Here is a 55,244-nt window from a genome sequence, read left to right as displayed (position 1 = left end):
ACTGCAGGAGGTTTGTGGGGCTGACCCAGTGTTTATGTGACAGATGCACTTTGAGCGCTGGTCACACACAAGAGAAGAGTGATTTCTCTCTATCCTATGCAGAACTGAACACCTCCAGCAGGAGACACTGGAATCATTATCCCTCATCTCCTCTTGCCCCTGAACCCCAGCAGATCTTCTGTGGCTTCCTGCCAGAATCGGATCCCAGCTACCCTAGGGCAAATACAGAGTAAAACAGTTAACTGAGGGGAGTCACTCCAGATTTACAGCAGAGTCACTGAGACCAGAATCCATCCCTGACTCCAGTGCCCGCAGTGAACGTCGCTCCAGGTTAACAAAGACCAGACTCCAGCCCTGAATCTATTGATGTCAGTGGGGTCGCTCCAGATTTACACAAGAGTCATCAAGGTCAGAATCCGGCACTGAGAGCTCACTCCGGATTTGCATCGGTCTAACGGAGATCAGCACCTGGCCTTAATTCTACTTCTGTTAATTATTCAATATCTGTGTTATAGTCGTTCCTAGCAGCTCCCTTGCACTGTACGCGCACGGTAAAAGAAGAGCAGCTAAGATTTTGCCATCTCGTTTACGAGAAGATGTTACAGGGGAACGAATCAACAAGACCACTCAAGGCTCCCGCTAGAGTAACCGAGAGCTGAATGAATAAAACACCGAAATCCTGGTCCTCCCAGATTCTTCCTGCTAATTACCACTCATCCTTTCCCAGACATGCCCACTGCAGCTCTCTCTCTGCTCCTCGATTTGTCCCCATCTGCTCCACACACAAATCCCAGAGCGACACCTGTACAATTCCCTTCTTTAACCAAGAATCCTTAGAGGTCCTATCACACAACTCGCCTTCCTTCAGATCAGTGTGTAATACCATAAGCGGCCATGAAGGGTTCTGAGACACCTCGCCATTCAGGAGGTTCTCAGAGCGCGCTCTACTGTGTTAAAGGATTACAGATCCCAGTTCAGACCCATGGGCCAGTGCTCCACATGACACTGAGCAGCAGCAAGGTGCTGTACAAGCTCCCTTAAAACCCCCCACGCTGCAGCATGCATTAGAAATACAGGATCACGCCCATCGTAAGAACATTGGTGGTAAAATCCACTTACTCAGGTGGTGAGGAGGTTGGGGTCGGATGGTGAGGGACGAATCTCCACGGATGTTTAAATCAGCATAGACTATTTCCCCAGCCATGGCTGGTTCAACTGGAGACAAGCACACGCCCAGAGGCTGGGGATCTGAGAAAGGGGCAGCTGCTTCTTTATATGTGAACTGAGGCAGGTGACTCAGCCAACATCAGGAAGTGGTATCAGGCAGAGGCTGCTCAGTGTTTTTTTTTTTCCCTCTTCCTTACTGAAGGCGAACGAAGATACTGACTCCATATTCTGCTCTAGGGTGATTATGTTGCAGAGCCAGAATTTTTGGGGTGAAAGCATATTATTATGTTCATGGCATATCTAGAGACAAATTAGATGAAAAACATAAAATATTCTTGATGGAAGATGGCAACGTAACAGAACTTTAATACTTAGATTTTAAAATGATGAAACATAAGAACCCCAAAACAGCGAGAGACAAAACAGGCTGCTCCCTAAGGCAGCGAGGCACAACTCAACTCTACCTTTTTCAAGGTCAGCGCTTTGCAGACTGACTACTGAGACCCAAATTGCAGGCTTCCCTACACAGCGCCTTAGCCTGCCAGCAGGACTAGGAACCCCCCTGAAAATTTTAAGTGATAGTGTAACCCACACAACTTCTGGGTGTGGTGTTCTGTCCCATCTAGTGACACCAACACCACTTAAGAGAGAGCTAAAGTGAGTCAGTTTTAGCTAACAACCAGCTGGCTTTTAGCTCAAGCACTAGGCTCCAGAGGTCCCAGGTTCGATCCTGCCCACCGACCACCGGGGTATGTTGGTGTTACAACAGCATATAATGTTTTGCAGTTTTTGATACCGCACATATCGTGGCTTTTCCTGCACTAGAAAGAAGTGGGAAATGGTTTGACAATCATGCTGTGAGCATTCATAAGGTGTTAGCTGGCTGTGGCCATCTTGAATCTAGGCACCTCCAGCCCTGTCCACCACAACTGTAAGAGTGACATACACTTGGCTTGATGTCTGCGGTGATCATGGCTGAGTTCCCCTTTGTGGTCTCTAACAAGGCTACTCGGCAGGGGGCTGTGAAGATATGGGTGCATCTCCTTTAAGCAGGCTGCTAGGTGAGCAGACGGGGGGAGTTTCCAGAGAGAAAAGCCCCTCTGGGCAGCACAGCATGCCTTCAACAAGGCAGGTGTTCCTCCAGAGCCCTGCCTTGGTCAATGTGCACCTTCAAAGGCCATGAAAGTTTTGGGGAAGCTGAAAATGGGGCTAAAGAAAAATCCAGTTTCTTTCAAGTTTTCCAAACCTTTAAGAAGCTGCAAGGAGACAGTTACCCCCAAACTCCTTGGCAGCCCTTAAACTGCTAGGGGAAATCCAGTCCAGAAGCCCCCTCTTTCCAGCCGATCATCCTATATCACCTTCCCCAACAGCCCCTCTTCCATCCTTTGTCTTCGGTCCCAGGCAAACAGGTCACCTGGGCCCTCTCCCGGGGCTCTGTCTCTTCCATCTTTATTCCCCACTGTCTGAAACTGGCTGGTCAGGTCACTAAGGGTCTTCTCACCTCAGCCCTTTGTCCTCCCACTGGCCAGAACTGGCTGCCTTCCCAAACAAGGTGGGCCTCTTGGTCACCAACACGACGACTGAGGCCTGGTTTAGGCTCCAACATCATTCAGGGATGTGAAAAATTGAAGGCCTGGGGCGCCACAGTTAGGTTGACCTAACCGTCGGTGTGGATGCCGCTAAGTGGACAGAAAAATTCTTCCATCAACCTAGCTACTGCATCTATGGTATGTGAGCTTCTATTGGTGTGGGAAGCATCTACACTGCAGTGGCACAACATCAGCACTGTAGCTGTGGCTTCATAGCAGCTGTAGTGTAGACATATCTAGAGAGAGCTGGAACAGCAGTGGGAGCCAGGAGCAATGGAAGCACCCTAAAAAGGGGCAGGGGGGGCCACAGGCATCCAAACCATGGCCCAGCCCCCAAGCATCACCCCCTCCAAGGCCCTGTTCTTGCACCGCCCCGTCTCCCCAAACCCCTGCCCTCACACCACCCATTCCTCCCTAGGCCACGCACTCACACTGTCCCTTTCCCCAAGGTGCCACCTCTTCCCCCATGATCACTCCCCCTGCTTGCTCCTATCCGCCCCCTCCCCTGTCACTTGCCCTTTCAGCCAGTAAAATGGAGGGGGGCATGGCTCCCTGCCCCCCTCATCCCATTCCGGTGCCCGTGGTAGGGGCTGAAAGTCAGGATTGAGGGCACCAGCAGAGCTGTGCGGAGGTTGGCCAGAGCTGGGATAGGAGGGAGCTGTGGTTTGGGAGAGAGGGGCCTCCACAGAGCTGAGGGGGGGGAAAGGGGGGGAAGGCCAGGATTGGGATAGCAGAGGGCTGTGGGTCAGGGCTGATGTGCAGCAGCTAATCTATATGTACGGGACAAGCCTAACCAGTTTTCCATTCCCTTGGGCATTGAGCCTGCGGTTTTTAAAGGACATCTAGGAAGACGAGGCCTGGTCGACACTAGGAAATTAGATCGGTGTAATGACCTCACTCGGGGGAGTGAAAAATCCACACCCGTGAGTCACACAGGTCAAGTGACCTGACCCCCTCCTGTCGGCATATTCAGCGTCGTCACTGAAGCGCTGCAGGGGTGCTGCTGAAGTGTTTCGTGCATAGACAAGCCCTTAAGCCAGAGGTGGGCAAATTATGGCCCACGGGCCATGTCCGGCCTGTGGGACCATCCTGCCCGGCCCTTGAGCTCCTGGCCTGGGATGCTAGCCCCCAGCCCCTCTCCTGCTGTCCCCCCTCCCCTGCAGCCATGCTGCCACGCAGGCAGCACGGCTTGCACCTGCCCACCTCCTAGGCTTTCCAATAAGCCAGTCCTGCTGTTCTGAGTGGCACGGTAAGGGGGTGGGGCGCAGGGGGGTTGGATAAGGGGCAGGAGGTCCCGGCAGGCAGTCAGGGGACAGGGAGCACTTGGATGAGGTCCTGGGGGCGGATGGCAGTTGGACACAGGGAGCAGGGGTGGGTAGGACCCCCCAGGCCAGATCCATGGACGTTAGACTTTGAGGAGCTAGGCCCCAGTCCCTGGCTTCTGACCCTCAGCCGAAAATGAGCCTGTGGCCTGCAGCAGTAACGGCGATTTCCTTAGCTAGCAGCGCTGAGGCCAGAGAGATTATTTTTAGAGCGGCCGCCTGGACGCTGCTACCAGGCCTGTTTCTGTGCTGGTGTTCATTGGGCAACTCAACGGGAAATCGTACCCTCACAAGCTTCAACAAGCTGATCAAATCCCACCTCACGCTGGGCCTGACTTTATGCCTCGTTTCCTGTGCAGTGCAAAACCAACGGTGTGTTTGCTGCTTTCGAAATGGGTCCTGCTTTCCGATGCCACTTGGGAAGCAGTAGCTGCCAGGAGAGCGCTAGGATACACAGGGCAGTGGCAGTTATCACAGTCGTAGAGTTTAAAGCCATAAGGGACCACCAGCCTGTCTGCTCTGCCCGCCTGTGTATCACAGGCCACCAACACCACCCAGCACCTCGCACACCAAACTCAACAACCGAAATGAGACCAACACATTACAGCCCCCCAGGAGACTAGACTGTTGTGTGCCACAGAAAGAGAACAGGAGGGACCCAGGTGTCCCCATGCCCAAGGCCCCAGTGGCAGGGAAACAATGAAGTGAGACACACCCAGATAATCCCGGCAAGTGACCCACACCCTCTGCATATATGAATAAAACCACATTTAAACACAACCTGCAGGAAGCAGCTAAGGCCGAAGGAATCCTAGGATATGCCCATCCAAGAGAGAGTTAGGCTGGCAGGGTGGTGGGGCTGGTTTCCTTACATGATCGCTATCATCTATGATTTAACTTTCTTTTCAGACCAGGCAATATAACGTCGCCTCTTTTGGGCCAAGCAGTTTGCCAATATTTGCAGTCTCTGAAGCAGCTGGCACTAGCCACTGTTGGAGACAGCAAAGAATCCTGTGGCACCTTATAGACTAACAGACGTTTTGGAGCATGAGCTTTCGTGGGTGAATACGCCCTTCCTCAGATGCATGTTGGAGGCAGGAGCAACAGGTCCCTCACCAACACTCAAACCTTGGCCCTGCCTCTATGCCACCCCTTCTCCCTGAGGTCACGCCCCCCACACTGCTCCTTCACCCTGAAGCTCCGTCCCTGTACCACCCCTTCCCCCAGGGCCTCGCCCCTGCTCCCTCCTCTCTGCCCCCTCTGATCCCCGTCGCTCACCCCTATGGCCAATAAGAAGTGAGAGGGCATAACCCTTCCACTTTTAAAAGTGATGGGGCCATGGCCTCCTGCTAAGGTGACCAGATGTCCCAATTTTATTGGAACAGTCCTGATATTTGGGGCTTTTTTCTTACCTAGACACCTATTACCTCCCACCCCCGTCCCAATTTTTCACACTTGCTATCTGGTCACCCTACTTCCTGCTACTTCCGCCTCCCGTTCCGGCGCCCCTGGTTGGAGAGAATATACTGGACTAGAGGGATCTCAGGTCTGATCCACTCTGGGAATTGCTACTGTCCTTCTGGTTGATTAAAACCTTTGTGGTGTTGTTTGGAGGGATGGGAGGAGACCTGATCCCACATGAATTAAGGGTTGGTTACCCGTACACATCTCACATCATGCAGGAGAGGGGACAGCCACTCTGATCTTAGTGATCTGGATATAAATTGAGAGTGGTCCCAGTGCAATCAGTGGAGTCCGATCTGGATTCTGATCTCAACAACCCCAGTGTAAATCCAGAGTGACTCCAGTGAAGCCAGTGGGGCTGGATTCTGATCTCAACAACTCCAGGATAAATCCAGAGTGACTCCAGTGGAATGGTTCTGAATATGCTCCATTGTGAGACCAGCATTCAGCTCATTGAAGGTGATTACTCTGGATTTACACCAGTCTAGTGGAAAGCAGAATTTGGCCCGTTTCGGGCTCAGCCAGCTGCTGATACTGGAGGCAGGAACGCTATAGAGTTTCTGTTTCTTTTACACGCTGGGGAAATCCCCATGCACTTGCTCTGGCCAGGGTCCTGCTCATCAGGGGTTTCCCAGCCCGTGTTTCCCCTTGGAAAGGTGACGTTAACCCCTGCCTCACCAGTGACCCCATCACCTTACCTTACATTTCACAGCACTGATCAGCTCCCGGGGTCCAGTCTGTTGCTCTGCTCTCCCAACGCGAGCAGGGCCCAGTATAGGAAGGGGAGAAAGGGCACATGTAGGTGTCCCTTAAACTAAAGGCACGGTGCCAGGGCAGGCGCTTATGGGTGGGGAGCATGTGCCTGATTAACTGATGGGCCTGCTACCTGCAGAGATGGGCTGTACCCTGGAACTCCTGCAATTAACCAGCTTGACCAGCGGGTGTCCTTGAAATCCAGGAATGACTCCTGGTTTCTGTAACCGCCCCCAGCCTCTGGCAACTGGCCGAGCCTGAGACATTAGCCATGAAGTGCTTGTGTGCCTCAGGGGGACCAGCCCCCATCAAGCCTCCTCCCCCAGCTCTTCCAGTGGTCACAGTCCCATCTGCCCTTATGCCCATCTTCTGCCTGCATGCAGATCTGGGCTCGAAGTCCCTCCGCTGGCTCAGGGCCATCTTCTAATGCCAGCTGGGTTGGACTCTTCAAAGTAACCAGCTGCAGACCGAATTTCGATCTATGAATCCCTGTGACAGCTGTGCTCATCTGGGACAACGCAACTCACAGAGAGCGCTGGGGGCAAAGCATGCTCCGTCAAGGGGATCTGGCTGTGGAACAATCTTCCAGAGGAGACTGGACCCTGCCGGCGTCTGCCCATCTTCAGGAGATGCTGGAAAGCTACTCCACCATAAGTGAGGCTCAGAATTTGAACACCCCGTTTATTCCCAATGCCCTACAAAAAGACCCTCCCTCAAGCAGGGTTCTGAACTCATAAAGAGAGAAGAGCCAGAGACACTGTGAAATCCACTAGGGACTTTGCAGTTGATTTTTTACAGAAGGTGCCCAGATACCATGGTGATGGGCAGCAGGATGCAACTCACCGGGCATGTCTACACTGCAATAAGGAACCAGCTGCACCAAGTCTCTCAGCCCAAGTCAGCTGACTCGGGCTCACGGGGTTGGGGCTGCATGGCTATAAACCGCAATGTAGACATTCAGGCTCGAGCCAGAATCTGAGATCCTGCCCCCATCCTGGGGTCTGGGAGCCCAAGCTCCAGCCCCAGCCCGAACGTTTACACTGCAGTGTTATAGCCTGGCAGCTCAAGTCACCTGACTCGGGCCATTCATGGCCGTGCCACGGGTCTTTTATGGCGGGGTAGCCATACCCTCAGACGACCAGACGTGCGGAGTGCCAGCAAAGGAGGAGGTGGGGTTGTTAGGCTGAGGACAAGGAGTCGGTAGGTTTTTCTCTCTCACCTTCTAACCTTAACTCTGCCCCTTTTCACCCCTCTGGGAGATCACAGCATCGTACCAGCCTCTGCCAGCCAGTAGCAATACCCACCAGATCAATATTGCTGCCCAGTTAACAACTCTGGGTCCCAAGGTGTAGCTCAGGAGTGGGGATGGCGAGCAGTGCGGGGCACAGAGAGAATGACAGGTCTATTAGGGGAGGAGTGAATTCTGTTATAATCCCGCACCATTCCCAAGGGAGCAGCGTTAAAATTGGTGTGGCAGTTTCTCCGTTCACTTTGCATTTCCTGATTTTCCCCAAAGTTCGCATGTTAGGAATTCTGTTCTTCCATTGCAGACGGGCCCAAGGAGCACAGGGCAGTGGTGAGGCTTCACCCTTAACTCCATCTTCATGATTTTTGTGCATATGAATCTTAATGTCTATTTACAGTGCATACATGAATTTAATGCCTTACCCCATCTGCCTAATTATAGCACAGCCTTAAATTTCTCCAGCTCTTTCCCTGGCAACAGCTGATTTCCAGGAAGCTGGCAACAGAGAAAGGTGAATCAGGCTCTGGCACTGAGTTAACGTCTATTTATGAGAAACCACTGGAGAGAAAATAGACTCTGTCCAGGATCAGCGTGACAGAAGGCTAACTTGGCAGCCCAGTGCCGTTCAGCTTTCTCTGTCCACCTCCCTCTTCACTATGGATCCCGGAATGTGGTTTGTTTAGCTAGCAAAGAAAAATAGAAAGTTTAAGGGGGTGGGGAGATAGTGTCCCTGGTAAACAAAGGAGACAAAGAGGGCGCATGAGTTGGGCAGAAATCCGTTTGCTGTAAGTGTCTGTGGCTGTCAAAAGCCTCTTGTGTCAGGTGGACAGTGATCCCAAAGATCACGACAAGGGAGAAACCCATCTCTTTGCACCACTGCCTTCCCAGCAATGAGGGGATTTTCTCTTGACTCAGCAGATGCAAGTTATCTCAGGGGCTCCCCTACTGCAGGCTCTGGGGAAAGTTGGTTCACTCTAGCACTGCCACGGAAGAGGAAAGATGTCAAAGGCACATCTCCTCTGGCCACTACTGCTGCTCTTGATAGTCACCACCCAAGGGAAGCCAGTCATCACCTCAGGTAAGTGACCTACCACTTCAGGAAGGATTTTTCTCTCCAGCAGGCAAACCAAGGGGCCTGACCTCACCCTGCCTGCTTGGAGAACACAGTTGCAGTACCCAGCTGAGCATAGGGAACCTTAACCTCCAGCCCTCCAGGGCTCATTTTAGGCAGCCGAGCCCAGAGCCACCTCCACCCCCTTGGGGAAACAGAGGACGGTCCCTCCTATCCTACCCCTACTCCAGTTGGTGAGGAGATAAATGGGGCAGGGAGGCAGAGATGGATTTGAGAGGGACCTGGCTGGAACCAGTGGGAGAGTCAGGGTAGGGTAGGATGGATGAAGTGAGGGAGGCAGGAGGGCTGAGGGAATGGGTGAAAGGGGAGATGGAAGGATTTGGGGAGGCAAAAGGAGACAGGTTCTGAAGGCAGGCCAAGGATGGAGAGGAGTTTCTGAGAGGAGGGGCAGTGGGTATGGATGGATTTTTAAGAGCCTGAGGGGGCCATGGCTAGATTAGGGGGTCCCGAGAAGAGAACTAAAGGGGGATGGATGGATTTCAGGAGTCCCGAGAGTAGGGTTAGGTGGCATGGATAGATTTTAGGATGGTAACATGGATGGATATTTGGGGGGATTATGGACAGGGCGAAGGGGCCTGGATGGATATGTGAGGGTCAGGCTGAAAGGAAGGGGTGTGTGGATGGTTATTTGGGGGGCTGACAGGACGGGGAGGATGTGTTCCTGGATTGTGTATCTACTAGCTCTTTGGGCCAAGGACTGTCTTACTGGCATATGCATGTACAGCGCCTAGCACTGTGGGGTCCCAATCCCTGATTAGGCTTCTAAACTCTACCACAACAGATGCTGTTCGCGACCCAAACAGCAGGCCAGATGCTTAGTGACTCTGGAACAGAGACATTTGAAAGGGAATTTAATAACATCGAAGGGCTTCTGCGCAGCACAGAGCCAAAGAGAGGGGAGCCGGAAAATCCCCAACTGGGAGATGTGATTTTCAAAGACTGTTTGGGGGTGGCAAGGAGCCATGGTGGAATACTGGGGGAAACCCAGCATGAGAGAAGTTAGAGATGGTTGGATTTTTTTTGTGGGGGGGCAGAAAAGGGTTTTCAATGGAAAAATAGCTTTTCGACCCATATGAAAAATATCTACAATAAAAGAATTGTACCACTCAAAATTCTGTGCTTTTTGACAACAGAAGATTTGTATGGAATTGATTCAACATGACAAATATTCAGTTTGATTCATGGAGTTGAAATGATTTTTTGTTTGTTTGTTTCCTTTATTAGTGGGTTCCTTTTTGCCCCCTTTTCATGTGTGTGTGTGTGGAGGGAGGAGAGGGGGGTGGATAAAGAGAGGAGGAAGAAAATAGAAAAAGGAAAAAAATCCCCCCCTCCAAAAATGAAAATAAAAACATTTGTTTTGATTTGATTAATTTGATTTAAATGGAATAATAGGTTTTGGTCTGAAATGAGTCGAAATTAAATTTTGGTGAGAATTAGAGACAGTCCAAAATAATGTGTCATGAAGTTTTTTTTTAAAACAGAACAATTTTTTTTCAAACTATATGAAAATTTTCTAGACAAATGTTTGTACCATTCAGATTTTGACAAATTGGAAAATGTATTTTGAATTGATTCAAACTGAAAAATATTGGTTTTGATGCAAATCAAATGGAATTATTATGATTAGGTTTTTTTCTTATGTTTTTGGTATTTATTTTTCCTTGATCTCCACTTTTCCAGAGGAAAAAAAAAGAGGGGGAGGAGAGAAAAGGGGAAAATAGCCCTCAAAAATGAAAATCTTTATTTGTTATTGTTGTTTTGATTCCATTTGATTCAAACTGAAACTAATTTTTTTGATTCGTTAAGATTCCATTTGATTCAAACTGAAACTAATATTTTGGTTTGGTTACATTCTAAATGGATTTTTTCTTTTGATGGAAAAAAATCGGAACAAATGCAATGAGAAATTTTCAAGTGAAAATATAGTGATAGCCTCAAAGAGCTTAAGCTTTTTAGCTTAACAAAGAGAAGGCTTGGGGTGACTTAGGGGTCTGTAAGTATCTACAAAGGCACAAATATTTAATAACGGGCTCGTCAGTCAAACAGAGAAAGATAGAACGCGATCCAATGGCTGGAAGTGGAAGCTAGACAGATTCAGGCTGGAAATAAGGTGTAAATTTTCAAAGAGTGCAAGTAATTAACCGTTGGAACAATTTGTGGTGGAGTCTCAATTACTGACAATTTTTCTAAAAGCTCTGCTCTAGGAATTATTTTGGGCCGGTCTCTGGCCTGGGTTATCCAGGCGGTCAGACTAGATGGTCACGGTAGTTCCTTCTGGCCTTGGCATCTATGAAGCACACATTTTTGGCATAAAGAATCCCTGGTGTTGGCCACCTAGTGGAAAGGTTCGGTTTGGAAACCCAGAAATTCTGGCCAAGAGATATAGGACGCGATCAGCAGCTCTGATTTTGTTGCATGGGAAAATGTGGCCCTTGACAGTTTTCAGGCCGTATCGTTCTAGAAACCCCAGACCAGCTTCCCTCAACCTCACGCAGCCTCCACCTCATCAGCACACACAAATCTAGCTGCAAGCCCACATCCGACCTACTGGTCAGGGTGATTAACCAATAGCACAAACTCCTAAAGCAAAGTGGTGTCTTCCCCAATGTCTCAGTGCCTTCAGCTCCAGCCTGGATGTCTCGCTGGAAGACACAAGTTTCTGGGTTCAGAACTGGGGGGACTAGGTGAAATTCTCTATTCTGTAAGATACAGAGATCGGACTAGAGGATCTAACGATCCCGTCTCTGGCCTTGAAATCTACTCATCAAACCCCAAGCTCCACCTACCATCTCTGCCGTACCACGTGCTCTCCCCTCCTCCTATAATCAGCTTGGTTTTTAACCCTTGCAGTTCCCATGGTTTGTCGGAAGGTCTCCTGGTCCACGACCGAAGGAGGCTCTGTGCACATCCCCCTTCACACCGTCGAGACGTCCTTTCACGTGTACCGCCTTGATGGCTCTGCCTCCCGTTGGGAGGAGATCCTGGTCTCCCTCGATGGGATCTCGCAGCCTCCCCGTATCCCTTTCCCCGAGAAGATCTCCGTGTCCAGCAGAGGCTTTGAAGTGCAGCACACGAGCAGAGGAGTGGAAGGCAGCTACCAGGTGGTCTCCATGGTCACGGGGAAGTGTGTGGCTCACATTGACCTGGCAGTGCTGGGTGAGTCCTGTGCTCCCCCCTCCCCAGTCTCCTAGTAATGCCACTCAGTGCAGGGCCTGTATAGAGCGTGTGCATGGGACCAAGCAGCTCAGGGGATTGTTCTTTCCCTCTCTAGCCTGTGGAGGGCTCATGGGCAGGGCCAGTGCAACCATTTAGGCGACCTAGGCGGTCGCCGAGGGTGCTAGGATTTGGGGGGCGGCATTTTCTTCAGCAGCGACCGCGGCGGCCGGATCTTTGGCCACCCTAGTCACTGCCGGCATTTAGGCGGAGGGAGCTGGGGCAGCAGAGCGCAGGGAGGGCCGCCTGCAGCAAGTAAGGGGCGGGCGGGGGGAACTCCCCGCCCCAGCTCACCCCTGCCCCACCTCCTCCCCGAGTATGGGTGGCTGCTTCACTTCTCCCACCTCCCAGGCTTGCAGCGCCTAAGCTGATTAGCGCTGCAAGCCTGGGAGGTGGGAGAAATGAAGCAGCGACGGCGTGCTCGGTTGGAGGCGGAGCAGGGGTGAGCTGGGGTGGGGGGGGCGTCTCAGGGCAGAGGGAGAGGGGTGAGGAGCTGCCGTGGGGGGGGGCCTCAGGGTGGAGAGGGGGAGCTGCTGCGGGGGGGGAGCTCAGGGCGGAGGCTCGGGGACGGGGGAGGGTGCAAGGTGCCGCCTAGGGCGTGAAACATCCTTGCACTGGCCCTGCTCACAGGGAGCATAGCAGCTGTGTCCCTGGCTGGACAAACGTAGCTGGAAATGGCTAATCTGTGTTGCACATTCTAGGTTTGTTTCTAAAGGCATAGCTGGCTGCAGAATCTAAGGACGGGGGTGGGTTAAAGACGTAACCAGGTCCTCCCAGCATCAGGCCAGACACAGAAGACCAGAGAGCCCACACCCCCACAGAGGAGCAATAAGGGAATCATCTCAGCAGGCTAGAGCCAGCCCTGGGGAAGGGTCAGCATCACAGGGGGAGGCTGTGCCCCAAATCCCCACTCTCATCTCTTACCCCCTTCTCATTTCAGAGCCCACTCCATCTCCACCTGTCCGAGGAGCCCCGCCTCAGGGAGAGGGAGACCTCGGTGAGAATGAAAAGGGAGGTAAATCAGTGTAAATGCAGCCGATGTTAGACCGTGGGTAGAGACGAGACCTGGGCATCAGGATTCCTGGGTTCTGTCCACAGCTCCAGAAAGGGAGTGAGATCTAATGGGTTGGGAGTGGGGGTGAGGGGCTAGGATTCAGGACTCCTGGCTTCTAACCCCAGCTCTAGGAGAAGAGTGGGATCTATTGGGTTCGTGGGTGGGAGTCAAGACTCCTCTTTCTATTCCCAGCGGTAAGAGAAGGGAAAGGTCTAATGGGTTGTGAGCTGGGGGACTGAGATTCAGGACTCCTGGATTCTGTCATAGGCTCTGGGAGGGGAGTGAGATGTAATGGGTTGTGGGTGGGGGAAGATACTCAGGACTCCTGGGTTCCATTCCCAGGTCTGGGGGGGTAGTGGGATCTTTCCTGCCAAAAGTTTTAGTTTTGCCAAATCTGCCTTTTTCCAACAGAAAAATGTTTTGGTGAAAAATTCCAACCAACTCCCAGGGACAGAGTTAAGGTGAAGTTGCTGGGTTAGCATGTACCTTAATTGTATGTACTGGTTTCTAGAGGTTTAAGCTTAGCAGCTCTCCATGTGCTGGAAGGGCATGAGGCAGCACTGGGCAATCCTTAACTCTCCATTAACAACGTTTTGGGGGCAGTTCATTTGTATTGCAGCAACGCTGAGGAGACCCCCATTATGGCCCAGGACTCCAGTGCGCTAGGTGCAGTGCAAACACAGAACAAAAAGATGGCGCCTGCCCCAGTGAGCTTACAATCTAAGAACCTCTTCGCAACACTCCTCTTTCATTTCAGGGCCTTTGAGTGATGCTGCCAGGATGGCGCTGGTGGTGGCTGGAGTGATTGGACTGCAATTCCTTCTCTTGCTGCTGGCTGCGTATATGACACTCTCTCTGTGTGTATAAAAAAGGGAGCAGCCCAACGGCGCTGAGTGAAACTGAATCCCTGAGTGGCTACAGATCAGGAGACCGAGTCAACAACTCCTTTGCCAAGCTATCCTGTGACAAGGGATACTGGCTCTTTAGGACAGAGGACAGACATTTTGGGGGTCATATTACTTATAAAACCTCTAAGGGTGGTGGAATTTCCATTCTTAGAGGTTTTTAAGGCCCAGTTTGACAAAGTCCTAGCTGGGATGATTTAGCTGGGGTTGGTCCTGCTTTGAGCAGGGGGTTGGACTGGATGACCTTCTGAGGTCTCTTCCAACCATAATCTTCTATGATTCTATGATTCATTCCAGGGATTGAGCTGCAAAGAAATGGAAGAAAAGAGATCCACCCTAGAGAAATGGATCCCAGGATGTAGTGCTCTGGGAGAGAACCTAGGCTGTCAACTGTGCCTAGAATGGGGTGCGGGGCAAAGGCCATCCTCTTCCATCAGGCAGAAAGAATCCTGGGAAATGTAGTCCCAAAGGCATGCTGGGATTTGTAGGCCTCCACAGTAGGGAATGCTGGGAACCAGGGTCAGTATATAAAGAGCCACCTCCTTCATAAAGAGGGTGGTGGTGGATGTATGTAGTTGTGGTTGTTCAATGGACATTTAGAATCTGCGAGCTGCTTTGAAAATTTCAGCCTTCCTCCTGTGGGGTGTTGAGTTAACTGCCCATATGTGGGCATCTGATGCTGTTAAGTGCTTATTCTTGTTTGACTGCACGTCTAATTGTTAGGGCACTTATGGCTTTTTCTATTTGTTTTTATACTTTAATTTATATCCAAATAAATATTCCTTTACAACAGCCCAGGCTCCTGTTGATTCCTGCCATTAATCTACAATTGGAGGGAGAATAACCACGATTTGAGGACTTCAATCACACAGACATAGGTCAGGGGGTTGTTACAGGAGTGGGTGGGTGAGATTCTGTGGCCTGCATTGTGCAGGAGGTCAGACTAGATGATCATAATGGTCCCTTCTGACCTTAAAGTCTATGAGTCTATAATGTAGGCATTCCAAAGGGAAATGAGGGATATGCAGGAACCTCCCCCTTTTCAAGGCCCAGCTATTTGCCATTTATCCTAATACCTTGCCCTTCACTCAAGCCAGGAACCGAAGGCTGCAACCTCATCAGGCCAAAGTTCTGATAATCAGGCCATTTGCTGTCTTTTATGCACCCACTGGAAGGGAATATAGGAACAGCATGATCTAGTGGGTAGGGGCATTGTCATGCACCTCAGGAAGCTGTAGGTTCTAGTCCTGACTCCTAACTGTCTAAGGCCTACCCATTCTTTCCCCTGTTTCCCAGCACCCTCAGGAAGGAAATCCAGTAGCTAGGGCATGGGATTGGTAATCAAGTCACATATATTCTATTCCCAGCTCTGACAGGATGCTGCCAAGGTGTATGACCTTGGGCACGGTGCTTCTCTGCTCTGGGCCTCTGTTTCTCCTAGCCTTGACTCTTGTCAATGGTAAGCTTTTGGGGCAGGGACTGTCTCTTGCTGTGTGTCTGTGCAGCATCCAGCACTACGGGGCCCTGATCTCAGCTGGGGCAGGGACTGTCTCTCGCTGTGTGTCTGTGCAGCGCCCGGCACAACAGGGCCCTGATCTCAGCTGGAGCAGGACTGTCTCTCCCAGTGTGTCTGTGCAGCGCCCAGCACTACGGGGCCCTGATCTCAGCTGGGGCAGGGACTGTCTCTCGCTGTTTGTCTGCGCAGCATCAAGCACTATGGGGCCCTGATCTCAGCTAGGGCTGGGACTGTCTCTCCCTGTGTGTCTATGCAGCGCCCAGCACAATGGGGCCCTGATCTCAGCTGGGGCAGGGACTGTCTCTCCCTGTGTGTCTGTGCAGCGCCTGGCACTGTGGGGCCCTGATCTCAGCTTCCATGTGCTACTGTAATACACATAATAATGAAGCCATCTGTATCATGCATCAGTCTCTGGAAGATCAATTTCACACGGAGAACGTTTCTGTTGCTCATCGGCAATGCAGACACAGGGGGTCTTGACTGACTAAAACATGAATTTTAAAAATATTTGCTACTTTGAAACCAGAAAATGTTCAATTAAAAAAAAAACCTGATGGAAATCATTCAAAAAACCCCCAAAATTATGAAATGCTGAAAAATTGCCCTTTTTAAGCTCTAACTTGGCTCAGGCTGATATGCAATGGAAAGCCAATATCCTCAGTGCAGATGCAGCCCTGGATTGGGTCTTACTTTGTAGCTGATGGTTTCCCACAAGCAGAACGGTGCAGGGTGAAGGGGTCTCACAGATGCTGCCTCTGGGATGAGAACCTGCCCAAGGCTGGGAGGCAGGGAAAAATGAATGGGAGAGAGCTGCTGTCTAGGGCTTTTCATCTGTAGATCGCAAGGCGCTTTACAGGAGGCCAGTATCATTGTCCCCATTTGTCAGATGGGGAAACTGAGGCACGAGGCGGGTACATTGACTTGCCCAAGGTCACCCAGCGGACCCATGACAGAGCTGGGAATAGAGCTCAGGTCTCCAGATCCAAAGGCTTGTGGTATTGGAGCTCACTGGAAGCACATGCTGCCATCCCGCTCAGCTGCTGGGGGAAGGACCATGACAGGAGGGGGCGTGGCCAGAGCACTCTGCACTCCAGGCTGTGAAGTTGCTAATAGTTACAGCACCCCTGAGGCTGCTCTAACTTATCCTGGGATATGCGCCAGCCCCCAGAGCAGCCCAGAGGTGCAAGGGCAGCTAAGACCAGCACAAGCAGCTTGCATCTCTCTTATTCTTAGATAGCCAGAGGCCGGTTTGGTCCCTTTCACAGCCCAGGGCCATCCTCACTTGCACCCCTTCTGGGGCATCCCTGGGGAGGAGCAAAATCACCACAGCCCCTTCCACTTCCAGCCTTCTCTGCTCAAGCCATCCATCCCTGCTGTACCCCATGGCCATGCCCCCTACTAGCCCTACCCTCCTCCAGCCCTTAAGCCTGCTCCTCCAAATCCCCCATAGCCATGTCCTTCCCTCTTCCATCCTGCCCCACTCTCTGTGCTGGGGAATTCCTCGGAGGTCTGGGCTTACTAGTGGACCAGTACAGCTGATGCCTAGATGTTGCAGAGCAAGAGGGAGCCCATCCCTATGGAGGGATGGGGGCCAGTCTATATCCCACAGCAGGAGCACGTGGGGAGGGAATACAGGGGAACACTGCCCCGCACTCCAGCTGCTGGCTGAGAGATGCAGGACCTGGGGACTCATTGCTGAAGACACCCCGGGGGAATAGAATTGGCCGGGGGCGAGGATGCTGCATGCTCCTATGACGCAGAGCAGTGCTTCTCAAGGACCAAGGACCGGTCCGTGGACCGGTGCCAGTCCCCGAGATCTCCCTGACACAGTTTAGGAAGGCAGCAAGCTGGTGCCTGGTATCAAAAAGATTGAGAACCACTGATGGAGCCTCCCTTTCAGAGCAGGGTTTGTGGGGAGGAGGTGGGAGGGGCTGTGATGACACATTGCATCAGCCATTGGGCAGCTGGGAACATGCCACTGGCTAAAAAGAAATTGACTAGTCCAGAGTCACACCCTTCTACAGCTCAAAGGGGATGATGCTCTCTCTACACCTCCTAACGGGGCAAGCTGGGGCTTGTACACTCTGATCTGGCCAAGAGGAGTCTCAGCCGGTTTATTTTTCAGCGTGTAGAGCATTATCGGGGAATTGTTGATCCGCCAGCCAGGCGAGTATTTGCACCAGCAATGAGCCAGATCCCCAGCTGGTGCAGACAGACCCAAGTGGGGCTACACCTGATTGACACGGCAGCTGGGGATCTGCACCTGCTGACTCTCCTGGAGCTAGGGAGATGGAATTTTTATGACGCCACTGAACGTGCTGTGTATATGAAGAGGACAATGGGAGGGGGGAAATGTACGGTAAATCCGCCCTGATGCTACATCTCAGATTCCGGACCCAATGGGAAGCGGGAAGGAGGCCAGGCTGGTGCCTCTGCCTGGAATTGGCACCGTGAGTCTGACCCAGCGACACCCAGCCGGAGAAGCACTGAAGATGCTGGGACCAGGCTGCAGGGAGCCATAGAGATAACATCCATCTCCTTCCTTTCTGCACCCCACGTTCTCTATTTACCATTCCTCTTAGGGGCCCCATTTCAAACTGGGGTTGGGAAGGGCGGCCTTGCAGTGAGGGCACTGGCCTGGGGACCTGGGTTCAAATACCACCTGTGCCAGCAACTCCCTGGGTGACCTTGGGCAAAGTAACTTAAGCGCTGCATGGCCCAGGTCTTCCCCCTCCCTGCTAGGAAATAATCCTGCCTTTGTCTGTCTGTGCCAGGGTGTCCAGATGTCCTGCTTTTATAGGGACAGTCCTGATATCTGGGGCTTTGTCTTATAAAAGTGCCTATTATCCCCCACCCCCGTCCCGAGTTTTCACACTTGCTATCTGGTCACCCTAATCTATGCCCCAGTCCTCCAAACAATTATGCTGTTTACACTAGCTAGAGATCTGGCCTCATGGAGTCCTATGGAGCAATGGCTGATTAACCCCAGCTAGCAGGCCTCTTGAAATCATGGTTCGGCAATCACGGATGTTAGGGGTCTTAGTCTGTAAACTCTTCGGGTCCAGATATACAAACTCTTGCCCAATAGGGCCCCAGCCCTAGCTGCAACATCATAATATAAATAATAATGAATGGGCAACTGTACTGCTGCTCCGTCATGTCGGCACTGAAAGGGTTACGTTTCTGGGCTGCCTTCCAAGAAGTTTTCCCCTTTAAATCCGCCTCCTGCTGCATTATGGGAACCAAATGTCTCTTTCAAGCCAAAAGAGGATCTAGTTGGGGGCCTACCAGGGGCATGGCTAGGGTAGGGTTTCTGAGGTTCTGGCGCCGCTGTGTGGACACCTGGGGTCACTGATTGAAAAGGCTTTTCTAAACCAAAGGGCCCTGATCTCAGCAGGGGCTTCTACACACCGGTGTTAGGCAGATAATAATGCCCTGTATTGCTAAACCGATGGCCTATTTCTATGGGGAGTTTGTCTCCTGGTGGGTGCAGTGAAGCCTACGTTCATCACAATGTGCACCAAAAGGCAAAGTAAAGGAAAAGCTCGGGTAATGAGCAAATCCACTTCACGACCTGATGTAGCAGGACAGAACCAGCATCTCAGTCAAATCAAGCTGTGGCCGTAGTGGCAATTCTGCTGATCACCCAGAAACGCTTCACCCTTTTTCATGCTGACCCCTAGTCCACCGGACTGAGGTTGTGCTGGGCATGGATGGACTGTACTTGCCAACAAGTTAGCCCCGTCCACACAGAATTCTGAACATTAGCAGGAACCGGAGAAGACTGGCAGATTCTGTGCTAGATGCTCTTCACATACTAGGGTGACTCTTCTGACTGCAGTCCATCACTGGCGATTTTTAAATCAAGACTGGATGTTTTTCTAAAACACTCTAGTCAAACAGGAATTAGGTCCTACAGCCTGAGAGATGCAGGACATCAGACTAGATGATCCTGGTAGCCCACTCTGGCCTGATAATCTATGAATCTATAACATTTTAGATACTCAGCGTTGCCAGTTCATGAATGAATTGTGCAATATTTGGTGTGTTTCTTAAAACCCCAACTCCTGGAGTCATGTTACTCCTCAAAAATCTCAACTCTCATTTGAAAAAAGAAAGTAATTTTCTGGCCCTTATGATTGAAGAGAAAAGATTGAAGATGAAACCCCTAAATGTTCCAACACCAGAAGGCAAATAAACAGACCTAAACATTATTGTTTTTTAAGTCTCCCCCTCTCAGTGCCTGCTAGTTCCCACAAAAGTTATGAGTTTGATGTGGGAATACTGCTGGTGCGCTCGGACACCTGCCTGTCATGCTGACCAATAGTGTCGCATTGTTTCCTCGTGCTCCTGTCTGTCTGTCTGTATCCATCAGTTGTCGTTTGTCTTATACTCTTTGGGGCAGGGACCATCTTTTGATCTGTTTTTGTGCAGCGCCTAACACAACTGGCCCTCTTCCATGACTGGGGGGATGTGTACACAAGCAAACAAAAAAGAGCAGCGCCAGTGAGTCACAGAGCCCAGATCAACTGACTCATGCATGCATTACTGGCTAAAAATAGCCATGTAAGCCTTTGGGGTCAGGAAAGAATCTGGGCTCTGAGACCCCAGGTTGTCACAGCCTGAGCCCAAACATACACACTGCTATTTTTAGCCCCAGGATTGGAGCACCGTGAAGCCGGGCTCTGAGACTTACAGCCATGGGTCTTTTTTTGCAGTGTAGAAAATACTCTGGGGCTCCTAGGTGCTTGTCATGGTATAATTCCCCACTCTGAACCTTAGCGTCCAAAAGATGGGGTACCAGCATGAATTCCTCTAAGCTCAATTACCAGCTTACTACTTGTAGCGCTGCCACCAACCAGGAATTCCAGTGCCTGGTACATTCTGGTCCCCCCAAAACCTTGCCTGGGGACCCCAAGACCCAGTCCCTCTGGATCTTAACACAAGGAAAGTAAACCCTTTCCCTCACCATTGCCTCTCCCAGGCTTCCCCTCCCTGGGTTACCCTGGAAGATCACTGTGATTCAAACTCCTTGAATCTTAAAACAGAGAGGAAAATTCACCTTCCCCCTCCTCCTTCTCTCTCCCCCTCCCAGACTCTCCCTGAGAGAGAAAGTAATCCTAACACAGAGAGAAAATAACCTTTCTCTCCCCCTTCCCTCCTTTCTCCCCACCAATTCCCTGGTGGATCCAGACCCCGTCCCCTGGGGTCTCACCAGAATAAAAAAACAATCAGGTTCTTAAACAAGAAAAGCTTTTAATTAAAGAAAGAAAAAAACAGTAAAAATTATCTTTGTAAATTTAAGATGGAATATGTTACAGGGTCTTTCAGCTATAGACACTGGGAATACCCTCCCAGCCTAAGTATACAAGTACAAATTAAAATCCTTTCAGCAAAATACAAATTTGAACTCCTTCCAGCCAAATACACATTTGCAAATAAAGAAACAACCATAAGCCTAACTCGCTTTATCTATCTAGTACTTACTATTCTGAGTACATAAGAGCCTGTATCAGGGAGATTGGAGAGAAACCAGGTTGCACGTCTGGTCACTCTCAGAACCCAGAGAGAACAACAACCAAACACTAACAGCACACACAAAAACCTCCCTCCCTCAAGATTTGAAAGTATCCTGTCCTCTGACTGGTGCTCTGATCAGGTGACAGCCAGGCTCACTGATCTTGTTAACCCTTTACAGGCAAAAGAGACATGAAGTACTCCTATTCTATTAACCCTTAACTATCTGTTTATGACAGTGCTACCATAACACACCTAATGTACAGTATCCAACACAACGGGGGTGTGATCCATGACTGGGGCTTCTAGAGGCTACCATAATAGACCTAATAATGTGCCATTGCATGATGCGGGTCCTGATTCATGACTAGGGCTCCTAGGTGCTACGGGACAATAGATAATTAATAATATCTGGGACAAAGGCGCCGACTTTGTGATTTTCTGGGGGGTGCTCAACACCGCTCTGCCCCAGGCCAAGCCCCCCACTGCACCCTCTCCCCCAAACCTCACCTCCACCCTGCTTCTTCCTGCCCTGCCCCACCTTTCCTGCCCTCTTCTGCCCCCTCCACCGAGCACTTCCTGCACACCGTGGAACAGCTGATCATCAGCAGGCGGAGGCACTGGGGGAGGCCATGACCTGCAGGGCTGCCGATGAGTGCTGAGCACCCACTATTTTTTCCCATGGGTGCTCCAGCCCCGAAGCACCCACGGATTCGGTGTCTATGATCCAGGAGGTCATAAAGGTTCCCTCTGGGCCTTGAAATCTACAAATCTATTAAATCATTCTCTGGAACACCCCAGGACAGCAGCAGACTATGCCAGATCCAGGAGGCCCTCCTATTCCAGGAGCATTCAATTCATTCACAAACACATCTTAAAGCCTAAAGCTCAGACTCCTCTGTGCCTCACCGATAAAGCTCGATCCAGTCTTCCAGGAAGCCAAAGCTGTTTCTGGTCCTGATCTTCAAGGTGCTCTGTGGCCTGGGCCCAGGATCTCCAAATGGGTCTACACCTCTAGGGTGAAAACCCTGGGGCATAACTCTGGTCTTCCGGCCCAATCAGACTCTAAAATAAGGGGAAAGCTCATTCATTCAGGAGACAGAATTGTCTCCAGACTGCTGTGAATTCTTCCAGGAACAAAGGATCTTCCCAAACTGCCCCACCTTCTGCTCTAAGGGCAAGGAGCACTTCTTTGAGCAGCCTTCTCTAAATTAAATACATGACCCCAGTGCACCCAGTTTTCCCCCTGGGGACAGGTTGAGAGAACAAACATGTGTGACGGATGTTAGTCATGTTGCTTAATGCACGACTGGAAAGTGCTCAGATGCTATTGTGATGAGCATGGTATAAGAGCCTATATGGAATAGAACAGAATCTCTAGTCCCAGGTATTGCTGAAACTCATGGTCCCCTCACGCCTCCAGATGCATGTGAACTGGCAGATTTTGTTTTAAGCAGGAGGGATTTATTTTTAGAGCAGCTCTAAATTCTCTGTCTTTAGGCTTGTTTGTCTGATGGAAAATCTGCACTGCAGAAGCTGCAGAGAAAATGAAATGCTGCCCTGACCAGCAATCGAGTTCATTGTTTCTTTTCCTGTGTGACCTCAAGCCACTGTGGTTCTGCCTGCTTGCAAAAAGTGTCAAAAAAAGTGCTCTGGTTTCAGAAAGACTTTGCAAAGGGCCCCCTGCACTCTGCATACTCTTGATAAACAGAACCAATGTGGTATAGGCAAAGGATGTTGTTGTGGGAGAGAAATCTACATAGGGCCTCAGAATGGGACAATGAGTGAGAAAAAGGGGTGGGAGGGCTTCATTGGAGGAGATGTGAGAGATAACTGGAGGACCCACAGGGATTATTAAGACCTAGAAACTACAGGCCCAAGTTTAAGGCTCCAGTTTCCAGAGTCATGTGATTACAGCAGAATCTCAGCCTTCATTTAAAAAAAAAAAGTAGATCTCTAACTCACACGGTTGGGAAGAAAAGCTTGAAAAGTTGACCTGAGTGATGTCCACAAGAGCCTGAGATAATTGCTCTGAGAGGAACTGCCCCGTATGTAACCAGTGCTGCAATGTCTGCCTGAACCTGCAGAGAGCCTGAGAAAATTGGTCTGAAAGGAGGGGGATCTGCATCGAATTTAACACTGCCTTAGTCTTCAAAAAAGCCTCTGCTAATCGCTCTGAATGGGGGAAGTGCCTCCAGTGTAACGGATGCAGGGATACCTGTCTGAGTTTCCAAAGAGCCTGAGTCAATCGCTCTCAAGGAGGAACTGCCCTGATTTAACCGATGCCGTGACTTAGTGAAATAAACAGGTGCTGTGGAAACAGATTGCAGGCTTTGGCTATTTTTCACCTGTGCCTTTTCACTGATGAGGCTGGGGTTACATTTATTTTTTTAAAATCAGCGTTATAATCGTCCTGCATCTGAAAGAGCTGAGATCTCCAGCCTCATATTCATATGTCCATAGGACTATATCACCTGGGCCAGATTCTCAGCTCTCTATTTGGCCCCATCTTGCCACTGCAACAGCGCAAAGGGTCCATCAAGTTGCCCTCATCGTGCAGCTGAGAATACCTTGGCATGGGGGAGCCAGTGGCTGGCATAGAGGAAGAACGGGCTAGCAATGAAGTTGTTCGTGTAGAACTTCAGCAATCAGTGTCCAAATCCCTGCTCTAACACCTGTGTCCTGTGTAACCTTGGGTGAGTCACTTAGCCTCTCTGTGTCTTCGTTCCCAATCTGTAAAATAGAAATAACGGCATCATCCTACATCACAGGGGTGTTATGAAGTGAAATACAATAGAGATTGTGAGATACTCATAAAGGACCATAGGCAGGGTGGGCATAGATGTCTCTATTCCCTTTGGCACAGAGGATGATAAAGGGGCTGTGGAGATGTGGCCAGAGAGCTGCTGCATTCTGGTGATTCCCAACTGATATAATGGCTCCTTGGATCCCATTCATTGCCTGGTTTGAGGCTTTACCAGAACATAAGAATGGCCATATTGGATCAGACCAAAGGTCCACCTAGCCCAGTTTCCTGTCTTCCGACAGTGGCCAATGCCAAGTGCCCCAGACGGATTGAACAGAACAGGTCATCATCAAGTGATCCATCCCCTGTCGCTCATTCCCAGCTTCTGGAAAACAGAGGCTAGGGACACCATTCCTGTCCATCTTGGCTAATAGCCAGTGATGGACCTATCTTCCATGAATTTATCTAGTTCTTTTTTGAACCCTGTTATAGTCTTGGCCTTCACAACATCCTCTGGCAAAGAGTTCCACAGGTTAACTGTGCGTTGTGTGAAGAAATACTTCCTTTTGTTTGTTTGTTTGTTTTAAACCTGCTGCCTATTAATACCTTTGGGTGACCCCTGGTTCCTGCACTAGAGAAATGCCCTGATTTCAGGCATGCCTGTAGCTGGCCCAATGCAAACCACTCGGGAAGGCAGGCTCTGAGGACATAGAGTATGAAGGTAGCCTGTTGCTGTTCTTGCCCCACTGCCTAAGGTCTAGAGCTTGTTGGAAACAATAACTGCTTTTCACAGAAGATTTTTTAAAAAATATTTTTTCCAGAAAAAAAGTTTAAAAAAAAGTTAAAGTTTTTGTACCATCCCCACTTTCTCTGCTTTCTCCCCCTCTCTTTTCCCTCCTATTCCAGAGGCAAAAAGGGTAAAAAGGTAAAATAAGAGAGAGAAAGGGGAGGGAAAAAAGCAGAAAAAACACTTTTTTTGGTCAAATAACTGCAAATGTTTTCAAAGAAATGAACATTTCCCATGAAGATTTGCAACTAGGGAAAAACAAGCCATTTTCTGTTCAAAAAAGTTTCTGAATGAAAAACAGCAGCACTGAGTACATCCATCACCAGAGCGCCACTCAGCTGGACCTGAGAATGGGGCCAAATATTTCCACTTACGCATCTAAATTTCCTGTGTGGTCTCACAGTCCCGAGAAGCTGCCAGGACTTTGCATAAAGGCTGCTGCTGGTCAGTTTCACTCTTGTGGGCACACTTAGATCTCATTTTGGTCTGTTTGCTTGACGATAAAGTTCTGTTGCATTTGGGGAGGATGGAGGACGACGAGGGTTACACGGTATTGAACCTCCGACCAACAAAGGGAAACTCAGCCAGTCCGTCCCCAGATGGGAGCCAAGGTATTAACAAAGAATATCGTTAGTTTGAGACATACCACCTTTGAGATTGGGGTTTTTAAACCAGAGGTTTCAAGGAGGGGATGAGCAGAAAGCATTTTCCCTGGGTATGAGGCCGTGTGGTCTAGTGGGTAGGCAATCTCAGTTCCAATCCTGGTTCTGAGACCTTGGGCATCTCTTTTTCCTTTACCACCATTTGTCTGTCTTGCCTATTTATTTTATAAGCTCTTTGGGGCAGAGATGGTCTCTTACCAATAATGTGTACAGTGTGCAGCACAGTTAGGGCCCCAGTTTCAGTCGGAACCTCTTGGTGTAATTATATTACTAACATAACATACAGCTGCAGTGTTAGTGATGACGGAGTTTAGTGTCAATGGCTGTGTGGACAATACTCTGGAGTAGAGAGAGGCCCAGTCTGAAAAATTGGTACTTGAATCTGGACTCTGGTATTGCCGGTGCTAGATGTGCAGTTATTATACTGGTCTGAGGGCTTCCTCTTCTCAGGCAGGTTAGGTTTGCAGAGTTCCAGTATTTCCCGCTGAAGTAATTTTGCAGACTATTGTTTAAAACCTCAGTTTAAATTACAGTCTTGCCACCAGCCGCTGGACCTGACAATAGCATTTCTTCTTATTATTATTTTGTCTTTGTTTTACAATAGTGCCGAGAGAGGCCATCCATGATCAGGACCTTTATGCGCTTGGTGATCTACGGACATATAACCAGAAACAGTCTCTCCCCTAAAGAATTTACAACCTAAAGAGAGGATTCTTTTCCCTCTCCAGATGGGGAGAAATGAGACATAGGAGATTCTACCCGATTCCAATCCCACGCTCATCACCGCAGTATCTGAGATTGAGCAAAGTTGCCCAGAGTGAGACAAGGAATCAGTGGCCCTGGCCCAGCAAGGAATTAAACTCCAATCCACAGTGTTTTAACCACAAGCCCAGGCATCCTCTGGCAACGCGCTGATTGGCTGCAGGGGGAATTTTGGAACTAAGATTCAGGGCTGATAACATTTACTTCTGACCTAGGGTCTTTCCTATTCAGAGCCCTTTGCTGGAGTTAATAAATTAATGATGATGTTTCACTAAATCTTTCATCTTCCAGAGGTTCCTCCGAGTCCCCGTTGTTACAGAATTGCTCTAGGAGCTTTGGGGGCCTGGTGTATCATTCTGACGTTAGCAGGGATTGCACTAGGCACCTGGGGTAAGTGTCCGGGGTCCCAACCATTTTTAAAATCTATCAAATGCAGTCTGTTTTAGATAGATTTCTAGAGTGCTATCACCTTCGCTAAGTAACAGTCTAACTAGATTTGGCAGATTTCAATTGATTTTTATAATTTTGAGGGATAATATCAATGTTTATTTTTAAGTATTTTTAAAATTTTTCTCAAGTTAAAATTTCACAGTTGTGAAAAATTATGGGTATTAAGCTTTTCGTATTTGTATCTATTTAAATGTTCACAGTTGTGGGAAATTATAGGGTGGCAGGACAACAGTGGGGCCAGTCAATAATTATTTAATGACAGCAGACATTGTGATTCTAAAAGTTAAAGCTTTATAACAGTTCACACAGAAATTGTTAGTATCACATGTCAAAATATACAAGTAAAATTAGATTATTATCCATAAATAGTTTTTCATTAGTTTGTGTGTATTTGGCGAAGTCAAAGTTTACCGATAAAAGTCATATTCTTCCAAGCCTCTGTACTACAATTTTTTCTCTAACTCAATTAATTGTACTGGGTGTTGCACAGACACCCAGCGAAAGACAGTCCCTGCCCCAGCCGAGATCAGGGCCCCAGTGTGCCAGGCTCTGCATAGACACATGCAGAAAAACAGTCCCTGCCCCGAACCATTCACCATCTCGATAGACAAGATAAACAACGGAAGGCTCTGTACTCCCACATCACAGGTGGTAAACTGAGGCACAGTTGGCACACAAAGATGCAATGACCAGCCCACAGTCACAGACTGAGTCTGGGGCAGAACTGGGAATTGAAGCCACACCTCCATCCATGACCTTAACCACAAGAACCACCCTACCTCTGTCAAACACTCATCGACTTCATTGGAAATGTTGCCTGAATATGAGCCGCAAACCACCCTTCCTTTCTTTTTGTCCCACCAGCATTATCCTCTCCAAATATCCAAAAGGAAAACCCAGGACACCAGCCCTTGACAGTTTCAATTTGAATGTAGGCTGGAGCTAGCAATCATCCAAGGCAGGAGAACCATAGATTCCCCCCCACTAAAATATTTAATGTCTGGTCTTTTCCCTCTGCCTTTCTGCCTAACTGACCCCGATCCACATTGTCTGATGCTTTATTACAGTCAGACACTGTCAGGCAATTTCCTAACCCCAAATCTGCTGGATGCTGTTAAGTTTTCCAGGGTCATGAAGACTGTCTTTAAGCAGCACGGAACGCATCCCTGGAGGAGCTGGTGTCTCACTTGAGGCAGCGTCTGTGTGAGTCAGCACCCGGCAGCGCTGCAGGTAACCTCACCTCTTTCGGACACTGGGTTGCTATGCCCATTTCACATCACCGGGAAGAAATGTCTGCACATCAGGGTCATCAGTGGGGTTTGAACCCCAGGTCCCATAGCACAGACTTCTACTGGGTGAGCTAAAGGAGTAACTCCAATAGCTGGCAGTAGTAGAAAGTTAGGATCAGACCTATTTGACATATTCATTCATGATCTGGAAAAAAAGGGTAAACAGTGAGGAGGCAAAATTTGCAAATGGTACAAAACTACTAAAGATAGTTAGGACCCAGGCAGACTGCGAAGAGCTACATAAGGATCTCTCAAAACTGTGTGACTGGGCAACAAAATGGCAGATGAAATTCAATGTTGGTAAATGCAAAGTAATGCCCATTGGGAAACATAATCCCAACTATACATGCAAAATGATGGGGTCTAAATTAGCTGCTACCACTCAAGAAAGAGATCTTGGAGTCATTGTGGATAGTTCTCTGAAAACATCCACTCAATGTGCAGCGGCAGTCAAAAAAGCAAACAGAATGCTGGGAATAATTAAGAAAGGGATAGATAATAGGACAGAAAATATCATCCTGCTTCTATAGAAATCCATGGTACGCCCACATCTTGAATACTGCGTGCAGATCTGGTCACCCCATCTCAAAAAATATATATTGGAATTGGAAAAGATTCACAAAAGGGCAACAGAAATTATTAGGAGTATCAGTATGGAACAGATTCCGTATGAGGAGAGATTAATAAGACTGGGACTTTTCAGCTTGGAAAAGAGACGAATAAGAGGAGATATGATTGAGGTCTATAAAATCATGACTGGTGTAGAGAAAGTAGATAAAGAAGTGTTGTTTACTCCTTCTCACAACACAGGTACCAGGGGTCACCCAATGAAATTAATAGGGAGCAGGTTTAAAACAAACAAAAGGAAGTATTTCTTCACACAATGTACAGTCAACCTGTGGAACTCCTAGCCAGAGGATGTTTTGAAGGCCAAGATCATAGCAGGGTTCAAAAAAGAACTAGATAAATTCATAGAGGATAAGTCCATCAATGGCTGTTAACCAGGATGGGCAGGGATGGTGTCCCAAGCCTCTGTTTTCCAGAAGCTGGGAATGAGCGACAGGGGATGGATCACTTGATGATAACCTGTTCTGTTCATTTCCTCTGCGGCACCTGGCATTGGCCACTGTCGGAAGACAGGAGACTGGGCTAGGTGGATCTTTGGTCTGATCCAATATGGCCATTCTTATGTTCTTATGTTAAAGTTATTCTCCTTTCTGTGGACTAGCTACTGGAGGGGGATGTGGCACACACTTTGCTAGCATAAAGTAACTGGTTTCCACTGGGAGCTTTAAAGTTCAAACCAACTCCTTGGAATACTTCTGTTAACGTTTGGCTGCGTTTAGATTTGGTGCCTACCCTGATTGGAGAGGTGGAAAGGTGGCATGTCCAGCAGAAATATGCCATAGGCCCATAATTGTATCTTCCTCCACCAGCCCCCATCATTTCTGCTTGGTGCGGCCTTACTGTTAAGGGTAATAACACATTCTTGGGACCAGTTTTGTGGGTCAGCTGAGACATCTAGCGGTCACTCAGGGTATTTCTCAGTCTTTATTCACATTTTTCCAGTTTTTAGCTAGGTCCTGACCAGAAGCCACCTGCTATCCCAGCCCTGAATTCTCCCCCTCCTCCAACTCTGCCAATGCCCTTCAGTCCCAAACTGCAGATCCCTGCTCTCCCAGCCTGAGCTTCCCCCCAGAATCCTCAAGTCTGCTGATAAAGTCCCTGCTTTTCTGTCTCTTTCCAGATGGTTCCGGGTGCAAAGTCTGCCCCCGGGACTGGCTGCCCCACAAGGACGAATGCTATTGGGTCTCTAAAGAGAGTAAGTTCTGGAGCGAGAGCTTTAAAGACTGTGAAATGAGGACGTCTCAGATGCTGGTGATCCAGGACAGGGAGGAGATGGTAAAGAAACGAAGCTGGGGGTTTAACTTTGCCTGGGGAGGTTTTGTTTACGGTTTACTGGGGATGTTGCTAACACAGCGGATGAGGGTGAATTTCAGAGGTGGAATATTTGGTTTAACAAGCTGGGCTAGACTGTTCCATGTCGCCAAACATCCTCAATGGAAAATTCCATGCACGTCATCCCCTGCTGGTTTAAATCTGTGTCTCTCCACTGCAGGCAGTACAGACAGCCCTACCGAGGAAGGGGTTTGTGGGTAAGTGGGAGGGACAGAGGACGTGGTCTTGCTCCAGGCTGTTGGTCTCAAGAACCATAAGAAAATTTCACTGACTCTTCCCCCCTACATGCTCCTGCTTCCACTCTCAGGAGTGAGTATGGCCTTCTGGCCTATCCTTGTGCTTTCCTCTATAAGAGGGCTCAGCAATGGGGATTTGTCAGAGTTATAGTGGTGTGGATTCCAGCATATGATGCTGTGTAAAAGTCACTGCTCCACACTACATCTTTCCAGTCCCATGGGGCTCTCAACAAGATGGGGTTCCTATGGGTCATGAGGAGAACACAAGAAACCAGAGAATTATATTCACCCTGATGCATCTGTTTCACACTTTGTAGGAGTTCATACAGAACATTACTCAAAGGACAAACCTTGTTTGGATTGGACTCACCGTTAAATCGCCGGAGAAGAAATGGACCTGGGTGAACACTTCCCCATTAGATCAAAGTCTGTGAGTGTTTGTAAGTGGTTACTGGTTTACATGAGGTAGAAAAGTTGTAGCTGTGTCTGTCCCAGGACGTGAGAGAGAGAAGGTGAGCGAGGTAATATCTTTTACTGGACCAATCTCTGTTGGTGAAAGGTCTTCTTCATCCTCAAGAATTAGCAATTGCTAAACTCGTTCCTTCCTATGCCTCTACTTCCCCTTCATGGATGCAGGAGGAATACAACAGAGCTAGGCAAAAACTTTCTGTCAAAAAAATAGAGATTCAGTGGCACTGAAATGTTCTGCAAATTCATGTAGGCTCCACTGAATTGTTCATTTCAGAAAATCAATCGATTGATCCATCAATCAAAGCGTTCTATGTAGACATTTTCAAAACACTGGGAAATGGTAAATAATGAAGAGGAGAGGTCACTGATTCAGAGCGATCTAGTTCGCTTGTTAAACTGGGTGCAAGCAAACAATATGCGTTTTAGTACGGCTAAATGTAAATGTATACATCTAGGAACAAAGAACGCAGGCCCTACTTACAGGATGGGGGACTCTATCCTGAGAAGCAGGGACTCTGACAAAGATTTGGGGGTTGTGGTGAATAATCAGCTGAATATGAGCGTCACACTGTGGCTAAAAAGTTAAAGCGATGCTGGGATGCATAAACAGGGGAATCTCAAGTAGGAGTTGAGAGGTTGTTTTACCTCTGGATTTGGCACTGCGCAACAGTGGCTGGAATCCTGTGTCCCGTTCTGGTGGCCACAATTCAAGCAGGATGTTGATAAATTGGAGAGGGTGCAGGGAAGAGCCATGAGAATGATTAAATTATTTGAATACCTGCTTCATAGTGCTAGACTCAAAGAGCTCAATTAATTTAGCTTAATAAAGAGACAGTTAAGGGGTGACTTGATTTCTGTCTATACATATCTACATGGGGAACAAATATTTAATAATCGGATCTTCAATCTAAAAGAGAGAGGTATAACATGATCCTGTGGTTTGAAGCTGAACCTAGACACATTCAGACTGAAAATAAGGTGTAAATTTTTCACAGTCAGAGTGATTAACCATGGGAACAATTCACCAAGGTCTTGGTGGATTCTCCATCACTGGCAAGTTTTAAATGAAGATTGGATGCTTTCCTAAAAAAATCTGCTCTAGGTAGGAATTATTTCGGGGCAGGTTTCGGGCCTGTGTTATACTGGAGGTCAGACTAAATGATTACAATGGTACTTTCTGCCCTTGGAATCTATGAAAACAAAATATCAATTTTTTGGTTTGAAATCACTTTTCATTTAAAAATTCTCTTTATGTTTTTAAAATTGAAAAAATGTCTTAAAATGGTCAAAATCGAAACAGAACATGTTTAGTTGGATCCCAAATGACGTTTTTAAAATTTTATTTTATGAGTCGCCAAAAATCTCAACAAGTTTTGGTTTCGGTCCAGCAAGAAACAAATTTTTTGTGTGTGGACTAAATTGCCAACAAACCGGAAAATCATTATTCACCCAGCGCCAATTGCAAGCCACATTTGGAGCCATAATCTTGATGCGAAGAGTTGTAAGATATTTAGTGACTGAACATGGCAATATTCTGAACAAAACAAACCCCTGATTCTATCGCTTTACACTGACTCCACGTACATTTTAGACTTCAGAGTGACAAACAGGTGACGCTCCTGAAATCTTCTTATATCAATAGTAATAAATCACATTTTAAATCACAGATCTTTTGCAGGTTCCCAGTAACTGGCTCTGCTGAAGGAAACAGCTGTGGGATGATCAGAAGGAATCGGATTAATTCTGAATCTTGCAACACCGAATTCAAGTGGGTTTGTCAGATGGGAGCCATCCTGCTATAACCCTGGTTGGAAAAAATGAAAGCTTTGTATTTTAGTATATGGGCAGTGATGAGTTTTATGACTTGGAGTTGTACATTTTAAGCCCATGGCTTGATCACCATGTGGTTTTGAAAAAGTAGGAGAAAAAATATTTCCAAATATAAGTGGATGAAATTGTTTGGGGCTTTCTTCTAGAGGGAGGCTGGTCTTGTGGGGTGGGATTCAGGAGATCTGGGATGATCCTTTGTGACCTTCTTAAGAGTGAGAGTGATTAACCATTGGAACAACGACCAAAGGAAGTGTTGGATTCTCCATCTCTTGATGCTTTGATGGGCTGCCCTTCTGGAAGATGTATGTTGGCCAAACACAAGTTATGCTTTAATCAAACACAAGTAGCTTAATGGCTTGTATTATGTAGGAGGTCAGACTAGATAATCTAAGGGTCTATGAAACTATCTTCTAAAGCACCTAAGTCATCCTGGAGTAACAGTAACCAAACTGTGGCATTCGCAGTCCGCGAGACATCCTGACATTTCAGAATTTCCTTTTGTCCAGAATTGGAATGCAAAGTAAAAATTTCCTGTGAAACAAAAAAAATTGTTTGGGGAATATCAAGAGAGCCTTCTTAAAGTGCTTCACTTTGTCTTTTAGACTATAAACGTCAAAACGAAGTGCTTCTATAATGTTTCATTGAAAATTTTGATGAAATTAATCTGTTCCAGCAAAACATTTTAAATTTTGTCAAATCAGCATTTTCTGGGGGGACGCTCCAGCGAGTAGCAGACTGAGAGGGACCTCAGGAAAAGTCAATACTCTGTAACAGAACAAGGAAGCACCTAAAGGTAGCCCAAAAGGGACTGAAAACTGAGCCAAGAAGGTGGGCTAAAGAGGAGCCCAAAAGGAAAAGAAGAACCTTTTGTTGGCTTGAACTTTTGTTACCCAGGAAGGGGTTAAATTTGTGTAGTGACTTCACTGCAAGACGGAGTGAAATCGCCAACACAGATCCCTGTGCAGAAGGCCAAGAAGACTTGCCTCAGAGGTGGAAACTGACTCTAAGGCAGGGTTCACCTGCAGAGACATGCTCTACAGAAGGGGGCATGATGGGGCAGTCATGCCCTGTGATAGCCTGTTTCTTAAAGCCCCAGCTCCTGGACTCATGTGATTATAGGATGAACTCAGCTTGAATTAAACAACAGCAAGTCTCTAGCCCAGTGGAGGGCAACCTGCAGCCCACAGGCCGCATGTCACCCATCAAGCTATGAGACATTTTGTTGACATTGACCATCTGCAGGCACCGCTCCCTGCACCGCTGCTTCCCAGGGCTCCCATTGGCCAGGAACAGAGAACCGCAGCCACTAGCAGCTGCAGGGGAAGGTGCCTGCGGATGATCAACATCAGCAAAACGTCTCACGGCCCGCCAGCAGATTACTCTGACGGGTCACAGCTACCCACCACTACTCTAACCCCTGTGACTGTGACATAACGCTTGAAAACAGGGCCCCCTGAAGGCTCAAAACCTAGAAGTCAAATAAAAAGGACCTCCTTTTTTGTATTTTTTAATAAAGTCTCATGTTTTTTAAATCACACACATGATTTTCAGGACTGTTTTGACTCCTGATTTGTGAACACTTGGGATTGGCAATAGTGGCTAACAAACTCTTGTGAATGCAATCCTGCTTTGTTCTTGATTATTGTGTTGATCTAAAGGTCCATATGATCACTTTTTTTTAGTAGTAGTGGTATTGTAGTAACACCTTAGTCATGGACTAGGACTCCACTGTGCTAGGGTCTGTACAAACACAGCACACAAAGATAGTCCCTACCCCAAAGAGTGTATAAACAGAGGGTGAAGTTCTGGCCCCCTTGACATTAACAGCGAAAGTCCCACTGATTTCAGTGGGGCTAGGATTTCACGCTGAACCCCACATTCATGACAACATGCTGCTTATGCTTTCGATCCAGTTTTTTTATGGGCTCATAGTCTGGAATTGCTGGGGCTCAGGGGTCATAGAAATGAGTAATGTGTAAATACTTAGGGCAGGGGGGTAATACGTTTCTGCTCAGCCATTACTGCCTTAATGAATAACCAAGATAAAAAACATTTCAATGAGCATATATAGGTGCGCACACACCCCCTTCCCAGGAGGGTCAGTAAAGGGCTGGACAAGGTGAGAGGGGGACGGGGGGAGAGCCATAGAGGGCAGGATAGGGAGGGGACCAGGGCTGTGTGGGTCAGAGGGGCAGCATGGGAAGAGGACAGGGGACCTCATGGCGGTCACGGAAGGCAAGACAGGAAAGGGATGGAAGAACAACATGGGTGTCCACAAAGGGCAGCAGCTGTGCCCTGTAGAATTTTTATCACTAGAGATGCTGTACAAAATTGAGAACCCAGCTTGACTCTCAGATCCCAGAGGCGAGCTTGTAGTGCTGGCAGCTAATGGGGGGGTGAGGGAGGGGAGGAAACCCCTGTAGCATCTGTTTATCTGTAAAATGAGCCCATGTGATCTGGAGACACCAAGGGATGATAAATCAGTACTCCTAAAATGTAGGTTTTTTGCTCTCGGTTTTCAGAGTCCAACTGTGATTTAAGTCCTTCATTTCTGGCATCTCCCCTGCATGTCCGCGTACTTTCCCTTCATCTATTACACATACGGTTTGTTGCAGATCCAGCTTCTCACGGTGTAACACCTTGAAGAGCTGACAGCAGTTTCCGTCAGAAATGCACAGTTTGCATCTCCTCTGACTTCAAATCTGGAAAGAACAGCAAGATGTGGCTTGTAAGCACCCCTCATGGCCCTGCCTCAGTTTCCCTCCGAGGTTCCTGGAAATCAGCCACTCAGCACAAAAGTCTTTAAAACCGTATCACCCTCTTCTTGGGGTCTAATGTATTGAACATAGTCCGGCTCCCAAAGTCAGCCTCCTTTTGCCCACCCCTCTAGGTTCAGGGTTTCCACAGCGCTGCTACCTGGGACGGTGTGGTTCAGGTCGGCCTCTCTAGCCTGCACACACACTTCCCTTTAGATCAGAGTTTCACGGACCTCCTTCCAGGGACCAGATGCTGGCTGAGTGCTTTTTCCAGCAGCTCAGCCTCTGATTCACCCAAAGCCTCACCCTTATCACCTGATTGGGTCACATGACCTCCATTTTCCCCCACCCAGGAGGGTTGACTGCATCACAGGTAGGGCTGAGACCTATGTCCCCTTAAAGGGCCAGATACCCAGCGATTTTGCCAAAGCATTATTCTACGACGCAGGCCCCGATCTTTCACACAGCCCATGGCAAAGCCGGGCATGGAAACCAGACCTCCTGAGTTCCAGTTTTAACCACAGCCCAGCCTGACTCAGCATTCCAGATGAATGAAGAAACTCACAGGTTGCTGAATTTGGTGCCATTTGCCCATTTCCAGTGATGATCGGAGCCCCTCTGGAGACCAATCCACGGATCTGTGGTGCCTTTATATCGCAGCACAAATTCCTTACGGTGATAAAGAAGCAAAGAGGAAGCTCGTTATGTACAATGGCCTTCAGTGACTGCACACAGCATCATTCCACCCCACCCTTGTAGAAGACTAAAGTTCCATCACTCTATCTAGACCCATTCCTGAGCATAACGTGGTTTGGTTTTGTGGGAAATGTCACAATGTCGCAAAGATCCAGCCTTCCTTCAGTCGCTCATTTTATTCAAAAGCGGTGTTGCAAGCTCTTCAGCCATGTCACCAGATGGACAAAAGTAACCCAGCGTACCGTGCTCTCAAACTCTCCAGCAACACGCAAAGGGGACTGTTTCCTGACCCTATCTGGTGCCACATCCGGGACCACCCGAGAGATCTGTGGGTTCGCAGGACTGAACAAGATCTAGGAACTTCACCACACAACACCTGGTGCGACGCCAGCTACCACAAGCACTCAGACCGGTGCAACGGTCCTTAGTACACTGTATGTTTGATTATGATGACGATTCTGAATGTACGTCTACATTTTAGAGCAAGGGAAAATGGAAGTTCCATCTGGTGGGAAATTCTGAATTTTAGTTTTCTCCTGAATCAGGAGAAAAAGTTGAAAGTTTGAAATTTTTTGGGAAAATCTGAATGTTTCATTTCAGCCTCATCAAACTGATAATTTTCCATCAAAAACTCTAAATTGACAAATTCTAGCAAAATATTTCGATGACCCAGCATTTCCCAACTGTTCCGTTTGACAATTTGTGACCTGCTCTAACATATTTCTACAATGCACCATGGATGTGCTTTGGTGCTTTGCAAAAGTAATTAGTCATTAGTGTTGATCCTGAGGAGCTATTTGGATTATAAAATCTTTGCAGCAGAGATTGTCTCTCGCTGTGTGTCTGTGCAGCGCCTTGCATGACGGGGCCATGATCTCTGCGGTAGCCTCTAGATGCTAATAAATAATAACAGAGCTTTTCAGTCAAAAAATAAACCACTTGGGATCAACTTGCAACAGGAAGCCAAAATGCTTTTTGTGGGGAATAAGTGGCAATGACTCCCATGCAGGGATGGAGCTCCTCTTAAGAGCTCTTTGTGGCAGACATTTTTTCTGCTCAGCAGCCCTTGCACTGTTTAGCTACTGCCCACCAAGGAAGGAAGTGGCTGTGTAGATCATTTGCACATGCACATGGGAGAGGAGCCTGGTTTGTTTAAGGGGCTAAGGAAGGATCTGACTGCTCTCTATAAATACATCAGGGGATAAAACACCCCAGAAGGAGAAAAAGCTAGTAAAGCTCAAAGAGAATGTTGGCAGAAGAACAAATAGGTACAAACTGGCCATGAATAAATTCAGGCTGGAAATTAGAAGTTGCTACCCATCAAGGGGGGAGGTTGTGGAACAGCTGACCAATAGCAGAAGGAGGGGGGCAAACACCCTAACTAGTTTGAAGGTGGAGTTTGATAAGTTCATTAACAAATGGGGTTGCCTGCAATAGCAGGTACTGGACTCAGTGACCCTGCCTGTTTTATGTCCCTATAAAGAGAGACAGTTGCGGCCCCAAGAGCTCACAGACAAGACAGACATCAGTGAAGATTATTAACCCCATTTTACAGAGGGGGAACTGAGGCCCCAGAGAGATCAAGATTTTCAAACGTAACCAGTAATTTTTGGGTGCCCATCGTGAGAAGCCTTAAAGGGCTCTGACTTTTAGAGGGCAGGAGCTCAGCAATTTCTCAAAATCAGGCCCCCTGAAATCATCTGGTATTAGGCACCCAAAAAATTACCCTTCACTTTAGAAAATCTTAGCAATAGAATTATAATGGGAACTGCCTTTCAACTTACACTCAGCCATGACGACACAGTTGCTAGTTTTGAATCTAGCTGCTGAAATTTCCATGCTATTTGGCTTCTTTACCACTACAGGGACCAGAAGCTGTTACGAGCTTCAGGGCTGGAACCCTGGAACGAGTCAGTCACTAGCATTCTAAACCCGGAACCCCGGACTGGGACAGTAACAAGCATTCCAAACCTAGAACCCTGGAATGAGTCAGCCACTAGCATTCCAAACCTGGAACGAGTCAGTCACCAGCATTCCAAACCTGGAACCCCGAAATGAGTCAATCACTAGCATTGCAATCCTAGTCTATTGAGATTGCCATAAAGAACAAATCAGTTTCTTCCTTACCAGGTCCTGCCAGGTGTCAATCACAGCCAGGGAGGCATTGAGTCCCGAGCAGTGGCTCTGGCTGTTGTTCCAGTTCCCTTCAGCCTCTGAGAAATAGTAACATTTCCCTCGGTATCCGACCCAGCCGTCCACACACGAGGGGGTGGAACGGTTCATTGGACATGAGGCAGCGTTGAAGAGTGGACGTGACTGCTGGGTTTTAACTCCCATCACTGGAAAAGAGAAAGAAACTGATTCTCTCCTGCCTCACGTCTCTGTGTCACAGGGGCACGAATCAAAAGAAGACCCCCCCAGATTTAGACTCTTCAGTGTCTGGTTGCTGACTGGAGGGCAACTGATAGGAAAGATCAGAAGTGATATCATCTCTGTGCTTGGTTTACCCGTCTTTAAATGGGAGATGATAACTGGAGCCGGCCGGGAAATTTTTAACAAAATGCGTTTTCAATTGGAAAATGCCAATTTGTCAAAACTGAAACTTTTCACCGAAACAGATCGGTTTTGTTGGGAAGGTTTCCTGGGTCCAGGGAGGGATTATGGATCAAAACAAGACACAGAGACGCTCCAGAGTAGCCAATTGGTTAGGGCACTTTCATGGGCTTGCTGGCCTCTTTAAGGAGAGTCTAGGCCTAAGCTACCGGCAAGGAGCTAAATTAAGGGGAATGAACCTATCTAGGCAGTTAATGGAATAACAAGCACGTAGGCCTGATAAAAAGCCATCGAGGGCTCTGCTGAGGGGGAAGAACTCCAGAGACTCCAAGCCAGGATTGGGAAATACAAATCCCAAAGACGAGGGCTGTGCAACCCCTTGAGCCCAAGGGGAGAGACTTTATTTCAAGTTTCTTTGGATGTAATAAAGTAGAACCGCAGCCGGGAAATTTTGCCTCATACCTTTTTGGACTGTGTGGAGTTCTCAAGAGGCCCTGAGAGACAGGAAACCGAGACAAGGTCCCTGCAAGGCCACACCTTACTTCTACGGGCACTGATCTGGGAGGTGGGAAACGCGTGTTCAAGTCTTTGCTGAGAATCAGGCAGACCTGGACGTTGAACCTGGCTCTCTACCCATCAGGTTATTGAGTCGGTCTCTGATTGAGGAGGAGAAAAGTTCTAAACACTCAACATTTCTCTTGGAAATTCAGTTTTGTCTCCAGGCCAGCTCTACTCATGAGGCAAATGGGGATAATAATGCTGCTCTAACCCAGAGGGGTGGGGGGATGCTGTTACGATGGGGGGAAGCTGGGAAGACAGGATGCAGGTTTGTAACAGCCCCATGCAGAGAACAAATACCAAGCTAAGCAAAAGGCTGTTTACTCACCTATCAAAGAAATGAGAAGTGCAGCTTCAACTACAATTCTACTCCAGCGTCTAAGAAATCTGATACATGCAGATTTGCCCTCTGGAAGAGAAAAAGCCATTAGTATCCAAATATCTAACAGAGTTAGCCATGCATCAGACTTGCCCGAAACAAACTCCTTTAGTTTGCAGTTACAGTTGCTGTACAACATCCCCCACCTCTTCTAAGTTAAAGATCTAGACAGGCTTCCACTGGGCGATATTTATTGCTGATCTAATCTTGATAGCCGCCAACCTCTTGCCATCTCCACTGGCTAAAGCAGGGTCTGGTTCATTTCAGACATCTTTCAGGATCCCTTAGTTAAGTGGTTGTCCAACTTTGCTCTGACAGCCCTTGCTGGTTGTCTGCAGAGAGCTGGGTGGTCACATGGCACTGGCTCCTCTTCTTTGTTTCCAGCTACTAAATTACACATGGTTAAGGCACTAGAATGGGACTCGGGACACTGGACACAATTCCCAGCTCTACTACTTAGTCCCTGTGTGTTCTTGGATACATCACGTAACCTTTGTGATTTTGCTCCCCAGCTGTAAAATAGGCAGCTAGAAGTACAAAGAAGGGATCTATTTTCAAAGCAGTGGGCACAAATAGCTGAGACTGAAGCTTACGTGACTACTAACCTGCTGAAAATTAAGCATTAATTTAAGTGTTAGTAGGATTGGGGCCTTCAGACCAAAAACAAAAGAAGAAGATAAGTCTGGCTATTCAGGTGTTCCTGGTGTTTCTGCCTAGGTTAAATTTCAAGGGCTGTTGTTTAGAGTATCTTGGCACCTCTGGCTGGTCCTGCTTCCAGGTGCATTCAGCACCCACAGCTCACACAATGGAAGTTGTGAGTTCTCAGAACCTCTGAAAAATCGGCTATTCAAATCTTCCCAGACACTCAGGGTCTAATCCTTTACAACATGCTTCACTCCCCATGTCCCCAGAAAGAAAGAGGAAGGAATGGCTATCAGATTACCCTTTTCAATCGAGTTGCAATGTTGCACCTTTTCAGAATGAGAATTAGTTTTCTCCATCTTTCCTGGGAAGCGAGCTGTCCGTGTGTCCCAACCAACTCTTTCACTGATATAGAATTACTCCCGATCAGCTGTGACAGTCCTGGCTTCAGGTTCTTTTCTTCCTAAGATTTCTCCACTTGAGTTATAGTTTGCTCTGTTCTTATACCAGAGGATGAAAGAAAACAGACAAGAGTTCACTGGATGAAATTAATTTAAACTTTCAAGACAAATAAATTGAAATACTTTAGGCAGCATGGAATCATAAAGAGCTGGAAGAAACCTCAAGAGGTCATCTAGTCCATCTCCGAATGCTGAGGCAGGAATAAGTAAACCTAGACCATCTCGACAGGTGTTTCTCTAACCCATTCTTAAATACATGGGGATTCCACAACCTCCATTGGTAACCTGTTTCAGTGCTTAACAATCATTAGAATTAGAAAGTTTATCCTAACAGCCAACCTAACTCTCCTTTGGTGCAGATTGTGTCTATTATTTCTTGTCCTGTCTCTGGAAGGCTTGGAGACCAATCGATCACCATCCTCTTTATAATAATCTTTTACGTATTTGAAGACTCTTAGCAAGTCCCCCCTCAGCCTTCTCTTCTCTAGACTAAACAGGCCCAACTCTTTCAACATTTCCTCATACGTCATGTTTTCTAAGCTTCTGATCTTTTTTGTTCCTCTCCTCTGGATTCTCTCCAATCTTTCTGAAAGCGTGGTGCCCAAAACTGGACATAATACTCCAGCTGAGGCCCCACCAGCGCTGAGTAGAGCGGAACAATGACCTCCCGTGTCTTACATATGACCTTCCTGCTAATATACCCCAGAATTGCATGTTGTTAATACATCCCAGCATGGAGTCCATCTGTTGGCTGCACAGCCACAATTAGCTAAAGGAGAATTTGGGGGCTGAGTTTAAAGAAAAATGTTGCTGGTAGAAAAAATCCAATATTTAGTCTTAGTGAGCATTTACTAGCGCTGTTGTAATTGAGGTTGCAAAGCTGTTTCCATTCTAATCACCCTTCCCTGCCAATTTTCAGTCACTCGTAACTTCTGAAATATTCATCACAAGGACTGAAATTTTCCTTTACCCCAAAAATCTGTATTTGGGAAGGAAAAGTGCGTTTTGGGCAGTGGAAGGACAGACATCTGAGTTGTTCTCGAGGTCCAGATCTTCAAAGGTGTTTAGGTGCTTAACTCATATTGATTTCAGTGGGAGCTAGTGAGAGGTTGGAAAGCGGAAGCCCAAGTCAATGGAAGTTAGGGGCCTAACCTGCTTTTGAAAATACCACTAGGTGCCTATCTGCATTTGTAGGTGTCTGAACACCTTTCAAAATTTTTCGCTCACGGTGTTGGTGTCATTTTTGAAAATTTTGCTCTACCTGATGAACCCAAGGGCACACTTGGAGTTTATGGCAGAGTCCAGAATGGAACCCCAGGTCTTTTGGGTCCCAGTCTTAGCCACAAGATTAGTCTTCATCTTATAATACCTGGCTCTTACCTTCAAAAGGTCTCAAAACACTTCGATATCACTACTGCTATTGTACAGAGGAGGAAACTACGGCACTGAGAGAAGTGACTGACTTGTGGTCATCCAGCAGAGCCAGGAAGAGAACCCAGCTCTTGCAAATGCCAGTCTAGCTGGCTGCTCACTAGGCCACGCTGTCCCATCCCTTACAAGCTGAACTCTTTCTCCTCAAATCAGTGTTTTCTCCTTGGGTGCTGTACTAAGCTTACCAGTTTACCAACATTTCCCTATCACCGGGCTGCAATGCTGGAAATCTCCACTACGTGTCAGCATTACATGCAGCTATGGCTCCCTTGTTAACCTTGCTAGCATATATATACCTGCCCCTGGAAATTTCCACTACATGCATCTGAGGAAGTGGGTATTCACCCACGAAAGCTCATGCTCCAAAACGTCTGTTAGTCTATAAGGTGCCACAGGATTCTTTGCTGCTTTTATAGATCCAGACTAACACAGTTACCCCTCTGATACTTGATTGTTAACCAAGAACACACCAGAATGTTCTGGATAGTTACATGAAATTTATAAGGCCGGTCGAATATTTTTCATCAGAACTTTTTCCCTCACAGAAACTGGATTTTTGACTCAACAAAATTACCTGCCTCACCCAAAATCTACAGTCCCCCACCCAAAACTTCCTCTCACCCAGCAACGCTTTGAATGCTGCACCAACTTTCCCACCTCATCACCCACCCTCCTGTGCATTTCTCTCTCAGAACTCTTCTTTTCACCCCATTCCCTGCCTCTCTGGGCCAGACTTCTGCCTTCCCCTCAACCCCCCCTCCCCACTAGTCTCCTAATATCAGAATCATAACTCACCCTGTTTCCTGCAGCATCAACTCTGAACTGCTCAACCCGGAGAGAATTGTGCAACCAATGTTCAGTCTCACGCTGGTAACTGGATGAAACACCCTAACTGGGGGAGGAGTTGACATGAATGTAAACCAGTGAGAAAGCCGTGAGAGAGCATTCAACAACATAACAACCTGCCACCAAATCAGGCCTCTGTTGTAGTGGTAAATGTACCCTCTTGCTCTTTTGGGAGCACAAGGGAAGGAACTTCCAGCCACAGATGCTGGAACTGGAAGAGACTTTCTGAGCTTGTGTCATAAACAGATAAGTAAGAGTTAATAGAACAGAAGTGCTTCATCTCTCTTTTGCCTGTAAAGGGTTAACAAGCTCAGTGAGCCTGACTATCACCTGACCAGAGGAGCAATCAGGGGACAGGATACTTTCAAATCTCGAGGGAGGGAAGTTTTTGTGTGTGCTGTTAGTGTTTGGTTGTTGTTCACTCTGGGGGCTCAGAGGGATCAGACGTGCAACCAGGTTTCTCTCCAATACAGGCTCTTATAAGTTCAGAATAGTGAGTACTAGGTAGATAAAGCGAGTTAGGCTTATGGTTGGTTTCTTTATTTGCAAATGTGTATTTGGTTGGAAGGAGTTCAAATTGGTGTTTTGCTGAAAAGATTTTAATTTGTACTTGTATACTTAGGCTAGGAGGGTATTCCCAGTGTCTATAGCTGAAAGACCCTGTACCTATTCCATTTTTTTAAAATTTACAAAGATAATTTTTACTGTCTTTTCTTTCTTTAATTAAAAGCTTTTCTTGTTTAAGAACCTATTTTTTTTTTATTCTAGTGAGACCCCAGGGGATGGGGTCTGGATTCACCAGGGAATTGGTGGAGAGAAAGGAGGGAAGAGGGAGAGAGAGGCTGATTTCTCTCTGTGCCAGGATTACTTTCTCTCTCAGGAAGAGTCTGGGAGGGGGAAAGAGAAGGAGGGAGGAAGGTGAATTGTCCTCTCTGTTTTGTGATTCAAGGAGTTGAATCACACAGTGATCTTCCAGGGTAACCCAGGGAGGGGAAGCCTGGGAGAGGCAACGGTGGGGGAAAGGGTTTACTTTCCTTGTGTTGAGATCCAGAGGGTCTGGGTCTTGGGGGTCCCCGGGCAAGGTTTTGGGGGGATCAGAGTGTACCAGGCACTGGAATTCCTGGTTGGTGGCAGCGCTACAGGTTCTAAGCTGGTAATTGAGCTTAGAGGAATTCATGCTGGTACCCCATCTTTTGGACGCTAAGGTTCAGAGTGGGGATTGTACCACGACAGCTTGAGAGACATTGGACTAGAAACGCTGATTGAAAACCACAGGAACCAACTACAGCTAGAGGTGGGCAAATAACAGATTTTTTTTTGCTTCGCTGACAATTCTTAAAAAAATCAGAGGAAACATTTATAGATTCCAAGGGCAGAAGGGACCAATGTGATTAGCTACTCTGACTGGCTGTATAACAAAGGCTAGAGAACCTCCACAAAGTAATTCCTTTTGTTTCAGGTCAGTTTGTTTCAATGTTGAACTTTTTTTAAACATTTGATTGATGTTCTTGAAAAAAAAAAATGACAGGGACCAAAAACAAACAAGTTTCAAACCAAACAAATCAAAGTGTGTCCTTTTGAAATGAAACTTCTGATTTGTTTTGGAAATTTTTGTTCTCCACCCGCCCAATTAAAACAATTCAGTGAAATCAACACAAAGTCACAAAATGTTTCAGGGTCACCAAATCTGTATTTTTCAGAGTGGATAAAAATCAATGACTTAAAAAAAATAAAAAAAAAAAATCCAATCCAATTTGGGAATATTTGAATGAAGTTCCTCTACTTGTAGGTAAGACAGGCTTTATATTTAACTATTTTAGTTAAAAACAATTTTTAACAAAAACAAACCTGAATTTTAAAAAACTTGAATGTTTAACTAAATTCAAAAATTCATATGCTTGTTTTGTTAAAATATTATGTTTACTGTTGAAGAAAAAAATCCAGAATACAGAACGTTGTTGTTTTAGTTAAATAAAACAATGTAAATGTTTGTCTGGTGATGTTCTCCTCCTAAAACAGTCTCGCAAGAAAATCCTCCAAATATTAATGATTAACCTGTTGAATTGGAGATAATTCACCTCCCAATGACTTCATAAATATCTGCTTCAATTACCTTTGGTAAATGAAATAACCAAACAATCATTCGTTTTCTGATATAGCTGTAAACTGATCTGAAAAGTTTTCAGAATAAATCACGGTTTAAAAATGTATAGTGTGTACCTTCTAAAAATGAAGCCTACGTCTATCTCTGAGTTGTGAAGAATATTAAGGTTATAACAACCAACAAGAACGCACTTTTATGTAGAAATCCATAATTAAATCGAGTCTTCCTGACCAGTGATTTAAATCAATTTGATTTAAAGCAAATCCACCTTGGTATTATTCAATGAAAAAACCTGACCCTTAAAAGCACAGCGTTGTAGTTATTAGCTTATTTCACCCTGCGTGAGAAAACAAGCTGCACCAGTAAAAGCACTGTTTGGTTCACAGAACTGCATCTATGCACCCTGAACTGACAGCTATGCGGGCAAAAGTCTGTACTGTAAACGCGACTCTTGTCTACACAGAAAATTTTTCCCTGTTATATCAGTACAGTTAAACTGATACAGATACAATTTTTGTTGTGGATACTCTTATTCCAGAATAAGGCCTGGTGTACTCTTCAAAGGCACCGACTTTCTGCTTTCCCGATGGGTGCCCCGAGGCCTTGCCCCCACTCTGCCCTTCCCCTAAGGCCCCACCATCGCTCTGCCTCTTTCCTCCTCTGCCCCTCCCCTGAGACCTCACCTCTCCCTGCCCCCTCCCCGAGTGTGCCCTGCCTAGGGATGTAACTAGTGTCTTCAAAAAGTAAATGTTTAAAATATTAAAATTGTTCCGGTTAAACATTTAACCATTAGGCTCCTCTGCTGCCCCGTGATCCCAGGATCCTGGCTGCTGTGCTGCGTGCCTGGGGCTCTGCTGCTGCCCTCCGCCCAGGGTCCCAGTTGCTGGCTCAGCGCCCAAGGTCCCAGCTGCCGACCCCACGCCCAGGGATCTGCTGTCGCTCCATGCCTGGGTATTCCGCTCACTGCTGGTCCCATGCTGGGGACTCCATTGCTGGCCCTGCACCCAGGGTCCTGTCTGCCACCCTGTGCAGAGCCCCGGGGGCAAGGCCAGCAGCCTGGGGCCCGGAGGTGTGGCTGGCAACTGGGACCCCAGGGGCGGGGCAGCAGCTGGGATCTGTGGCCGACAGCTGGTACCGTGGGGGCAGGGCCACCAGCAGCTGGGATCCTGGTGTTGGGGGCAGGGCCGGCTTCAGGGGTTTTGCAGCCCCAAGCAGCCGGAAAAAAAAAAAGCCACGATTGCGATCTGTGGCAATTCAGCGGGAGGTCCTTTGCTCCGAACGGGAGCGAGGGACCCTCGGCCAAATTGCCACCAAATACCTGGATGTGCTGCCCCTCTCCCGAGAGGCCGCCCCAAGCAGCTGCTTGCTAAGCTGGTGCCTGGAGCCGGCCCTGGTTGGGGGAGCAGAAGCCTGGATCCATCATCCATGGCACAGGGCTGGCAGCGGAATCCCGCAGTGGAGTTTAAATGTTAGCCGGAATACCTTACCGATAAAAATGATGCTTACTGGTTAACTGGCTGACTTTTACATCCCTAGCCCCTCCCTCACTCCCCCCCATCCCCGAGTGCCTCCTGGCTCCTGTCCGCTGCTGAACAGCTGATCAGTGGGTGGCTGTTGAGCACCCATTATTTTTTTCCCATGGGTGGGAGCACCCCCCAAGTCAGTGCCTGTGATACCCTTAAAACATAGGGTACATCTACACTACAGCGGCTACAGAAACACAGCTATGGCACTGCAGCTGTACCTCGGTACTGTAGAGGCTTCCTATGACACAAGGAGTTTTTCCATCAATGTAGGTAGCCCCTCCGCCAAGGAGTAGCTAGATTGACAAGAGAACTCTACACCGACCTTGCTGAGTCTCCAGGGGGGCTCGATCAACCTAACTGCATCAGAACAGGGTGTGACATTTTATACATTCCTGTGCAATGTGACTAGGTCGGCCTAATTTTTATGTGTAGAGCAGGGCCAGGGCACCTCTATGCCTTGCGCTGCTTGTGACGCTTAGAAAAGAAACGATTCCTGTTTACAAAAATGTAACATGTCACCACTGTTGCACAACTGTGATCAGTCTTATACAAAGTACGCCATGTAATGTATACATCTAGGCTGGGGTCCCCACCTTCGGGTGCTGGCGTCACTGCAGCATGCAACCGTGAAACCGCAGCCTAAATAGCATTTCCGTGGAGCCGTTTGGTGCGAGAGGTCGCTAGTTACATATCACTTCTGGAAGGCTTTGCAATACCAGTGATGCCAAGGGATGAAAACCTGGACAGAATGTTGTAACCAAAGCCTGTGTCCTAACATGTTACCTACCTGTCTGCCATGCAAACCCAAGAGTTGCAGAAGTCGCTTTGTTTGTTTAGATCAATTCCCAGAGAGATTTGTTGGCCGCGCCCTCACTGTCACACAAGTCCATGAAAGGAAGAGCCCGTTGAATCCTACAGTCGAGCGGAGAGAATGGATTTATTTTTTGTTGTTTTGTTTAGGGATTGCCCCCTCTGATGTCCCTTCACGTCATGTTCCAGCGGGATGGCTGCCTTCTCGTTCCCTCTGTTCTAGCTCATCTACTCTGTCTCCTTCCTTCTGTTACAGACCAGGGCACAGGCAATCATGGCTAGTGGTCAGGGCTGGAGTCAGAGCCAAGGGTCAGAGCTAGATTCAGGAACCAAACAAGGGAACAGGGCTGAAGCGTATGGGAGCAGGACTGCAACAAAGCAGGAGCGGGACTGGGACCAATGCAGACACGGGAGGGATCACAGATATAGGCTTAAATATTGAGCAGGTCCTGGTCTGGTGCTGCACAGCTGGGCTTATCTCTGTTCAGTTCTCTAGTGCTTAGAGCAGGGGTTCTCACAAGAAACTTTTTGGTGGCCTCAGTGTGTGACCACTAACTCTTGCCGCTGGCTGCTCTGACAATTTTTCCTAAAATACTTCATTAAGAAAACCAAATAAATATGCACACGTACATGTCCAAATCATTGTAATTTATTTATGTAGGGTTTTTTTTGCAGACTCAGTAATAAAAATAATGTACAGTCGTCTCTATTCTTTGCTGGACCTAAAGAGAATAGAAACACGAGGTGCTTTGTTCATTCTTGTCTTTTTTCTTATTGTTTCTTTTGCTTTTTTTGGTTGTTTTTTTAAAAGACTTGCTAGCTGGTAAGTCTGTTGTGAAAAGTGATACTAACAAATATCACTTTTCACCGCACACTTACTCGGTCCCGGCAAGCCCAGAGACAAATGAAGCCCTGGATAGGGAATTGGTTATGGAGGCAGTGGGGCAATGGGGGAGGCAACAGGGGTTGGGGTGATTGAGGAGGGTGAACTCAGGGCCAGAGCCCATCACCTCACAGCCAGGGAATGGAGCCCAAAGCCCCATGCCCAAGGACGGGGCCCGGAGATGGAGTCCAAAGCCTTACGGGTGGAGCCTGCCACCCGCCACCCCAGGGCTGAAGCCCAACCCCACCACCCCATGGAAGGTGGGGAACACACACCGGCTGTCTGCTCCTCCAGATTTTCTCTCTTCAGAGGCGGCCAGGGCCCAACCACTGCTGGTAGCTCCAGGGGAGGGGCTGCTGCTTTACTCCACCCCGCCCATAACCACCCAGGAGGCTGTGGCTGCAAGAACAGCCCACAGTGGCCGCATTTGAGAAACAGTGGCTTAGAGAATTACCCTAGATTCTTCAACACAATTTTTTTTCTCTCCACACTGGAAAGAAAAAACCAGCACGTTACACTACCACGTTTAAAAGTTATTTTTGCAGTGTGTGGAGAAGGACTGTCATGTTGACTTTATACGCTTTGCAGTCTTGCATTGAAGCTACATCCGCCTGTCTCTGTCCAGTCTCTATACAGCCAATAGAATCCATTACAGGATTCTTGTAGCCAGTGGCAGAAGCCAGGCACCACTGGCCTGTAAAAGCAAGAGGTCAGACTAAAAACCAATCAATATCAGCACCCAAAAGCATGGACATCCTCATGGAAGAATATCACTTGTAATGGCCGGATAATGCAATCGCTCACTATCACTCCTTACAACAACTATCCTAACCCAGACTAGAACATACACCCACAGGCCCTCCAGCTGTTAAATTGCACTGCAGCTACAGTATAATTAGCAGAGGTATTATTTTCAGAAGTTGGCAGCATGACAAGCGGGGAAACTTTGTGGTTTTGTTTGACTGGTGTCAAATAAGCAACAGAATGATTGTGGTTTTAGAGATCCCTGGATGACGCCTCATTCTTTACCAGTCTTGCAAAGAGCAGAGTTAAAAAAAAAAAAAGGGGGGGGGATTTTGGGAACAGTCCCCTATTGTGAAATTTTTCTCAGTCAAAAAAACTTGTTTGGTTTGTCATCTGAACATAAGATCAGCCTTTCTACAACTGACACCCCAATCCTACAAGGAGTTCTTTGTGGGCGGAATCCCACACCACACAGAAGCTTGCTCCTTTCAGAGGGGAGCTCTGCAGGCTTAAGGGTCTGCTGCAGCACTGCAGGATCGGAACTTAGAAAGTAAAAACAGAACACCCACATAAGCTTCAAGGAGGCAAATGACCTCAGCGGATAAATGTCGTAATCATACAAGAGTTTAGAAATAAACCAAATCCAAACTCTACGCTAATCCTTTTGCCAGACAGAATACATTCCTTTTCATTTGGCATGAGGGGCCTGGAGGACTCAGCTGCATTTCAAGCCATTTATCAAATCACAGCGGCATCCCACCCAACATCCTTTTTTCCTTCAGTTTGTTGATTTAAGAGCTTGTCTGTGTGTGTGAGAAAGAGAGAGGGCAACAGCGAGATTTTGTTTGACTGAACCCACACGTAGCGGTTTTACTAACACCGCGTGTTTAAAGGAATCCACACTTTGGGGTTTTACTAACACCGCGTGTTTAAAGGAATCCACACTTTGGGGTTTACTTACTAACACCACATGTTTAGAAAACATGAAAAAGAACATTTGTCCTTCAGTTCATTTGGAACCACAAACTCCTCCTTCTCCCCCTGCTTCTCATTCCTCATTCTGGAGTTTCCTTTCTGCCCTGCCCAGCACAGAATTCTCATAGACTCATAGACTCTAGAACTGGAAGGGACCTCGAGAGGTCATCGAGTCCAGTCCCCTGCCCTCATGGCAGGACCAAATACTGTCTAGACCATCCGTAATAGACATTTATCTAACCTACTCTTAAATATCTCCAGAGATGGAGATTCCACAACTTCCCTAGGCAATCTATTCCAGTGTTTAACTACCCTGACAGTTAGGAACTTTTTCCTAATGTCCAACCTAAATCTCCCTTGCTGCAGTTTAAGCCCATTGCTTCTTGTTCTGTCATTGGAGGCTAAGGTGAACAAGTTTTCTCCCTCCTCCTGATGACACCCTTTTAGATACCTGAAAACTGCTATCATGTCCCCTCTCAGTCTTCTCTTTTCCAAACTGAACAAACCCAATTCCTTCAGCCTTCCTTCATAGGTCATGTTCTCAAGACCTTTCATCATTCTTGTTGCTCTTCTCTGGACCTTCTCCAATTTCTCCACATCTTTCTTGAAATGCGGTGCCCAGAACTGGACACAATACTCCAGTTGAGGCCTAACCAGCGCAGAGTAAAGCGGAAGAATGACTTCTCGTGTCTTGTTTACAACACACCTGTTAATGCATCCCAGAATCATGTTTGCTTTTTTTGCAACAGTATCACACTGTTGACTCATATTAAGCCTGTGGTCTACTATGACCCCTAGATCTCTTTCTGCCATACTCCTTCCTAGACAGTCTCTTCCCATTCTGTATGTGTGAAACTGATTGTTCCTTCCTAGGTGGAGCACTTTGCATTTATCTTTATTGAACTTCATCCTGTTTACCTCAGACCATTTCTCCAATTTGTCCAGATCATTTTGAATTTTGACCCTGTCCTCCAAAGCAGTTGCAATCCCTCCCAGTTTGGTATCGTCCGCAAACTTAATAAGCGTACTTTCTATGCCAACATCTAAATGGTTGATGAAGATATTGAACAGAACCGGTCCCAAAACAGACCCCTGCGGACCCCCACTTGTTATACCTTTCCAGCAGGATTGGGAGCCATTAACAACTACTCTCTGAGTACGGTTATCCAGCCAGTTATGCACCCACCTTATAGTAGCCCCATCTAAATTGTACTTTCCTAGTTTATCTATAAGAATATCATGCGAGACCGTATCAAATGCCTTACTAAAGTCTAGGTATATCACATCCACCGCTTCTCCCTTATCCACAAGGCTCGTTATCCTATCAAAGAATGCTATCAGATTAGTTTGACATGATTTGTTCTTTACAAATCCATGCTGGCTATTCCCTATCACCTTACCACCTTCCAAGTGTTTGCAGATGATTTCTTTGATTACCTGCTCCATTATCTTCCCTGGCACAGAAGTTAAACTAACTGGTCTGTAGTTTCCTGGGTTGTTTTTATTTCCCTTTTTATAGATGGGCACTATGGGTATGCTGCTCCTGTCTGGATTCCCTTTGTCCCAGCCAACGATGGGGAGGTGGCTGGGGGTTGGGAGGAGTCCTTTGCTGGAGGGTCCTGAGCAAGTAGAACCTGGCCTTTGAGGAAAGATTAAGAAAACTAGACACGTTTAGTCTTGAGAAAAGAAGATGGAGCGGTGCCTGATAACAGTTTGCAAATATGTTAAAGGTTGTTACAAAAAGGACGGTGATCAACTGTTTTCCATGCCCACTGAAGGGAGGATAAGAAGGAATTGGTTTACTCTGCAGCAAGGGAAATTTACACTGGATTCTAAAAGCAATTTTCTAACTCTAGGGGGAGTTGAGCCCTGCAACAAGTTACCAAGGGAGGTTGTAGAATCCCTGTCACTGGAGGTTTTTAAGAACAGGTTGGACGAACATCTGTCAGGGATGGTCTAAGTTTGCCTGGTCCTGCCTCAGGCTGGGGGAATGGACTAGGTGATGTCTCAAGGTCACGTTCAGCCCTACATTTCTATGTCACACTACGGCCTTGTCTTCACCAGGAAAAAAAGGGTTTACACCACCATGTTGGCTAACATAACATATGAGTGTGGACAAGACAGTTGTCACATGCATTAATTGGTCACGCCTTTTCTCGGGCTGTTAATGTGTGTGAAAACCACAAACTGCCCACGTAGAATTTTACGATGTTAGCGAACATAATTAAAAAAAAATCATGTTGTTTCATGCTCTTTACAAACTAGAAGCTGGTTATCAAATGAGCCGCTTTGACTTCCTATGTTAGTCACTTGTGAATCAGCTGATTGGAAGTGGTTTGTCTTTTTTTTGTGGTGTAAACAAAGTATTGAAATGACTGTGCTGTCTTCTAAGGGAGAAATATTGAGCATTTACAACATAGGCGCCCACTTACCCTCTAGCCACAGGGTGCTCGACCCTCCCACTCCACCTCAGGCCCTGCTACCACTCTACCCCTTCTACTAAGCTCCTGTCCCCACTCTGCCTCTTCCCACCTCTCCCTCCCTTCCAGAGCCTCCTGAATGCTGCAAAACAGCTGTTTGCGGTCGACAGGAGGAGGGATGGTGGGCAAAAGGCACTGGGAGAAGCTTGACTGCTGGTGGGTGCTGAGCACCCGCTAATTTTTCTCCATGGGTTCTCCAGTCCTGGAGCACCCACAGAGCGGGTGCATATGGTTTACAACAAAGGGCATGTCACAAGCGCCAATGGACTCAAATGGGTATCTTAATGGTGCATTTCTTGGTTTTCACAAGTCGGAGTTCTGCGGAACTTGATGGTCTGGGAAGGCAGCCGATAGCTTCAGCTCTGCACTAACTAAAATGTTTTTGAACTTTAATAGCCACTAAGTACTTGTAAATTGCATAGCACAAGGGAGACCCTGAGTTCAGTTGGAGCATCTGAGGTACGACCCTCAGCAGATCAGAAGTGACTACAGGGCTCTGGGAGTAAGAGTGAGGGAGATGGGAGTGCAGGTGGGGCTCTCTTCAGTCCTTCCAGTCAAGGGTAGGGCCTCGGCGGAGACAAATGAATCCTGGAGGTGAATGTCTGGCTGCGAGGATGGTGTCGACAAGTGGGCTTTGACTTCCTTGACCACAGGATGCTGTTCCAGGAAGGACTGCTAAGCAGAGATGGAGTCTACCTATCAAGGAAAGGGAAGCACCTATTTGACTACAGACTTGCTAACCTAGTGAGGAGGGCTTTCAACTAGGTTTGACGGGGGCAGGTGACCAAAGCTCACAGATAAGTCAAAAACATGGAGACCTGAGAGAAGGGTCGGAATCTGGCAGGGGAGAGCATGGGCTGTTATAGCAGAACTAAAGGGGAGGGGAATCAAAGCAGTATCTTAGCTGTCTGTATACTAATGCAAGAAGTATGGGGAATAAGCAGGAAGAACTCAAAATGCTAGTAAATAAACATAACTATGTCATAGCTGGCATCATGGAGACCTGGTGGGATAATACGCATGACTAGAATATTGGTATAGAAGGATACAGCTTTCTCAGGAAGGACAGGCAGGGGAAAAGGGTGTTGTCTTATATATTAAAAATGTATACACTTGGACTGAGGTTGAGATAGAAATAAGACAGACTTGTTGAAAGTGTCTGGGTAAGGATAAAAGGGGTAAAAACCGTGATGTCATGGTAGGGGATCTACTACAGATCACCAAACCAGGAAGAAGAGGCGGAAGAAGCTTTTTTAAACAACTAACAAAATCATCCAACACACAGGACTTGGTGGTGATGAGGGGCTTCAACTAGCCAGACATCAGTGGGAAAAATAACACAGCAGGGCACAGATTATCCAACAAGTTCTTGGAATGCATTGGAGACAATTTTTTATTTCAGAAGGTGGAGAAAACTACTAGGGGGGAGGCTGTTCTAGATTTGATTTTGACAAACAGGGAGGAACTGGCTGAGAATTTGAAAGTGGAAGGCAACCTGAGTGACAGTGATCATGAAATGGTCGAGTTCATAATTCTGAGGAACGGCAGGAGGGAGAACAGCACAATAAAGACAATGGATTTCAAGAGGGCAGACTTTAGCAAACTCAGAGAGTTGTTAGGTAAAATCCTATAGGAAGCAAATCTAAGGGGAAAAACAATTGAAGACAGCTGGCAATTTTTCAAAGAGATATTAAGGACACAAGTGCAAACTATCCCACTGCATAGGAAAAATAGGAAGTCTGGCAAGAGACCACCCTGGCTTAACCAGGAGATCTTCAATGATCTAAAACTCAAAAAAAGAGTCCTACAAAAAGTGGAAACTGAGTCAAATTAAGAAGGATGAATATAAACAAATAACACAAATCTGTAGGGACAAAATTAGAAAAGCCGAGGCACAAAACAAGATCAAACCAGCTAGGGACATAAAAGGAAACAAGAAAACATTCTACAAATGCATTAGAAGCAAGAGGAAGACCAAGGACAGAGTAGGCCTGTTACTCAATGAGGGAGGCAAGACAATAACAGAAAATGTGGAAATGGCAGAGCTGCTTAATGACCTCTTTGTTGCAGTTGTCACCAAGAAGGTTGGTGGTGACTGGACATCTAACATAGTAAATGCCAGTGAAAATTAGGCAGGATCAGAGTCTAAATAGGGAAAGAACAAGTCAAAAATTACTTAGACAAGTTAGATGTCTTCAAATCACCAGGGCCTGATGAAATGCATCCTAGAATATTCAAGGAGCTGACTGAGGAGATATCTGAGCCATTAGCGATTGTCTTTGAAAAGTCATGGAATACAGGAGACATTCCAGAAGACTGGAAAAGGGCAAATCTAGTGCCCATCTATAAAAAGGGAAATAAGGACAACCTGGGGAATTATAGACCTGTCAGCTTAAACCTGGAAAGATAATGGAGCAAATAATTAAGCAATCAATTTGCAAACACCTGGAAGATAATAAGGTAAGACATAACAGTCAGCATGGATTGGTCAAGAACAAATAGTGTCAAACAACCTGGTAGCTTTCTTTGACAGGGTAACAAGCCTTGTGGATAGGGAGGAAGCAGTAGATGTGGTATATCTTGACTTTAGTAAGCTTTTGATACTGTCTTGCATGACTTTCTCATAAACAAACTAGGGAAATACAGCCTAGATGGAGCTACTATAAGGTGGGTGTATAAGTGGTTGGAAAATCATGCCCAGCGAGTAGTTATCAGTGGTTCACAATCATGCTGGAGGGGCATAACGAGTGGGGTCCTGCAGGGATCAGTTCTGTTCAGTATCTTCATCAATGATTTAGATAATGGCATAGAGACTACACTTATAAAGTGGAGGGGTTGTAAGTGCTTGAGGATAAAATTAAAATTCAAAATGATCTGAACAAACTGGAGAAACAGTCTGAAGTAAAGAGGATGAAATTCAATAAGGACAAATGCAAAGTACTCCACTTAGGAAGGAACAATCAGTTGCACACATACAAAATGGGAAAGGATTATCTAGGAAGGAGTACTGTGGAAAGGGATCTGGGGGCCATAGTGGATCACAAGCTAAATATGAGTCAACAGTGTAAAAAAAAAAAGCAAACATCCTTCTGGGATGTATTAGCAGGAGTACTATAAGCAAGACACGAGAAGTAATTCTTCCGCTCTACTCCACATTGATTAGGCCTCAACTGGAGTTTTGTGTCCAGTTCTGGGCACCACATTTCAGGAAAGATGTGGACAAACTGGAGAAAGTCCAGAGAAGAGCAACAAAAACGATTAAAGGTCTAGAAAACATGACCTATGAGGGAAGATTGAAAAAATTGGGTTTGTTTAGTGTGGAGAAGAGAA

General features: G+C 47.2%; 2 protein-coding genes across 2 annotated transcripts; one reads left to right on the top strand and one right to left on the bottom strand.

Moving 5' to 3' along the window:
- The first annotated feature begins 11,528 nt into the window (after positions 1 to 11,528).
- LOC115640700 (killer cell lectin-like receptor subfamily F member 1) lies at positions 11,529 to 32,512 on the top strand. The gene is made up of 6 exons (XM_030543574.1): positions 11,529 to 11,829; positions 12,827 to 12,901; positions 27,438 to 27,515; positions 29,322 to 29,476; positions 30,087 to 30,199; positions 31,919 to 32,512. The coding sequence occupies exons 1-6, from the start codon at positions 11,529 to 11,531 to the stop codon at positions 32,040 to 32,042; spliced, it is 846 nt and encodes a 281-aa protein (XP_030399434.1). The 3' UTR covers positions 32,043 to 32,512.
- Positions 32,513 to 34,479: 1,967 nt separating this feature from the next.
- On the bottom strand, positions 34,480 to 39,151 carry LOC115640885 (C-type lectin domain family 2 member B-like). The gene is made up of 4 exons (XM_030543967.1): positions 38,962 to 39,151; positions 37,650 to 37,879; positions 35,392 to 35,495; positions 34,480 to 34,772 (listed from the first exon to the last, which is right to left on the bottom strand). Exons 1-4 carry the CDS (start codon positions 39,149 to 39,151, stop codon positions 34,664 to 34,666), a joined length of 633 nt encoding a protein of 210 aa, XP_030399827.1. The 3' UTR covers positions 34,480 to 34,663.
- Positions 39,152 to 55,244: the final 16,093 nt, after the last annotated feature.

The sequence above is a fragment of the Gopherus evgoodei genome, unplaced genomic scaffold, assembly GCF_007399415.2.
Source record: "Gopherus evgoodei ecotype Sinaloan lineage unplaced genomic scaffold, rGopEvg1_v1.p scaffold_32_arrow_ctg1, whole genome shotgun sequence".
Taxonomy (NCBI): Eukaryota; Metazoa; Chordata; order Testudines; family Testudinidae; genus Gopherus; species Gopherus evgoodei.
The sequence above is the reverse complement of the archived record's forward strand: the minus strand, read 5'-3'. Positions and strand labels throughout refer to the sequence as shown.

Coding starts and splice junctions, on each gene's coding strand:
- LOC115640885 (XM_030543967.1), bottom strand. CDS start 39,151: ATGTTGTACAGCAACTGTAACTGCAAACTAAAGGAGTTTGTTTCGGGC. Junction 37,880..38,961: donor ACTTCTCATTTCTTTGATAG/GTGAGTAAACAG, acceptor GGAGAGAATCAG/TTTCTTTCTCTTTTCCAGTG. Junction 34,773..35,391: donor GGCACCAAATTCAGCAACCT/GTGAGTTTCTTC, acceptor TGTTCTTTCCAG/ATTTGAAGTCAGAGGAGATG.
- LOC115640700 (XM_030543574.1), top strand. CDS start 11,529: ATGGTTTGTCGGAAGGTCTCCTGGTCCACGACCGAAGGAGGCTCTGTG. Junction 11,830..12,826: donor CATTGACCTGGCAGTGCTGG/GTGAGTCCTGTG, acceptor TTCTCATTTCAG/AGCCCACTCCATCTCCACCT. Junction 29,477..30,086: donor TCCAGGACAGGGAGGAGATG/GTAAAGAAACGA, acceptor CACACTTTGTAG/GAGTTCATACAGAACATTAC.